This window comes from Gossypium raimondii, chromosome 1 (assembly GCF_025698545.1).
Source record: "Gossypium raimondii isolate GPD5lz chromosome 1, ASM2569854v1, whole genome shotgun sequence".
NCBI lineage: Eukaryota > Viridiplantae > Streptophyta > Magnoliopsida > Malvales > Malvaceae > Gossypium > Gossypium raimondii.
Window position 1 is genome coordinate 2,915,875 of NC_068565.1, and position 71,749 is coordinate 2,987,623.

General features: G+C 32.4%; 5 protein-coding genes and 1 pseudogene across 9 annotated transcripts; 2 read left to right on the top strand and 4 right to left on the bottom strand.

Moving 5' to 3' along the window:
• Nucleotides 1-2,538: 2,538 nt before the first annotated feature.
• Nucleotides 2,539-14,696, bottom strand: LOC105775773 (molybdenum cofactor sulfurase). Of its 4 annotated transcripts, none has more exons than XM_052629683.1 (22): nt 14,466-14,696; nt 14,197-14,295; nt 13,652-13,710; nt 13,257-13,417; nt 12,864-13,021; nt 11,362-11,455; nt 10,155-10,257; nt 9,981-10,026; nt 9,310-9,348; nt 9,084-9,240; nt 8,070-8,172; nt 7,543-7,659; nt 7,102-7,179; nt 6,894-6,995; nt 6,655-6,754; nt 5,785-5,895; nt 5,092-5,156; nt 4,626-4,777; nt 4,124-4,356; nt 3,309-3,445; nt 3,072-3,182; nt 2,539-2,981 (listed from the first exon to the last, which is right to left on the bottom strand). In XM_052629683.1, the coding sequence occupies exons 1-22, from the start codon at nt 14,572-14,574 to the stop codon at nt 2,871-2,873; spliced, it is 2,445 nt and encodes an 814-aa protein (XP_052485643.1). In that variant the 5' UTR covers nt 14,575-14,696; the 3' UTR covers nt 2,539-2,870. The 4 variants fall into 4 exon arrangements, with proteins under 4 accessions (XP_052485643.1, XP_012453727.1, XP_052485645.1 ...); XM_012598273.2 differs by having other exon boundaries at nt 11,362-11,488; XM_052629685.1 differs by having other exon boundaries at nt 11,362-11,488; nt 14,197-14,321; nt 14,466-14,628.
• A 3,768-nt stretch (nt 14,697-18,464) lies between these two features.
• On the bottom strand, nt 18,465-19,911 carry LOC105775787 (scopoletin 8-hydroxylase). The gene is made up of 3 exons (XM_012598298.2): nt 19,371-19,911; nt 18,943-19,288; nt 18,465-18,834 (listed from the first exon to the last, which is right to left on the bottom strand). The coding sequence occupies exons 1-3, from the start codon at nt 19,868-19,870 to the stop codon at nt 18,583-18,585; spliced, it is 1,098 nt and encodes a 365-aa protein (XP_012453752.1). The 5' UTR covers nt 19,871-19,911; the 3' UTR covers nt 18,465-18,582.
• A 10,136-nt stretch (nt 19,912-30,047) lies between these two features.
• LOC105787151 (scopoletin 8-hydroxylase) lies at nt 30,048-31,604 on the bottom strand. The gene is made up of 3 exons (XM_012613594.2): nt 31,056-31,604; nt 30,609-30,954; nt 30,048-30,494 (listed from the first exon to the last, which is right to left on the bottom strand). The coding sequence occupies exons 1-3, from the start codon at nt 31,553-31,555 to the stop codon at nt 30,243-30,245; spliced, it is 1,098 nt and encodes a 365-aa protein (XP_012469048.1). The 5' UTR covers nt 31,556-31,604; the 3' UTR covers nt 30,048-30,242.
• A 15,970-nt stretch (nt 31,605-47,574) lies between these two features.
• On the top strand, nt 47,575-48,945 carry LOC105787154 (scopoletin 8-hydroxylase). Its single transcript, XM_012613596.2, has 3 exons — nt 47,575-48,117; nt 48,219-48,564; nt 48,694-48,945. The coding sequence occupies exons 1-3, from the start codon at nt 47,618-47,620 to the stop codon at nt 48,943-48,945; spliced, it is 1,098 nt and encodes a 365-aa protein (XP_012469050.2). The 5' UTR covers nt 47,575-47,617.
• A 1,687-nt stretch (nt 48,946-50,632) lies between these two features.
• Nucleotides 50,633-55,650, top strand: LOC105775803 (uncharacterized). 2 transcript variants are annotated; one of them, XM_012598313.2, is made up of 13 exons: nt 50,633-50,888; nt 51,246-51,350; nt 51,451-51,600; nt 51,904-52,023; nt 52,584-52,694; nt 52,771-52,833; nt 52,926-53,052; nt 53,216-53,298; nt 53,441-53,657; nt 54,426-54,553; nt 54,824-54,898; nt 55,022-55,142; nt 55,316-55,650. In XM_012598313.2, the coding sequence occupies exons 1-13, from the start codon at nt 50,757-50,759 to the stop codon at nt 55,414-55,416; spliced, it is 1,533 nt and encodes a 510-aa protein (XP_012453767.1). In that variant the 5' UTR covers nt 50,633-50,756; the 3' UTR covers nt 55,417-55,650. The 2 variants fall into 2 exon arrangements, with proteins under 2 accessions (XP_012453767.1, XP_012453773.1); XM_012598319.2 differs by having other exon boundaries at nt 50,634-50,888; nt 51,907-52,023.
• A 42-nt stretch (nt 55,651-55,692) lies between these two features.
• On the bottom strand, nt 55,693-57,128 carry LOC105775828 (scopoletin 8-hydroxylase-like; annotated as a pseudogene).
• Between the last annotated feature and the right edge of the window lie 14,621 nt (nt 57,129-71,749).

Sequence of the window (71,749 nt, forward strand, 5' to 3'; positions counted from 1 at the left end):
CTATATCTGGTAGCTTGACTGTGTATTATCTGTAACGTGTTGCATCGACACTATATGGTGTGTAGGGATGGGTGGGTGTTTTTAATCCTACATGGTGTGATGAGATGGTCGGAGTATGATGAGATGGTCGGAGATGGTGTGTAGAGGATGGGGGTAGGACTCTGTATATCTAATCTGCTTATCTGATTCTGATAACTGTATCTGTTATGGACTTGAGTCCAACTCAGTTTCTGACTGGTTATGAAAATCTGTGTGTGTGGCATGTTTATTTCTGTTGGGTTACACACTGAGTTTACGAAAACTCATATCTGTCTGTTTGTTCTGTTCAGGTAACCCTCAAACTTAGGCAGATCGGTGCGGCGGAGTCTCATGGTGTCCACAAGTTTGTAAATTGTTTTAAACTTTGGTTTTTATTTCAATTAAGAACTATTTCTAAAAGTTTTGTAATTTGTTTTGAACTCTCTGGACCGTTGATTTTTATTCTAGTTTTGGATGTGTTTTAAACCATTATTGCAACGTTTGACTAAAATCATGATTTTACGAAAACAAATGTTTTTCCAAAAATATGAATGGAATTTCTAAAATTTAAACGGTTTCTAGAACTTCCGCTGTAAAGAATATTTTGGCAAATGGATTAATTAGATAACGCGTTAGGTAATAGTTGTAAAACTTGGATGATTTACTGAACAACTTTCCAAAGTTTTGTCGAAATATCACTGTTTTCAAAACCCTTCTTTGTAATATTTCCGGATTCGGCCATAACGTTTAGGTCGGGTCTAGGGTGTTACATAACTTGCTAATCAAATGTGAAAACTATAAATGACAAGTTATCTTACACGGGGATTTTTCATTGTAATTGTGTAAACCTTTTCATTAAAGTGTTTGTGGTTGATCATAGGTCAGGTTGAACCTCAATAGAATTTTAGGTTCGGGCCTAAAAAATGGGCCTAAAATTTTACCTAAGTCTGACTCGGATAAAAATTGCTAAAAGCCAAGCTTGGCCCGACCTATCCATATTAAATTTATTTATATTATTATTTTTATATAAAAACAAGTTTTAAAATATAATATATCAAGTACACTAAAAACATTAAAATAAATACTTTTCAACAAATTAAAAATAAATTAAAAAATTATTTATACTTAAATAACGTTAAGATAGGTGCAACTTATAGTAGTAAAATTAACAATAAAACAAGAGTTATATAATATTCAAAAAATAACAACAAAATAACAGTAATATAATAATGAAACGACACCAAAACAATGTCAAATCAACAACAAATAGTGAAAACAGTGACAAAAACCAGCAAATTTTTTTTCAAATTTGGGCCGGGTTGGGCAAAAAAAAGCTTACTTGAGGCTTGTCTTGTTTAGAAAACATGCTTTGTTTTTTTGCCCAAGCCCATTTTTCGAGCCTATATTTTTGTCTAGACCCTCCTACTTTTCCAACAGACCTTCGAGCCAGGCCAAGTAACCCGACCCATGATCAGATCTAGTACATGATATATTTTGCATTAAAGTAAATCTTTTACTATCAAACCATCTATTAAATGATATATATATATATATATATATTTTTTTTATATTTTCATGTAACTTTGAAATCTTCGTTATTTGAGTATATTTTATGCAATATTGTGTTATCATTTTGTTTAAAGGTTAATGGATGGAGAAGATTCTAAATAAAATGGATTTATGAACAACCATTCGGAAATACAAGAAGACATTGGAATAAAATTAAAGATTTTAAACTTATTTGATTCATGACAGATCTATACAACATTGGAACATACAATGTTTAATTGTAGCTTTAGGTAAGGCTATTTACCATTTTCAAAGAAGATATTAGAGGAGAAATATTACGGATATAAGTTGAAAACTAAGTCTAACATATATTCAAGGCTTACGATTTTGAAAAACGAAGGAAGAAGTTCATTTATGAACATAATAGTAATGCTTTTGGATGGGATAACAATGGGAAGCATATATGAAGGAAATTATATTATCTTGTAGTAAATGTCATATTTATCAATTTATAACAAATATAAGTGAATGTTTTATCATCTTTAGTTTGTTTTTTATAGTTAAAGATTTTTAATGTTTTTTTTGTTTTATTAGTCACAAAAATGTTAGCACTCGAAGATGAAATGTCTCCTTCATTTTGATGATATTTTGAACAAGATTAATGAAATTGAAAATAATAATGATGGCATGTTCCAGGACTTGGAATCTCCAATTTAAGCGAAATTGATATTTCATGCACTTGTGTTTTACACTTTTACTTCTTCAATATTTTAACAATAATATTTTACTTGATGCTTAAAATAAAGTAAGATATATTTATTTCATGATTTGCAATCTATTTACCAAATATTGAACTGTTTATTCCTCAAAATGTGTATATAAGTTTTCTCATTTCTCATGTTAATACATATATTTACCAACGATTGAACTGTTTATTCCTCAAAATGAGTATATAAGTCCATTTAGGAAGCAATCATGCTAAGAAATGAATCAAGTTGCAAATGCTCATCATTTTGCTACATGTAAATCAATGTAATATTATTTTTATATATAATACACTTTGAACAGCAACGTACTCCAGAGTTGGCTGGAACATTAAGTATTTCAGACGACTTGCATCAAATAAAGCAACAGCCTTTGTTTCAATATTGTAATCAAGATATCTGTATACCATTCGTCATTTGACATTTATTTCTTTGCTAGGAATGGAATAACAAAAAATTGTTTTCATCCTGTCTGGCCCGTGGTCGTGTTATGTAGGAATATGTATGCCACCGTATTCGGAGTATGCAATATTCCCTATACGTGCTTCTATTATGTTCTTGTTTTTGTTTTAACACCTGTTATTCCGAATTTGAATGAACTTCATCTCCTACCTTAAGCCATGAATTTGTATCCAACCTAGCCTTATTACCAGGATCGTACCTCAGCAATATCCCAAACAAAATCTTCCCCTGAATCAACCGAAACTCAGTATCACTCACATTGCAGTTGAAAAGCCAAAAAAAGCTAGAGACATCGATTTAGATTTATGATAAGCTAACCTTTACTCTCCTGTATGATGCTAGAGTTGCCAAAGGTTCATTTGTCTTCTTAACTTGTCCTGTTTGCTGATAAAAATTGATCATCTGGCAACGGTTGCAACCACCTAATGACTGATAAACAAGATCGATGTAAGTTTATATATATTGGATTTTTATAAAAGAAGGAAAAAAGAGAGAATATTAACATGCATTATTGTCCGGATTGAGGTAAAATACAATTAAAGATGGAGAACTTACACTAAAATATGTGTTCCCAATTCTAAGATTTCTCCATCCATCTTCAGCATATGGTTCACCTCCAGATATGACAAGATTGGGCCGAAATCTCATCGGGTTGACGTTAGGTGGGGCACCACAAGAGAGTTTTTGAGTTTCTGAAGACCACAAAATTAGTATGTAGATGTAATGTATCACTTTAAAGGACAGAAGAATTAATAAAACCGAAAGGAGAATGCAATAGCATGATGACTTGACCCAAAAGCTCTGATTTAAACTGAAAATTATCCCTTTGCTAATATAGAGATCAGTGCAAGAATCTAAAATGTGATGTATGGAAAGTTGAACAAAAGTATTATAACATGATTAGAGGAAAAATGAATACAATAAAAGTAACATAAATTACTACGAGCCACACTAGTGTGCCTACTACATATGCGTATATTCATTTATATCTTTTGTGTGGTTGGGGGTTGGAGGATTGCGATGTTTGAATCAATCTAATGAGCTGAAAAATGTTATACCATAAAATTTTTTTGAAGCAAAAGTCATTTAGAAGTGAAAATGCCATCAAATAATAGACATAGGAAATTCCAATAGTAGAAGCTGCTGTGTCGTAAGCTGCTATAGACTCACTGTTCTTTAAGTAACTGTGTCCGGTACACATTTGGACATGCCAGGGTAGGATTTCCGGAACATATGAAAAGAAACAGAAAAAATTGTGTTGGACAAAATCATACTGAATGGGTGATGTTCACTAAAACCACGAAGAATCTAAACTGAATGCCATTTTCAGCTTCTTGCATGATAGTAAACGAGTTCAGTGAGAAACATACTTGAGCATAGTCTGTTGTTGAGGTCGGACACGCTCTCCTCGGAAATCAGTAGGAACTGAGCTTCATTTGCGAAATTCAACTTACCGTTCACATCTCTGCACATACCCATACTTCTGTTCTTGTTCAAAGAGAAGCAATACTCGGACTGGCAACAGCGCACTAAAGTACAAGGTTGACCAACAGCATCACTGAACCATTGGTTGATTTCATTTTCATAACATTGGACTTCATATCTGATAAATCAAGAAATAACAATTAAGTTGCAACATTCGAAATAACAATTCAAAATATAGGAAATCGGCCTATCCATGGTCTAACCCATGTGACACCTCTACAGCCCACCATTCTCCGTAAATATTTAACCAACTAGTAATTTAATAGAAAATTTTTAACTGTAAGAACTTTTGAAGCTCGAAAAATAAATGCAAATCCCACTCCAACATATTAAATAACATTACATAATAAACTAGTAAAAATGAAGATTGGTATTATCATATCACACCTTTGGTTCTGTAAATAAAACTCTTCTCTCCCAGGAAGATATGAATCGGAGTCTAGCTTGATCTGCAATTTCCTTTTGCAATAGGGTGACTCTACAGACAATATCTGCTGATTGAGGTTAATGAAGGTTTTAATGAGGAACATTTCAGGAACCTACAAAACAAAACAGGATAAAAATAATTTATCTTAAAAAATCATTTAGGAAAAAAAATTCCGTCCAAAAATAAATATTCACATGCATTAAGATTTTTTTCAGCAAAATCAAAGAAATAAAAAAGATATAATTTTTTAAGGGAAAATAAAAAATAGAATTTCTAAGAAGAATATCATCTAAGCAGGCTGTGAACCACCATATTTTGCATTGCATAAAATGCAAAATATTAACCAATAATTAGGATAAAAAAAACATAAAATACAAAAACAACATGCAAAGGTACGGGACTCTTCTAAGCAAAGAAACTATTAACCTTCTTTTGTGTAAGAATTTCACCGGTCAAGCTTTTAAGAAGCCATTCTCGATCATACTGCAAACCTGCATTGACAGGTAATATAGTGAACAGACCTTTTAGATCTATATCATAGACAGAGAAAGAAATCAGCAAGCAAAGATCTTCCATGCATGTGTGCATAAAAAAGAACAATGAGGGATTTGACATTAGAATCTTAAAACAGAAAAGCATTGTTTATTTTTCATTCAGAGCATGCACATGCTTGGGTGAGATGCAAGACCTCAAACTATGGCTAGCATATAGAGATGGAACTAGCTTCAGTTTTAGGTTAAGGTATCATATATTTATCCCTTTGCTCAGCAACGCCTGGTTCCTACTTAAATCTATTGCTAATTGGAATCAATAGGCCTCAACTGAACTAAAACAAGACCATAGTATACCATTATCATGACAATGTAGAATTTTGTGTAAAAATTATGATGGAAGAGATCATGAAGATGCAGTGTTTTATCATAAACTTTGGCCAATATAAAGATAGTGTTCTCACCATGGGAAATAACATACAAACATCAAAAACCATCAACTTGGTTATAAAAAGTTCAGTCTGAGCTTTTGGTATATTAATGGAAGGAAAATGAACATATGGTGTTGGTTTAACCATTAACTATTAAACAAGCCTATGTCCTAACCATAAAGATAACAAGAGGTTACCAGTATTGCTCAGAGGCCAACTATTCACACTGAACCCTGCGCATGATTTTATTGGATAGATGGTTATAGACTTAAGGTGGCAAGCAGAACTTGGTAGTCGATCTTCAAAGCCTGTAATTCAGAAACAACAAAATGTTAGCCGCAAATGCAGAAAAGCCAGTAGCAGAATATCGACGTAAATTGTCATTTTGATAATCATGGGACTCCATGCCACATGATTAGAAGAAACTTCGATGCCATTTGCAACATAGAAACAAAAGCCTCCCCTTTTTTTCCCTTGAAATAAAAGGAAAAGCAAACCAAAGTGATGCACCATGCTAACTTAACTAAGGATGTACAGTGGTCCCTGTAAAACAGGACATCAGAAGTGTACAGCTATCACAGTACCAAATAAGAGAAATTTATGAAGAATCTACATAGAAAATCAGAATCCATCTAAAATAGTACTATATAATAGACGAGCACAATGTGAAGTTTTTTGGAGCATCTACCATTGGCAAAAGTTTAAATAATACAAGATTATTTCAATTTTTCAAATTTCTGTGGTCTATAACAGTCTAAAAGAACTCATATAACTACATTATTCGGAGATTACTGCCTAGTGTTTGTATAGACTTGAGATTTTCCCACACACTTCTGTACTCATGCATTCTTTTTTCCTCCACTCTTCTTTCAGTTAGCTCATTTCTGTTTATTATAATATAGATATTCATGATACTTAAATTGAACTTATAGCTGTGATTATTATTAGTCTAATAACATTAGTTTACAGTGAAAATAATTTGGGAAAGGAGCAAAAGAGAGTTTGCAAATCTAATATGTACTTTATATTTCATTGGATATATAACATGAACCAAAACATTAAATAACCTTCAGTTGGACATGGAATTGACTTTGATCTCAGCAAGTACCGTTTCTCAAACTCACTTGGCATGGATATGAAGGAACTTCTTATAAAATCAATAAATTTCTGTAAATTGGGAGGAAAAAGGAAACTGTTAGTAAATACAATCAAACAGAAAGAATGTCAGAAACATGCAACAAATATATCTGAACTAGTTATCATCTATGGCAACACTGAAAAGCAAAGGTAGCAAAAGAACAACTACCTTAGCATCTTCATAAGTTGACATGTAACCAAAAGATACTCTAACCGCTCCAGTTGGTTTTCCATTTATTACATCATTGTCATCCCAGCAAACATGCCCAGCCTGAACTCAAAGCAAGGCTTATTTTACTTCCAGTAAACAAAGTCCATATACCTCAACCACAAAAATATAGTAAAAAGATCATGAACCGACCAAAAGAAAGGTATACCTCTAAGTTAGAAAGAAGATCTGAGTGAGATAAGCCAAGATATTTTGCACAAGCACCAGGATTGCAAAAGCATCCTGTCTACAACAAAACAGCAAGGGAAAGACAAATGAATTATTATCACTAAATAAGACACATGCAGTCAATTATTTCTTTAATCTTCCCCTTGATCAATAATTCCCAGTTTCCTAGAACATTGTTCAAGCAAGCCTCAGTTAAATTGATACAGTAAAAGTCACCTTATGTTAGTACGAAGCATTTTGTGTTTATGAACAACATATAAAGATGTTTGCATACTTCTCTTGCCCAACTACTTAAGGTCTGAGTATTTAAGAGCCAGGGAGAAAAACACAAAGGCACTTAGCAAGCAATCACTAAACCAGAACATAAATCACTGTTTGTTTATATCATTATGGTTTCTCTACAAATTGTATCAGTGTTTACCCGTAACTGAATTCCATATAAGGATGCCAATTTTTCCACCTCCCGATGTCCAAACCAAGAGCCATCTGGCCTTTTCAGGTTAAACGAGACAATAGAGCCACAGTCATGCCTAGAAACCTACAGGAAGAGTTGCAAACCATTTAGAACTGGTTAGTAATTCCAGAAAATTAAATGCTAGCAAAGAATGGAAAGCACTATCAAAGCAACTAATGGCCTCAAGCTTCAAACATCTAAACAGACCAGACTCACAATTATAAACAAAAAAATTGTATCGGCATGCCACACGCAAAGTAACATGCATTGTTCAACCTGAAAGAACTGTGCGGATGACATGTATCAAGTAGGAATATTGAAATGCCTCGAATAAAATGTATCTTAAACTGAAACCAAGAATAAAGGAACATAAGAAGATTCCCATCTTTTTCCTTCTTCCATTTTGAGTAAATCTGAAGTTGTCATAACATGCTACAATTCATGCTTATTTGGGGACATATAGTCTATCTACTACTTTAAGTCATGTGACCAACCTTCAGAGGACAATTGCCATAAAGAGTGCAGACACTTTCTCCATTTTCATGTCGCAAAGCTAGGAGCTTCCTCTTCAAAAACTTGGTAAGTGACATAGTATGCCTGAAAGAGAACAGTGTAAGACCTTGGGGGAGAGGCCAATATGCTAACAGGAGGCATCCCTATAAATTACTTTAACATGCCATGTGAAAACAAAACAGTAATATAACATAATGTCAGAACAGAGGAAAACATTTGGCAAAGACAGGTTTATATAACCCTCTCTGAAGGAAACATTATTTAGAATTTCACATTGATAGCTTGATACTGATCAGAAAATGTCAGAAGTACATTGTCAATAAAACCCAAAGCAAAGCAGAATTATACTCCTGCATATTCCACAGGAACCGTAGTGCAGGACCAATGCAGAAAAGCATGATTCATAGTATTTAGCAGGCCCGTTCTTGACATTTTTGGGCCCTAGGCAAAAAAATAAAATGGGGTTTTAGATTCCTTAAAAGTTGGAGAAAACTTTTTTTTAGCTCCCTTAAAAGTTGGTTTAAAAAATTTTTGGGCCCTTAAAAGCTAAAAGAACTTTTTTTGGGGCCCTTAAAAACTGGAAAACAATATTTTGGACCCCTTTCAGCCATGGGCCCTGGGCAGCCGCACCTCCAGACAACCCCCAGGGCTTGGCCTGATATTTAGTTATAGAAGCAAACATGCCAACTTCGGCATTCTATACTTGAAAAGAATCTTGAGTTATTTGCAAGATTAAACTTGAGAGAGTAATCAAACAATGACCATCATCGGCCAAAAAGAAATCAAAGTCATGAAATACTTATAAATAACCATGCATGGGAAACAGAAACACAATATACATGAAAAATAGTCATGAAAGAATAAAGAGGAAAACGTTCTATCATGTGAACTTTCACAATGATGTAAGATATATAAAATAGACAACAAACTTAAAGCATGATAATCCTAATAGAACTTTGAACTTTTCAGAGATGAAGAAATCAATTTTCGCATACCAGCACATTGCAGATGTAGTGAGGGTATTGAATATCTTAAATCCATGACGAATAGATGCTATGCTAAGAAATGAAATGGTGCCATCCTCAAACTGCTCCTCAACACCTTCTCTTCTTCTAACAAAGTCAATGTCAGCAATTGAAGCAGCAACAGTGCCTGTAAAACTTATAGTTAATAAAACAACTACATTAAATATATCCATCAATAAGACTTCTAAGTACAAACCTCCACTGAAATAGGTCTTCTTCAATAACTTAGCAGCATCTAAAAGAAAAAGAAAAGGAAAAAAGGACATTAGAAAACCACAATGAAAAAGACTCCCTGTTCTTAAACTTTGTTTTACTTAATCAGGAATTGTCTAGAGGTTACGTGAAGAAAGAGAAACATAAATCAACCAATAAATGAATGCCAAAACCCATTGTTCAATGGGAATGAAAAAACTCATTATATCTATTTCTTTCACAACTCATCAAATGTTTCTATTTCCAGAAATTACTAGCTAGATCCAATTTGAAAATCAAACTGCTATTGTCAGGGGTGATCCATATTGTCAGAAACAGTAAAATCAGCCGTAATTGAATGGGAACCAAAGGCAATGTCAACCAATCTCGATCTTTTATGGCAGAAAGACTCATTCTTTTGAAAAAAACAGAAAACAAGAAAGAAGAGGGAAGTCCAAACTCCATTGTTACAATCAAAGAAATAAAAGGGTAAATGAATGATGCTTAACAGAAAAAGATTCCTTTCTTCATTACAGCAAACCAATTAGACACATGCACATGCAAAAATATCTGATAGCATCTATCTTACTATTGTGTAGTGTGTACAAAAAACTCCTAACACCACCATCAGGGTCTAACTTCAGAAACCAGTAATCTACAAACTCAGCTACTTACCATTTCGAATTATGAGAGCACCAAGTCCAGTTGGATAGCCAAACAACTTCAGGAAAATGCAATGGCAAAACAACATTACGTAAGATTAGGTTCTTCTGGTTTGCTCCCTTTTCAGGATAAAAAAGGAGTTAATATTTACCCACCAAAAAGTTCAGAATGGTCTTATACATTTACCTTATAAAAAGAGATTACAACAAAATCTGCAGGATAAAGTGACAAATCGGGAGGTTGTGTTGCAAAGCCCTTTGCAGCATCGATTAAGACCATCCAATGTCCCCTAATTATAAACAATGGCCAAATATATGTGACGGGAATAGACAGAATCAATTCTTAAAAAGCTAATGTCTAATAGGTTACATACAAAAAGCACATCTAAAATGAAGTCTTCATAGAAACACGAGCACATTTAAAAATAATGACTTCAAGTATCAACATAGATTATGAGTTTTTAGTTATCTTTTTAAGCATTACATTAAATAAACTTCTAGGTCTAGAACTTTTCTACCAAATTGGAGAAATTATTAGGTTTCTTATGTTAAACATAGGTTTTATGCAGCTTTCCCTTTTGCATGATTAGTAATAAATTATGCACCACATTATCAAAGTAGGACTAAATTTTAGAAACTTATAAGGCAGAAAGGGCTTCAGGGCTGTGTTAAGCTATCACTATTAAACTTCCTCATGCCTGTAATGCCTTTTATAAACAAATATAAACATGTTGGTACCATCTTCGGTCTTTGTTGCAGAAAGCTACTGTTATTTTAAGTAGTCCAACGCATTTTGGGGAGAAAATTTTCAAGACAAGATAATTAAGTTCTTTTCAGTTTTTATTTTGATATTTGCTACTTCGAAATTTCTAGACATTAAGAGCAAAGAGTAAAGTAAAATCATATCTGACTACAACATAACATATTTACACATAAAATGCAGCTTCCTTGCCATAGAAAATAAGCCTATTTCAGCTACAGCTACTACTCTTAACATAAATTTTCCTTAATTACTAATTTTTGTTGAAAATGAAAATGATTAGATTACACACAGACCTCTAAGATGGGAAAATATTGCTATCCTAGTTGATCAAGGATGATTTTTTAGTTAAATTAACAAAACCTACTTAATGAGAAAAAAAAGAACTTATGGGGAAAATATCATATTAAAACTGAATTAAATGAGCAAGAAAATCTCAGTTATCACAGACTCCTTTGTAAATCTGATTCCTTCATCTTTTCCCCATTTTGGTTAACCTGAACTGTTTATTTCATTATGGTTTATGTGTTCAGAACAGAACTGCATAGAAGTTGCCCTTTCCAGATCAGGCCACTGTTATTAGTGGTAAAAAGCAGACAAACATATTTAGAAACACAGTATGAAAGCTACATACTTTGAACATGGAGAGCCTTCCAAAATTTTTTCTGCATTTTGCTTAACATTATTCACCAAATCAAGGCTAAATCTCATTCCAGAGAAATTGCACTCTGAGGGGAAGGCAAATAAATTGTAAGCATCGCCTGCAACAATAAGAAAAAGATATGACGCTAAAAAGTGGCAATGACAAAAACAAGGACTCCATATGCTTTTCTTCTTCTTATGTAATTATTTGAAGAAAAAAGTTATAATGGTTTTTCAAAAACAACATTTCCATTTTCTTTACTCATGCATCCAATAAGATAAACCTCTTATGTTTTGTATTTACTAGTAGACCTCTTATTGTTGAGCAAAAAATACCGATAAGAAAGAAATTCTGAAATCCTTTTGGAAGTCTTCCATGTTATCATTTTTCACTCATTATTTATATTAGTTAAATTGGCATTAGTGATCTATATGCGAGAAAAAGAATTCCAGCATGCAGTCGACACTAATAACAGCCAAAATTATCTTCACAAGAAGCTCAATATATGGTACCAAACAGAAATCCAACGTTTTGAAATAAAGTTACATGTACAAAAGGACAAATTGTAAACTGAATTAAATCTCCAAAATGACAATATCCTAGAATTGACTATGGATTAAAGATGTTTTACGGAAATTTCGCTAATTAGACCAAAATAACAACCCCAGAACAATAGAAGAGTTACAATAGAAGAGCTAAGTTAAAGCCAGAAAACAGAAAAGGATAGGTTTCTACAAGAACTTACATGGTTTAGCATGGATGAGAGTAGCAGGGTTTGCAAATTAACAAATAGATGGATGCAGTAAGGAAATCCTAGAGATGACTTCTATCAGTCTGACCTAGACAAAATTCAAGTTTTATCCATAAACTCAGGCAGAAGATACAGAGCCATGCTTCCTGAACTCTTATCCATTTAATCCTTTTAATAAAGCTCACTTATAAATGCACTAACCAAGGGTTCATATCTTGGGATCAGGCTCCCCTACATTAATTTTCTATCTATTACTTTCCAGCACATCTATCACCACCATCCATATGCATAGGATCCAAACGTGATTGGTGAACACATACCTATGAACAGTGATTAATGTGTTTTGGAAAGTTACAGACAAAGAATCAATTAAGGAGCACCCGACCCCTGCTGAGAGTTACTAACAAACAAAAGGTAATAAACTTCCTAATATAAAATAGTACACAATCAACACACCAAAATGTAAAGGAGATTTAAATTAAGCTATCTAGGAAAATGAGATCCTATTGCCAAAATGACCTTGACCATGATGATATGTGCAACCACACATAATATCCATGCATCTGCATAAAGTTCCATAGTCAAGAACTTTTATCTAATGGCTTCTTTCAGCTAGATATCAGGTATAGAATCCACCAAAGGAGACCCAAATTAATATGCAAATATTAGTTATTTCACCCTGAATCATTTCTCTAAGAGGTATCAGTAGTACATTAAGTTAACATATTTATCCAAATGTTACCTGTAAGCTCCCCTTCCAAAATTTTTGCTTCATTTCTTATCTGCACTGGATGCTGTAACACCTTAAATGAAGTCAGAGAGCTTCTAGATGCTCCATCCTGATCCACAGCCTCATTTATATCAACTGCAAAGGCTGCAGCTCCTTCATTGAGAGCATATCTAATAAATTATTAAGGACACACAAAGTTACAGATTCAAGAATATTAAGAGAAGGAACAAAAATGCTGATCCTTTTCTGTCATATAATACACAAAACAAAACATACTATAAGTAATATCACTGTGGATATAAGATGAACTTAGAACAGAAAAAAGAAAACACACATACACACAAAACATGACTGCACTGGCCAGAATTTATGATAGTACTCCCAAAACTAGAAGTGGCAGGATACTCTCTAAGACCAAGTACGCTATTATGATTTTCCATTGTGTACATAAAGGTGCTCTTACAGCTCCAGGGAAAGTTCTCCCCTATGAGTTTCAATGCAGCTGTTGCCCCAGAAGTGAATATACATTTATAATCCTTTTGAGAAGCATTGCAGTAATCGAGGACCTATATAGCAAGAAAAATATACAAAAATAAAAGACAATTATTCTGATACCACAGGTTAAAAAAAATGATAATTTATTTCAAATTGAACTAGAGCACAAGTACCAATACCTATAAACTATTTATGACTTCATAGACCAAATAAAACCAGGCCATTTGAAATGTAGAAACTTTAAAACAAATTTCAGCAAAGAAATAAGAACAACAGAAAACAAAGTAAAGTAACATTCGTGGTACCTGTCTGCGTGCTTCCCTTACAATGTCACTAGTGGCTGAACTAGAATCACTTTGGCTATCTTATAGAAGTAGTCAAGAAGAACATAAGGCATAGTTCTATATAAGACCTATTATTTCTAAGCACGAATAAGACAATAAAATTATGACCCAAACTGAAACAAGAGAAGGAACCTCTAGCTTTTCAGCCAAAAAACACATCAATAATCTGAGTTACTGCAATGTCACAATCAAAACAAACCAAAACCAGTACCAGATATTCCTAAAGGGCTTGTATTCCCAAATCATGGTAAGATAATACTTCTCAAAACAGATTAACTGAACCAATTTCTAGCTTTTCCGTCCAAAAATACAATGCAGGATAAAAATCAAAACCAAACTAATGCAGTGCGGATCTTGCTAAAGGGATTTTACTCAGTGCTTTAAAGAACTCATAATCATTTATAAGATTAACATACAATAGGGAAGACATTAGTCAATAAGAATAGTTGGAATTTCATCGAATTTCAGAGAAAAAAACAATACTAGCTTTTGAGTTAAGAGGATACGAGGATTTCCATAAACAGTAGTCGTAAGATCTTTAAAGATAGCTTCCATCTGCAACTCGGAGTAAAGGGTTGCTCCAGCATGATCCAAATACACAGTATCTACAGTACCCAGAGCTCAAAAATAGCTAATCAAAGTACCCAAACCCAAAGCATCAAACAAAAACTCGAAATTCCAATTCTATCTTCTGAAATTTCAATTATTTCTTACTTGAAACAATAAAAGGAATATAAAATATCAATAAAAATTTGAATAAAGAAAAAAAGTTGACCTTCTAATCGCTTGAACTCGGTGGAACGAATTTCGTCGATGGACTTAGGGGCGTTGGGGTAGCCGTAAAAGTCACCGAATTCCTTGAGAAACTCTTCCTGGCCGTCCATTTGCAGAGAACTTTCAGGGTTGGGATATGGTGATAAAAACAATAATGTTGACCAGCAGATAGATCGGAATGAGCTGAGGGTACTTGTCCTCTAGCTTCTTCCCGAGGAACTAGTTCGGGACGAGTCAGAATTCAGAAACGTTTAAGAATTCAGACACGTTGCCTCTATGATTCTATTGGGTAAATTTTATCAAAGGTCACTCGTATATTAGTAAGTTTACATTTTAGTAACTCCGTTTGAAAATATTGCAAATTGATCATTGAACTATTCGATGGTTGCAAGTTAATCACTGGCCCATTAAGTACTAATGGACGTCAAAGGTCGGGACAGGTAGTTTACAATTTGGTCACTCAATTTCAAAAAGTTAAGGTTGGTCATTGAATTATTAATAAATTTGCAAATTTATACTTTGGTCACTAAATTTATGCATCATCACTCCCTAACCCAATAATCTAAACAACATAATAACAACTCACAAGCGCGATCAAAGCATACAAAAATATAAATAAGAAAGAGGAAGAAACTCTCATATTTCAATGAGCTCTAAATAAGACCTAAGAAAGTAAAGGGATAGGATAAAATTAGAGAAAAGATCATCAAAATATGTTTAAAAAAAAGATGCTCAAATGTACTAGATTCAATGAGAAGTTAATCAGAGAATTTCAATCAAAGAGAAAGTTCCATTGAGAAAATGAACATATCGGAGTTAGGTGACCAATCATCAACAATGGATTAAGATCGCAGACATCTCCATTAGGGCTTAAGGTTTAAATTAGTGGAGTTTTAGACCATTTCAAGAAAAATCAAACCATAATTTTGAAAAAGGAGGGGAAAAGCTCTAGCTTAGTGTTATTCTTTGTAAAGGGAGGAAGCCAAATGGTAGCAAGATTACTAGAATATAACTGAGAATAAGGTAATTAAAACCTTAAAACTTTCGTATAGCTTAGCGACCAACTTGTAACATTTTTTTTTTGAAATAGTTGAGTGAACTTGAGCGTGGTTTAACCTATGATAAATTGCGAACTAATGATCATCAAACATTTGTCAGCAACTTAATGGCCTAATGATTTAAATGATAACTTTCGAATGATTTAGTGGCCAATTTTTAACTTTTTGAAATTGAGTAATTAAAGTGTAAACTTACTAATATAGAGTAACCTTAGGTATAGTTTACCCATTTTATATTTTATATAATCTTTTAGGCGGTAACACTAATATCATATAAATTATCTTCTCTTTTTTCTTCTCTAGAATATATATTGGTTGAGAGGAGGCCGATTTCTTCAAGAGTTATCTTCAAAGTGTTGTCCTTCGAGAGCCAATTAATTTCTCAACGAGTGATATTGTCCCGAATTAGGGTTTTGTTTCCTAACTCTGGTGAAAACTCGAGGGCTTGAGGTTGTCTGGAGAGACAAAAAAATTTCAATAAAGTAGGAATGCTTCGTTGAATACGGTTTATGCATGGCACACAACCACTTATTAGGGAAATGTGAACATTTGGATTTGATAGAGTTTGAACCTATACCCTACAAACATATAAAATACTTGTAGGTGACTAATGCTACCACTAATTCTAATAAAATATGGATATGGTTGCTACTAATTTAAGTGAATCTTGTTTATTTTTTATAGGTGCAATTTATATCGTAAAAATATCAAAATTTGGGGTAAACTTGTGCAAATTGTGGCATGAATGATTGTAATTAAGGCATAGGCGACACGTGAGGACTTTTGGATAAAGGCAATTGCTATGATATTAATTTTAGATAATAGTTGTTTTGTATTTAATCAAATAGGATTTTTATTATATTAGATGATTTTGTTAATTTTGGATTTTTATTATGTTTATTTTCTATTTTATTTTAGGTACTTATTATTTTAAAATATTATTTTGGATTATATCTATCATTATAGATACCTTCTCTCTCTATATTTTTATATATTTAGTTGAATTTATTAGAATTAGATCAAATTAAGATTATTTTTTTAAATTATGATTAAATTAATATAATATGTAAAAATTGAGGGCTAAATTTGTTATTATACCAATTTTCTTAACTGACACGTCAACTTATTCTTGATTGAACTAAGTAAAATTAGTGCTTAAATTGTAAACCTTTTATTTTAGGTGCCTAAAATTAAAATTTTTGTAATCGAGTGACTATCTATGTAATTTACCTTAAAAAGAAAATGAGAATTAAATCAACAAAATTAAAAGATATATAGCAGGTGCATGCATTATTACTTTTAAACATATTAAAATATATGGCATTTTAAAATTTATGCATATTATAGTGTATAGTATATTATTTTTATAATATTAAAATAATATGTTTTAATAGAATACAATATACAATTTAGAATACATTTTTTGTATTAATTTTCAGGAATCGGCAACTTCTCTCCGAAGGCCACCGCCATGGCTTGGAGGCGATTGTAGGCTTCGAAACAGGAAAGGGAAGGGGTAGGGGAAAGGGGAGAAGAATGGGTCATTTTCTGGAAAATGTCTTACCGAATTCAAAACGGTAAGACATTTTCCTAAAACAACAACTCATTTTCCCGTGTTTTGTAAAATATTTTACAATAGGAAATCTTTTTCCCCCAATCAAACACCGGAAAATGTGGAAAACTAATTCCGGAAAATATTTTCCCCTATCAAACAGACCCTTAGAGTAGGATTCTTTTTCCCTTAAAACCATGGATATGGATATGGGAATTCATTTTTAATTATCACATATTTCAAATTGGTAAGCTATACAAAGCTGGTATTGGATTTTCAATATTTAAGTTTTTAATTATATTTTATAATTATATAAATTTTACTTAATATAAAAATTTCAACCAAATAAAACAAAATCTTATTTTTGAAATACATTATTTTCTCATGTTAAAATTAAAATATTCAACATTTTATCTTTTAACTTTTTCCAAAATTATTCAAAATAAAATAAATAATACCATATTAATAAGATCAAATATATAAAAATAAATTTTCAAAATCAAGATTTAATATTATCAAAAAATAATTATATTTAGTTCTTAATTTTGTTAATATATCAAATAAATTTATAATATAAATTTAGTACTTATAAAATTTAATTTTTAAATTTATCCTTAATTAAATTTTCCTTGAAACCATGTTTCATTTTTAAATATTTTTATAATGTTTTATTTTTTAATTATTTTTTTACTACAAAAGTTATTCGTCATCCTATTAAAATCCACGAAACAAATTCAATCATATCTTTTCAGTCCTTTTCCTCGTATTTTCGTTTTAGATGTATTCGGTGGATGTTTGGGGTTTGGCCAAGGCAATGTCTTTGGTCTATTCTTCAAAATATATTATGCCCACCGCCCATTTTTTATAAAATAATAATTTAAACAAGTTATTATTATTATTATATTTTTATGTTTATCTTACAATTTATATTTAGGGTTCGTGACTATCTCTTTTAATAGTATTGTTTCTAAAGCTCAAATCTATATTATCTTCTTAAGAATATAATATATCAATAATTTAAACAAGTTTTACTAAATTAAAATTTTAGAAACTTTAAGATTTTATTTCAATTCTCATTTTTAAATAATGCGCTCTCTTAATCAATTTTAATTTTTATTATTAATCTAATTGTATTTCATAATAATTAATTCTGATTATAATTATTTAAATGTATTATTTATAATTACAATTATAAATATTAACTTTTAAAAAGATATAACAAATTTTTTATGTTAAATCAGATTATTATTAATCAAGTCAAAGGCTGAAATAGAGCCAACCTCTTACAAAAATGCACAACATTAAAACTTTAAGCTTTTTTTTATTTAAATTAAACAAACACTAATTACATAAGAAAAAAAAAAAGCCTTTTGTCAAGCTTTAACGGGACGAAGCCGACCAAGGACTTTTAGTGTAGAAATCACTTTTAATTTATTGGTAGACGAAGAACTGTAATCCAGGAAAAATTCATGTTAAATGAATTTAATTTTTTTTCCTTTGAATTTTAATTAAGCAGAATTGATTTTTGCAAAATCAAGTGATTTCTTGCCGTCATGAGCATTACTGAAAAAATTCTTCATATAATCAGCTAGCACAAACTCTTTGTAAAGAGTATTTCCATCTTTCTCGACCACTTCAGGTAAAGGTGCAATTTTTGCTGTTGCATTTGGCATTGTAAATATAGGTATCGATACTCTCGATTTTGTACTTGTGGTACGGACTCTATGCTCTGCACTTTTGTACTTTCCGTTACTTAGTACCTGCAATTAAAATACAAATTGAAACGGCGTGTAATATTAAGTTTGAGTTTGAGTTTGTATTCAAGGGAAATAGGTCTTAAAAACCTAAATTCAATCTTTGGCATATACCTGTACCATATCACCAACATTGATGACTAAGGCACTGGGAACAGGAGGAATCTCTACCCACTCTCCCTTCTTTCCGAATTCCGAGTCATCTTCGATCTTCACATATAAACCACCAATACCATCTTGTAATAAAATCGTAAGTGTACCCATATCAGAATGACGTCCTACTCCGACGGTGAGATCCGGATTAGGACAGGTGGGGTAGTAGTTCATGTTAACCATTTTCTTATCAACGAGTACATCAATCATTGAGTCTTCCGGTTTCACCCCCAAATTTTCCAGCAAAACTTGAAGCAATTTTCTTACCATGCTCATTGATGTCCTCAAGTATTCAAGTGAAACATCCCTTAAAAAAACAAATAAAAGGTTTAGCATAAATGATGATAATGTGAAAATTGGTTACTCGATAAATAGATAGATAATATCACCTGATCTCTTCAGGCCAATGTTGAAGAGCTTCGGCATCATTAGTATATTGCATGCTGATATAATCTTTCCATTCCAATGCTTTCTCTTTCTGTGGCACGAAGCTAGTCCCATACTTCACCAATGGAGTCGGACTAACGTCATCACGATAAACAGCCTTTTTCTCAGCAGGCAAGCTAAAGAAATCATTGGCGGTGTCCTTAAGAGACTCGAGTAGATCAACAGGAACTCCATGGTTGACAACTTGGAAGAATCCAAGATTCTCAGCAGCTCTAACAATTTGTTTAGCCACTTCGTCGTGCTCAGGGCCACCGAGTTTCGACAAATCAATCGGGGGATGCCCATGTTTTCGAGCTCTATCTTTGTCTATTCGCTCCATCGGTGGTTGCATGTAAGCCTGTGGCACCGTCGACAAGCCCGAATCCACCATTCCTTTAACACCATTTCCATCTCGGACAACAAAGTTGAAAAGTGAGTTGCCATCGTCAAAACTTGGAGCCATTGGAGAAATTAGTTGAAGATTGAAGAAAAGGGTTTAATTAACGGAAGATTGTTTGATTGGTGAGAAAATAAGAGGGAAAAAGTCTCGAAATATATAGAGAAGGAATGGTTGAAACTTTCTTGATAAACGTGTAATTAAAAATTAGATGATAATTTTGACGACGTTGAGGAATTTTTAATCTTGAAATTTTGTAGTAAGACAAGATTCAGGGCGTTTGAAAATCAAATTAAGGAGAGGCAAAATTTTTGCCTTTGATTGTTACGCAAACATGATGAAAGATTGAAGAATTTAAGAAAATATTATAGAATTGTGAGATTGAAGGCTCTCAATTCTCAAAGTCTATGCTAATCCACTTGCATTTGAGCCAATATATATAAATCAACTTGCAAGAGCTTCTCTTTTACATTTTTATTTGGTTATATCGTTAAGTCTTTTTTGTTCTTGTTTTTTTCTTGGGAAATTGCTAAGTCTGTTTTATTTCTACCAATTTTTGTTTTAATTGTGTTAGATATATCAATTTCATTCTAAATCTAAAAAATTCAACAAATTTTATCAAGAAACAACTGAACTCTCCCTCACTCTCAACAGTACATAGCTCCCGACCCCTCATGTCAACCACCATACGCATGCATCTGCATCTGCATCTTCAACTCATCCTTCATCAGATACGGAGACTTTTAGTTTGCTTATAACTGTTGGAAAGAAAAGGTAGGGAACAAATGTCATATCTATATGTTTTAAGGGCTTGTACGAGATTCAAACCTTTGTGAATGAAGAAGCCTGCTTGGGTTTTCATGTTGGTTTCAAAGTATCTGACTAACTAATTAAGATTTGGCTTGCGAAGCTAGATTGCTTACTTTGATGCCATGATTTTTGAAAAAGCCTTCGGGCATACATTTCGTTTCAACTTTAATGATTGAAATACTATTAGAAGAAATAATTTCGTTCTTACTTATGTTAGAATAGAGGTTAGAACAGTACAAATTAAAGGTACAGGAAAGTAAGGGGGCAAAGTAACGAGAAAATTAACACACAATATTTGTTAACTCAGTTCGGATGTACCAATCTTACTCCATGGATGATTTTATTCTACAATTCATCTAGATCAATTATTCTTACATTAAAAGAAACTGCCCACAAGTAACGCCACATTACTGCTTATTTATAGGCCTCTTCAAGTGATTATCCAATAGTGTTTTAAGAAACTTTAAACTCTAATTTAAAAGCTAAAATCATCTAATGAATTATCTTGATATTTATCACATAAAAGCCTTGATAAACATGTCTTACAATAGCTTCAAAACTCTCTCGAGGGATAAGGATAAGCATTTTAACACTTCAAGCTTCATCCTTCTGTTCCAAGTCAATAGACTAAAAGATAATCTCATTAATCCCATCTTCAATCCATACCTCCTCATTTGCTGCTAAACAAAATTAAAGCAAAAGCCATGTAATTAAAAACTCAAACATGCTAACACTAAAAACTTTAACTATACAAAATTATTATTCTATATGTTGTTCGAACTTGAAATAGAACAAAAGAAACAATCAAAGTTCTAATAATCTCCCTCTTTGACATTTTGACAAGATGAACAGCAAATAATTAACACACAATCTGAACAAATCAATGAAAACTAGAATATTTCTCCCCCTAAAAAATAGAACCATGCTCGACCATACATTTCCCTTGTCAATATGATTGGTCATCACATTGTCCACCAAGCATACACACATTTTCCAAAGTAATTTCAAGAGATATAGAGCATGACAATCCACACAAGTCCCATCTAGTATCAACAAAAACCACAAAAAGTAGCATAAAGAGAACACCACATAAGCAACAAATCAACATCTATCGTATCTACCGTTTGCTACACCATATCGACTCTGGCAAAGCATAAAGCAACAATCATTAACAATCACCATCCTCATTTCGAACATTTGCTGCTACTTCTCCCCCTTTTAGGCAAAGATGTCAGAGGAGCTCCCCTTACAGAAATTTTCAATTTTCAAGACAAATCTTTCAATCAAAGTCTGCTACTCTGTTACATCCTGCTCTATTCCATTTTTTGTTGTAACAGGATTAGAGACATAAGTATTTTCTTCATTAGCTGACTCATATTCCTCATGTACTTCCATTCACTACCAAATTCTACTAGAAACCAAATGAAAGAACTTGCCAAAACAAATCCAACCACCATATCGAAAATCATTCCACAAGCATAATTAAAACAACTATAATTAGCATAATTTGGACAGTGCAGCTTGCATGTCCATACAAAAATGGCGATGCAATGTGTATGGTGGTTGACGGAGGGTTGGGAGTGTGTATAGCCGAGAGTAAGAGAGGTTCTAGTTGTTTCTTGATAGAATTTGTAGAATTTTTTAGATTTAGGATAACTTGATAGAGTGTATAAATATTGGAGGATTAAATTTATTAGTAGGACAGTAAAAAAAACCCAAATCATTTTTTCATTGACTAAAATATTTAATTTTAAAAAATTGAGTGACAAAATAAAAAAAATTGATAGTTGAGTGGTCAAAACTTCACCCAAAATTATATTACATAAACCATGTATTAAAAATTAATTTTGCTATAATTGATTTTTGAATTTTTCATTTTCAATAATAAACCTTTTTAGACTAGTAAATATTTTGTTATAAATTAGATTGGACCTGGGAATAGGTCTAAAGTTTAACAAGAAGAAAACTAATTCAATGATCAAAATTCCATTATACAATGTAAATTGTACTCTTTTTATATGAAATAATTAGAAACCAAGGTACGTTGTGAACCAAATGGTTTTGCTGATGGCCCTGCTAAAATGGGAGCGTCCAGCTCTCAAATGTTTTATTTGTGGAGTCGTGTCTTTGTTATTTTTGGTGTGTACGTGCCATCTCTTTGCCTGACTCTTGTCTTTCATGTTTGCGACTTTATTGAGGTGTGTCGTTGTTTTGGTGTGTGGCATCGTATGCCTGGTTCTAGAGTTTCATGTCTGCGATTTTGTTGAGGTATGCCAGTGTTGTGATTAGTTGTGCACTGCTCTGGTTGTCTTCGATGTTAATGTTGTGTCTGCTCGGTGCATGTGAGTCATGTATGGCTTATTTGGGACTTTCTCTTTACTCTTTTAATAAAATCCTTATTAATTGACTGAAAGAAAACAAAAGAAAAAAAGAAACTAAGGACATATTTGATAAAGCATTGAAAAATATAATCAATTAAAAATTAATATTTTCAACAACTTAATTTTAACGCATTTAATAATCCCGGATAGATTTTTTTTTACAAAAAGTGTAGAAAATGATAAGTAGTTTGGGACCTACTTATTACTTAATAGAGAAAAATTTAATGGTTTATTTTATTTTATTTCATTTAAGATTATATTGCTCATTATCAAACAATTAATTATATTCCGTATTTAATTTTAAATAAAATATCAAACATATTTTATAACTTGAATTTAATATTTAAATTTAATATTTATTTTTCAATTTTTAGATCATTAAAAGTTACAATTATATAGTCGACCTAACCCTAATTTATATACAAACGAAGAACATTCTATTTTATATTTAAAATTGAAGTCTTTGACCAAATGACCAACTAAAAGACAATTCAAAGATGGAAGACACTGTCATAGTCTTGTATGTTCATTCAAAGACATTGTTACCAATGATCTTTGAAATTTTATAATGACGAGAATGCCAAAATTGAATCCAAAACTTTCTTAAAGTATTGCCACTGACTAAGTTAATCAAAATTTTTTATACCATGTCTAAATTTCTCACATAATCCTTTTAATTTCTATAATGAAGGATATTAAGTGTGTTTGAATTATTTATAATAGTAATAATATGGTTGGGAAACTCGATCTTAATCAAATATTTAATAAAATATATGTCATGAAACAGGCGCGAAATTAGAATATTGTTTAAGAGAGGCCAAAAATAAATAATAAATTTTGAGATGCCAAATATAAATTTACCATTATTAAATTGTAATCACATAAATTTTAAAAGGGCTAAAAAGAGAATTATACCACCTTGAGGAGCCTACCCGCCCCGGTCTCCATCTCTGTCGTGGAGTATTTTATTTGTATAAACAAAACAAAATTGGGTCAAAGCATGCTGCTCGTGGTCGTAAAGAAAAGGAGAGTTTTAACGTATATTAATTGAGTACAAAACGTAACAGGAAGCTGCCAAGGCAGAAGTCATGCATATATATATATATATGATCAATTTATGCTTATACTTGGTTGGTATTTTTAATTTTTATTTATTCTAAATAAATTTAATTTATCTAAAGTTTCTGTTAAATTAGATTATGTAGCATTTTAATGTAAAAAGTGACACACATGATTGATAATATTATATGTGTGGAAGGCCAAATAAACGAATAAAAATATTGAATATGAAATTATAAAGCTTCTAATTCTGAATTTGAGGTTGTAAGTATTTTCAACACCAATTTAAAATTAAGACTTTTTTTTTAGAAAAATGCTATATAATCAAATTAAACAAAATTCCTTTTGCAATATTACTAAATAATTAAATAAAAATAGAGATTAAATTATTTGAATTAAAAGTAAATGGGTTAAATTTCAAATATGTGATGAGTGTAGAGATTGGGAGTAGAATTAAAATGCTTGAAGATGAACATGCTCTTGGGATTGGGGTGATTATTCGCGACATTCGCGGTCACTTGATAAAGGGTCTCACCAGGTTTGAAAGGGCGTCGTTTAGCCCCAAGATAGTAGAGGCTTTCGCCGTCAAGGAGGCTTTGTCGTGGCTGAAATTTTGGTATTTTGATCATGTTGTCGTTGAGTCGGATTATATGTCGATTGTGCATGCATTGAATCGATCCGTAGTTAATGACTCTAAATTCAGTTGTTTAATTTCTGATTGCTTGGTGCTAGGTTCGTCGTTTCAACACTTATCCTTTTGTTGGGTTTGTTGGTTGGCTAATAGGGAACTCATTCACTCTGTCATGTAGTCTTATTATATGCAAACCACATTGAATGGATTGTTTTACCACCTTCTTTTTTAGAACCTTTGACTGTTAATAATCTGGTGAGCTCGTCTGATAGGGATGGAGGATAATAGGTTATGGGTGCATGAGATGAGCTTGTTGGCTCGGGTTTAGTGATCCCCCCATTAATCATTATGCAGTTCTTCCATTTTTATTTTGGGATTTTGAATACATGTGATTTTTCCCCCCAAAAAATCAAATATAAAAATAATAAAATATAAAAAGCATCAAGAAGAAATCACTTGATTTATGAATAACTCTAAATTTTATTGTAACATATTAATTGAGTGTGTTCAAAGTATCAATATTGTATCAACGAGGTCCTTCCATCAGCTTAGCCATCTAATTAAATATTAAATGTCAGTTCTAATATGACAGGGAACATATTTAAACCACGCGAGAGTCAAACTATAAACACGTGTGTTCCTACTCCATTGATAGTTTAGATACGACGTATTAAAAAAAAAGAAGAAAAAATATTGATAAAATTTAGGAGGACAATTTCTTCTTCTTTTTTTAACATGTTGGATCTAAATTATCTATATAGTAAGTACACATCTATTTATAATTTGATCCATATATTTTAAATATGTTCTACGTCAATTTTGAGTGAATATATTAAATTGAAAAAAAAGTGTATCTGGAGTTAATAAATGCTCTAGTTTTATGATTGAAAATAATGGACAAGTTGGGAAAATAAAATGATTATTTCTTTTACAGTTAAGAGAAATAAAGGCTGCTAAAGTTAAAAAGAAAAAGAGGCTGCTAGGCTTGGCCTAGTTTTTGAAGATATTCTTCATAGTAAATAAAAGCAAGCACAAGAACATGTTTGATTCTAAATTAAGGAAAAAGAAAAAGAAAAGAAAAGCTTGTTTGGCTTTTTAAATTAATATTTTAATGATTTAATATTTTAAACTTGTTAATTTATAATAAAAACTAAATGATTGATTTTTTCTATAAAATTGTGAAAAAAGTAGATAAGAAGTTACTTATAATTTAATGTATAATTTATTTTATTTTAACATTATATTATCTTTTAAAGATTATGTTTAAATTTTGACTTTGTTTAAAATAATGTCAAATATTTTTTAAAAAATAATATTTTTCATAATTTAAAATTTGCATTTATCAAATAGTCTAATTTTTAAATAATATACTAAATAAATTATAATTTAAATTTAGTAATTCATTTTCAAATTTGTCAAACAGGCTCAATTGGCTTGAAAAATAAAAGTCAAATAAATAAGATGTGGGATAATATAAATATATTGACCTATTTATTATGATAAAGAAACCTATATAAATTACCCTATAATATTATATAATATTTAATATAAATATATAAGTACTAAATCAAATTGTCCTTTGTTTAAAGGATTGCTATTTCCTTTTTTTTTTTGTCTAAATCCATGTTCAAGGCTTAATATTTTTATCCAGCATGGGGACATATAGGTGATCCAAAATCAATCATAACTGAAAACTATATAAAAATATTGTTGATTTCAGAAACTCATATTTGTTTATAAATCCAACAACTCAAAATATTTTTTCGATATTATTGACAATGTAGGAAGATGTGAGTTTAAGTGTGTTAGTTAATGTGCGTTTATCCTCTTATTTAAGAATTGAAAAATATTATGAGTAAGTTTAGACATTATATCAAAAATAAGTTTTAAATTTAGCTTAAATGCAAAATTAGCCCTCAAACTATGTTGTTTTTCTCTTAAATAGTTAAAGTTTTTTTAATTAAAGTGGAACATAAACTATCAAATTTGTCTCATTTTATTCTAAAATATAATAACAACCAATAAGAACGTAACACATGGTATGTTCTTATTGGATGCCATACTTTTGGATAAAATAAGACAAATTTAATAGTTTAAATACCACTTTTATTGAAAAATAATTTTGATACTTAAGTAGAAAAAAAAAAAAGAGTCAGGGACATAGCGAAAGGGTAGGTAGAGGTCTTGGCCTCCCTTGATTCAATAAAAAAAAGTATGTTTTATAGCCCCTCCCTAAAATTATAAGATTCAATTTAATCCTTTTTAACTTTTGATTAAATGGAAAAAAAATTATATTTTAATCCTTTTGAAAAATTAGTAATTTAATTTATGTATTTTTAATACAAACTTTTTAACTTTATTCTTTCAGTTTTATAATCTTATCTCGAAACAAAGTATCAATTTTGTAGGGTAAGCATTTAAATTCCAATATCCAAATTTTTAATTAAAAAATTATCCCATCTCATAATTAAACTTATAATAATTAATAGGTTCCTTAAAATGTGGAGGTCTAAAATTCGAAAGGTACTCCCCATTTACCTCCCATACGTATCTAAATGGAAAACAATATATAGAGATGAAAGTCAATTCTGAAATACATGTACTCTTTGAAAAACTTTCTTTGTTGTTGTTTTTCCACCGAGTTTACTATAATTGGAATTCAATAAAGCATCCAAATTTCAAAGTCTAAGACTTATCAAAATACAATTGTATTTGATTAATTTGCAAGTTATTTAAAATGTATCATCAATCATCCCTTCTTTTAATCTTATCATGTTTATCCAATTGATACAATTATCTTCTGAATCTAATTTTTAGTTGCAGATAAATACATAATTCCCAGAAACCAGCGTTATGATTAGTGTTGGGAGGAGTCATGTTGTTGAACTAGAATGACGAGTTCATCCTTATTTTATTTGAAGGAGATTTCATTTTTTTCTAACATTATTAGAATTTTCCAGTAAGACAAGATTCAGGGCGTTTGAAAATCAAAGGAGAGGCAAAATTTTGGCCTTGGATTGTTACGCGCAAACATGACGAAAATATTATAGAATTGTGATATTGAAGGCTCTCAATTCCCAAAGTCTGCTAATCCACTTGCAAGAGCTTCTCTGTTACACTTTCATTTGGTCAGATCATTAATTCTCTTTTATTTCTATTAGTTTTTGTGTTAGTTGTTTTATGATTATATTGTATATAAATTAGAACTATTAAATTCATTTACTAGTTACTATAACAGTTAATTTCATAGTTAAATTAGATGTCATATTTTATGTGGCGTAATTTAAAATGATAATGTTAAAGAAAAAATGGATGTTGTAAAAATTTAATTTTGATGTTTTCAAAGTTTTTATAAAAAGTGATGTGGCAATGTTTTACTTTTCTTTAAAAGTTTCACTTTAAATTATGTCACAAAATTTTATGTTTTATTTAACCGTTAAATTAATAATTTTAATAGTGAAAGGACTTGAATTTGGAGATGGTAACTAGAATGTTTTGAAGCTTAAGTGACCAACATAAAATAAGAGTGATTAAGATCTGTGGTGCAATTAACTTATAAATTATTTTAATTGGGTAATTGTTCTACAAACGAATATCATTCTAACTAAAAGAAAATTGAAAGACAGAAAGACATTGTTATCAATGGTTGAAAGAAACTTTATAATCATGACACGAGAATGCCAAAATTGAATCTAAAATTTTCTTAAAAGATTATCAAATATTTTTAATACCATATTTGAACTAAAACTCGAACAGATATTTAATTAAGTATAAGTCGTGGAGTATAATATTTGTATAAAATTTAAAAAAAATTGGGTCAAAGCATGCTGCTCCTAGAGATATTTATTGCATTGATTAAGAGGTTTTATTTTAGTATTTATATATTTTAATTCATTTTGATATTTGAATTTATATTTATTTCTGAATTTAAATTAGTTTAATGATATTAATATAATAATTAATAGGTTGAAAAACTGGAGTATCTAAATGGAAATTAATATATAGAGATGAAATTCAATACTCAAATACATGTGCTCTTTGAAAAACCTTTCTTTTTTTGTTGTTGGTTTTTTTCCCTTCTTATATGGGTTTACTATAATTGGAATTCAATTAAGCATCCAAATTTCAAAGTCTAAGACTTATCAAAGTACAATCGAGTGTAATTGTATTGGATTAATTTGCAAGCTATTTAAAATGGATCATCAATAAATTTTGTATGTTAGCATGATGGTTAACCGCTTCTGGTATAGTTTGGGTTTGATTCATATTAGTTGTATTGTTGTTAGGGCTTTGCTCTCTTATTGTAATTTACCCAAAAAATGGATCATCAATTAGTCATTAGTCGTTGAGTTTAGTTCAAATGATTTGGATTTTTTTTTGGATTTCTCAAATCCTACTTGATAATTTAAATATATTTCTCAAATCTTTCTATACATTTGGACATGAGTTTTAAATATATTTTAACAAAACAAGCATTGTTTTATGATTTTTTATATTATTTAGTGAAGTTTTAAAATTTTTTCATAAATATTTCTATAAGAATTAGATTTTCAAGTAATTATTTATAAATTAAATAAAAATAGAATTCAATTCGACTCGGTAATTATAGTTTATTTTATTTTTTATTTTATAAATCATCTAAATACATCGGTTTAGATTGGTTTTTTCAATCCTAATTAACCAATGAGACCTTGATATTGTTGGCAAAGATTGACTTAGAGTTCTTGAGTACTTAAAAGTTCGAGTCTTACAATACACAATTACTTTGTGTGAGTTTCGAGTTTCACTATGTGCAATTACCATATATAAATTTTTATCTATGTTTAATTTTTTTCATTGATTTAAAATTTGTATTGATTTTATTTTATTTTCAATCAACACCTTTTGTAATCTATTCTTCTTTACTCAGATTATGATTTTTGTTGGTGAAAAGAAAATTTAAAATATATAATCTGAAACCGTTAGAAATTGAATTATAATATTATTATTTTCTACATAAATTTTGGTGACCATCATTTCATATATTTTCTAGTTAGATGATTTTATAAAGGTTATATTTATGATTTAAAATTTAATTATATTTTATAAGTATTAATTTTAATTCTAGTTATTCAAATTATATTATTTATAATTGAATTATGAATATGATTATTGTACTTGTAATTTATTAGAATAATATCAAATTAACTCTAAATCAGAAGATTTACTAACTACTTTCTTTTTTATCTTTAATTGATAGTGCATATTTAGAGTCACTATCAATCTATAATGTAACATTTGATTTTTCTTTTCTTGGAAAAATTTTGTGAATCTCAATTACAATTAAAATATATGTGAAAAAGCCACTAGCATGAAAGAAAAATAAAAAGAAAAATCGTCTACTTATATAATAAATGTAATTGTGAATCTCAATTACAATTAAAAAGCTTATTTAATACTTCTGATAAAAAATACAGAAAGAAGAGATGTGGTATAGTACCTAAATCATCCTCTTTTTATTGTAATGAAAAAAAAAATTGTGCTTCTTCTATATTTAATAGCAATTTTTTCTTTTACTTCAATTAGAGTTAATTTGAGCAAATTCAAGAGATTTTTTGCCGTCATGTGCGTTTCCGAAAAAGCTATTCATGTAATTTGAAAACACAAATTCTCTATAACGAGCCACTCCATCTTTCTTGACCACTTGAGGCAATGGTGCAACCTTTTGAGTTGGTAGTGGGCTTGTGAATATTGGTATCGACACTCTTGATTTTGTACTTGTCGTGCGGACTCTATGTTCAGCACTTTTGTACCTTCCATTACTCCATATCTGAATTGAAACAAATTTAAAACAATAATTAGGAATTAGATTAAAGCATACTACCGTGTAAGTTACAAATTCTTGAAATTGAAAGAAAGTATGAAAGTAAGTTTTAATTTGCACCTGTAACATATCGCCAACATTAATGACTAAAGCACCGGGAATAGGAGGAATCTCTACCCATTCCCCTTTCTTTTCCATGTCTACATCTTCCGGAACCTTTACATATAAGCCACCAATTCCATCTTGTAGTAAGATTGTAAGAGTACCCATATCAGAATGACGTCCTACACCAACTGTGAGTTCAGGATTAGGACATGTCGGATAAAAGTTCATGTTAACCATCTTCTTTCCGATGAATGCATCAATTTTAGAGTCATCTAGTTCCTCTCCAAGATTTCCCAACAAAGCTTCGAGCAAATTCCTCACCATCTCATGTGATGTCTTCAAAAATTGAAGAGCAACATCCCTACAAAGAGAATATTGATATTTACAACAATCTATCTTAATTAGGTTTCAAAACGGCAAGGGAAAGGGAAAAGAAAATGCAGAGTATATATAGTTCATTACCTGCACTCTATAGGCCACTGTTGAAGAGCTTCATCATCATTGGTGTAAGCCATGCTAATATAGTCTTTCCATTCCAATGCTCTCTCCTTCTCAGGCACAAAACTCGTACCATACTTCACCAATGGTGATGGGCTCACCTCTTTGCGATAAACAGCCTTTCTCTCAGCGGGCAAGCTAAAGAAGTTATGTGCAGTTTGCTTAAGGGAGTCAAGTAGTTGTACGGGAACTCCATGGTTGACAACTTGGAAGAATCCAAGTGTCTCAGAAGCTCTAACAATTTGATTGACCACTTCATCATGGTCAGGGCCATCGAGCTTCGACAAATCAATCGGTGGAATCTCACATTTGCTTGCACTTTTCTTATCAATTTGCTCAGCGTGTGGTTGAATGTAAGCCTGGGGCACCTTTGATATGCCGGAATCCACTATTCCTTTGACGCCATTTCCATCTCGAACAACAAAGTTAAAAAGGGAGCTCTCATTATCGAAAGTAGGAGCCATTTGGGTGTAAATGCAAGTATTTTTGTATGCGGTGAGGGGTTTGATTGAAATGAAATTGTGTGGTGGATGGACCAAAGGGAATGGGGTGTATTTATAAAGCATGGATGGGTGATGATTTTACAAGTAATAAAAATATAATTTTTCTGTTGACCCTTATGATGGTCAATAGTTTAGAAATTTTCAACAGAAGGAAACGGGCGTTTAGATACAACACTTTGTTTTTTGAAGAAATTGATCAATCTAATAATACAATTTAAAACATATTACAATAACTACTTTTGAAAGTGTCTAGATTAATGTTTAAAATAATTAATTTTTATTTAAAATTTTGACGCTATGCTTGTTTGAAAACAATCCAAAAAAAAGAGTCTTCATGCATTAATTATTCATAATTTTAAGTCACAATTTAATCAATTTGTGTGTTATTACTTTTTTTATCTGCATTATATATATTATTTCTGATATGCCTCTTTCATTGCTTACGAGATGCATTTATTTACGTGGGTGTGAAAAGTGTCTTTTGTAGAATTTTGTTGGATAATATTTTCTTATAGAAATTTCAACGATTTTCTAAAATTATTTTAGTATTATAAAACTTCTAAACTTTAAATAAATAAGTAATACTAATATATTATAATTTAGAACATACAAATACACGTGATAAATGCATAATATGGATAATTAATATTAGTAAATTGTGATTTCTTATTATTTTCGGATTTAGCGAATGCCATAATTTCGTTGAAAATTATACAAGCGTTGAATTTTAAAATTTGACTTTATTAATAAAATATTTAAACCAAGTTTCAAGGAAATTGGGAAATTTCAAAACAGATTCGAGAAGTTTGGAGAAAAAATTCATATAGCTGCTTTAATTTTGAGATTTGGGATAAGACATTGCCTCTCCATAGAAACAAAATATCACTTGAAACATGGGATATAGTAAATGGGTGGGTTTTCCTACTGGCACAAGTATTTGTATAAATAAGTTCATATTTTTCTCCAAAAGTAATGGTGGTAATAGTCATCTGTTCCGTTTTCTTTGAAAGGGGTGGTAGTGTTGTTAATAGTAATAGGTTTTTGTGTTTCTTAACTGATTTCGGGATTTAAAAGAGTTTAGGCCAATGTGATAAATATTTGTTTAGTTTCGAGACTGGTAATTTTGTGCATCACCATTGTTGTAGTCTTTTGGGGACCTCTTAACATTATTATTAACCGAAGTTATGGTCAGCGCAATTTGATGGTAATGAGACTAGGGTGCAACTATTAACAATTGATCACGGTTGTGCATCCTTACTAGCTTTTTGGTACTCCCATGTACATCTTTCCTCCGTTGGGCTTCTATGATAGCTGCAACATGCAACTTTAGAACAACAGGAACAGACAATTCTGAATGCCATTGGTCCGCGTCTATCTCTCCTACACTAGGCCTTTATGGAAGAGGGGTGAGTGGCACACCGGGTAATTCCAGTGTGTTGCTTACCACATAGTGTCTTAGAGGGAATTTGGATTTTCTATTAAAATATTATTTTTCTTTTTTTTTTATTCAAATAGAATTTTTGAAATTTTTCACTATATAAAATAATTATGGGAAGTCGAAAAATATATACTCATACATACGTATACATGGTTACTTTATCAAAATCTAGGGTTTATTAGCTACAAATAAATTCTAAATTTTGTAAGCACTTGAGTTTTTTGGTTTTGATAATTATAGAGAAAAGTTTTCTCACTGGCAAATTAAATTTTAACAACTATTAGATTTTAGCAACTAAGAGTACGACAATAGCGAAGAAGATCGTTTGGTAAAAAGTTCAGTGATCGAGAAATTTTACTACATCAAAACAAAAAGTAGTAAATTTGGTGAAATTATTATCATAGATAATACAAAGAAGGTTTGATTTTACAAAAAAAAAAAAAATTAACTTTCCGCTACAAAACTCCTTTTTGTTACTAATTGTTCAACATTTCCTTCACTATCAATAAGCTTACTCAGTTCATGCACTGTCTGACAAACATTCATTGGCATGCACTAAAGCGCTTGCTTTAGTACCTCAAACAAACTGCAACGTATGCATTACTTCTTGTTAAAGAAAATGGTTATCGTCTGGTTATCGTCTGCCTATCGTTTCTAACTATGACTGAGTTGGTGACCCAGTTGAAAGAAGTTCTACAATCAATTATGTTGTTTATCTGGGCTTCTCCCCAATCTCTTGGAGATCTAAAAAATAATGAGCAAATTTTCGATCATCTACCAAGGCCGTGTATAAGGTTGTTGTCGTACCATTGGTTGAGACTAACTGGATACCTAATATTGAACAACAACTTTGATTTCCCTTGCCAAAGATTCTTTATGACAATGTTAGCACTACTTTTTTTTTTCGTGAAAATCTAGTCTTTCACAACAGAATGAAACACATTGCATTTGACTTTCATTTTGTTCATGGCCAAGTTCAAGCTAATCTGCTGGAAGTTTGACATCAACATGCAGCTAACCAGGTTGACAAAGCCCTTAATTACCTCATGGTGCCTTTGATGGTCACTTTTTCAAGTTGTCTGTTGTCAATCTCAACAACAACTTGAGGGGACGTAAAACAAATCTCAGCTGATTTTTTTAGAATTGTTTCTTTTATTCTAGGTTTCAGAGGTTTTTGTTAGTTTTTTTTTTTTTAATTATGTTGTTGCTTTGGTTAAGATACTTAGTAGTTTGTTTTAATTTTTGAAGATTTTATGGCTAGTGGTTAAGTTACTTATTAATTTGTTTTAGTCATTGAAGATTTTATGTCTCAATACTCTTTATATAAATTGTTCTTTACATGAACAACAATTCAAGGTTTTCATTTCGCAATCCAGACTTTCTTTACTAATAACAATAGAGAAAGTATTGGATCAAACCACCCAACACAGCAAATATCCTGTCGAAACTACTTTTTTGAAAACAAAAATTAGTAATCAACTTAAAAACGAAAATTGAATCGCCACCGATCCTTTATTGAGGTGTGATCGGCTCACCTTGAAAACGATTTTGGTCTGCGAAATTTGAGAAAATAGATTCGGAAGTCGGTTACGCACGAGGAAGGGTTAGCACCCTCATAATGCCCAAAATTGGTACCGAATCGATTGTTTAATGTCTTAGTATCAAAAATTTGAAAACGATCCTTTTAACTTGAATAGATTGAATTAAATGATAAGACGCTCTTATTTCAAAGAAATAAAATGCCACACCTAGTGAGTTAGGGCACAACATTTTTAATCTTCAAAATTAAGTTTATCTTTTGACTTTTTAAAACCTATGCATTTTTAGAAGGATATCTGGTTATTTGGGTCAAATGAAAAATCAAAACCCAGTAAGTTAGGGTTCAATTTCCCAAAATTCCTGAATACCGAATATTGCCTTTATTATTATTTGTTATTATTATTTTTTAGAAAAAATCTTCATCTCGAGAAAACAACATGTCATATCCAATGCGTTAGGACACAACGAATCGGATTCTCGAAAATGAGCTTTTTATTTATGTTTTGATTAAAGCATATCCTCGATTATTTAGATTCAACGAGGAAAATTGGAACCCAATACGTTAGGGCTAAATCTTTTCGAAGATTCCAAATGCCGAGTATTGCATTATTTTTGAAAACTTTTGTATGAAATAAATTTGACATTTGTAATCTTTTAAATAAATAAAAAAACGATTGAATAATAATGTACAACGCGAAATGATAATTAGTAAACTAAAGCATACACTAATGAATAACAAAGATTCAATATATACGAATAAACAATATCATATACATAAGAGAAACAATTTTATATCCTACATTATGCAAATACTAACATCCATATTAGCAAGCAAAATGAATTAAAAGTTAATCTTAAAAAAGTAACAAGCTTAATTAAATAAAATGTAACAAGTCTTTAAATAACAAAAAAAGCAACATGAAAGAAGGAAATTATATATTAAAATAAGTTTAAAATAATATATATATATACATGAAAGTTTGAAATAAATAAAAATATAGTTAAAACAAATACTTCATAAAATAATAGTATCCCAATAAACATAAAAATAAATATTATATCAAAATACATAAAATTATATACATATATTAATTTAAATAAGTAATACATGAGAAAAAAATTAATAATAATAAAGATGATAATATATACATAATAATATATATATAAAGAATTTGAAATAAACGGAATATATAAAATAGGGTTTTAAAAGTATATTATAAAATAAAAGTTATTAAAAATATATTATATTGGATTAATAAAAAATAATTCATCACAAAGTTAAAATAATAATGTATGATAATAATAAAATAAAATAATTTAAAATAATAGTGCATAATAAAGTAAAAAAAATAAGTAACTGAAAATGTAACCAAATATAACAATAATGTCAATAATAATAATAATAATAATAATAATAATAATAATAATAATAAATTAATATTAAACTAATTAATAAAACAATGGGCTAATTTGGAATTAAAACAAAAATTTAGGGGTAAATCTGAAATAAATAAAAGGAAATGACCAAATTACAAAGCGCGAATAATATAGGGACTAAAATAGGAAATATTCCTTGCCCAGTAAAACGCAGTGCTGCAAACGGAGTACAATGGAGTCAGCAACAAATTATGCAGCCCAATTTAAAGAAGCAACATAAACTAGATTGAAACCAAACACAAACAAGGAGGACTTGGAGCGCAAATAACCCTCCCCGTACCAAAACACGCGGGTCAAGCTGCAATCGGATCAGGTCATCGGGTCATGGCTGAATACGGCACCGTTTTGGTGCCATTGAAGCAAGGCCCAAACGGTGTCGTTTCAATAATCTGTATTAAACTTAAAAAAAAAACTAAACCTAAGTAACCCTAAAACCATCCTTTCTGCGCCACATCAAAAATCGAAAGCCCCCCATCCATTCAACTCCAATCCGAATGGAGGAGGGATTCGGCGATACACCAACCCCAGGTATGAGTTCTAAGCCCTTTTCCTTTCGTTTTCACTTTTCTTACTGAAAGAGATGAGAACCGATACGAAAAAAACAGAAGAAAAAAAATGAAACGAAACAAGAATTCGAAAGCCAATCACCTTCAAAAACTGTTTTTCTATTGCTTTTCTTTCAAGAATTTTCTTTGATACAATATTCGTGTCCCCCTACAGATTTGAAAAAATGGCGTCTTTATAGCTGAAAATAGAGGTGCTCATGGGCCGGGCCGGGCCCAAAAAAAAATTTGGCCCGGGTCCTAGGCCCGGGCCCGGCCCGACCCAAAATATGGGCCTAGAATTTTGCCCAGGCCCGGCCCGAGAAAAAATTCATAAGCCCGGGCCTGGCCCGACCCGGCCCGTTTTTAAATAAATACCAAAAATTTATTTTAAAAATTAAAACAAAAATTTAAAAAAGTATTTTAAAAATATTTTAAAATTTAAAAAATTAAAAAAGTATTTTAAAAAAATTTTAAAATTAAAAAAATTTAAAAAAAGTATTTTAAAAGTATTTTAAAATTAAAAAAATAAAAATATTTATTATATTCGGGCCAGGCCGGGCCGGACCCGGGCCAAAAAAGTGGTGCCCGAGGCCCAGCCCATTTTTTAATCGGGCCTCGTTTTTTTGCCCAAGCCCATATTTCGAGCCTATATTTTTACCCAAACCCTCCCATATTTCGGGCCGGCCGTCAGGCCTGGCCGGGCCGCCCGGCTCATGAGCACCTCTAGCTGAAAATATCAAAACCTATTTCACTTTTTTTTCACTGTTATTTGCTGTTGATTTCTGCTCGTTTTTGTTTGTTTGTCCTTCTTGCAGGTACGATGTACGGAGGCGGTGAAGCGTCTGTGAGGAGGCGCAAGACGCTGTGGAAAGGGGCTCAATTTGCCGCCCACAGAGGTCTTTGTTGTTGCTAGGGTTTTGGTTCTGTTTTTAGTTTAGGTTGGGCTTATTAGGCTTAATTGGGTCGGGGTTGGCTGATGGGTATTAGGCTTAGTGGGTTTGGGTTTTAGTTAATTGTTTAATGGACTGTTAATGGACTTTGTATTTTTATTATTTGATTTTTATATTATCTGTATCGGGACATCCAAAATTGGCTATTACATATCCAGTTACAACACCTTCAAACTAAAAATCCAGTAGCCTAAATCCTTACACCCTGAAACCGGGCATAGAACATCACAACAAAAAGCATAAAGAAAATCCAAAACCGATGGACCATCATCCCATGTGTCGAAACCTTTTTTGGCGATTCGACTTTTTTTTTTTTTTAAAACGAAGATGGGAGTTGCCACCAATTCTTTTTATTTAGGTGTAATTGGATCACCTCAAAACTCATTTTAATAAAATATTAGACTTATTAAAACAATACTTTTTTGTCTACAAAATCTAAGAAATAGGTTCGGGAGCCGGTTACGCACAAGGAAGGGTTAGCACCCTCGAACACCCAAAATTGGTACCTAGTAGATTACTTGATGTCTTAGTATCGAGAATTGAAAATTTGAAGAGAATTTAAAACACAATCCCTTTTTGTATTAAGACATTACTTAATTAAATTACTTTTCACAAAAAGGGCTTATTTCAGGTTAATCGAGAAAAAACGATCATGTCCTGTAAGTTAGGACACAATGCCTTAAATCCTCCAATACAATAATAAATGCCATTTGTTTGTTACTTAAATCCCGTTTTTTATTTTTAAAATAGATATTCGACTATTTCAGTTTTAGAAAAAAAGCCACATTCCGTAAGTTAGGAGCACGACTCTTCTAATTCCAAAAATAATGAACATTGCCTCGATTTAAAAGTTTTCCTTTTTTATGCACCGTGCAAAACGAACGTAACATTTAAAGTGATGTGCATTTAACTTATTCGTACATAATATAAAAATGAATAAATATAATTAAACACAGTTCGTTGCACGGTTGTAGCAATAATAAAATAGCAAAAATGAAGTTGCTACACGAGTTCAATTATAAATAAAAGATAAGAAATGAAATAATAGTAGCGATGGAAATAATAATGCATCATGAATAATATAACTATAACAATAATAATGATGACTTTGATCGGTAGCAATAAGGATAACAATAATGATCATGATACCATACTAGATATTAAAATAAATAAGATATCTCAAAAATAAAAAATAAAATGAAAGATGCATAGTTACAAAAGTAAATATAAATGGTGTGAGAGTAAAAATAAAATGATATTTGAACGATAAATAAATCGATAAATGAAATAAAAGCGAATGAAAGGTAAAATAAAATGTCATGCTAGTGAATAATAAATATGTAACAACAATTGTAATAATAATGACGATAATCATGTCATAACCATTATTGTAATATGAATATGCATAATAATTATAATAATAATAATGATAATAAGGGCAAAAAATGCTCAATAAAATGGAAACATAAATAGCACAAATTTTGAGCATTAAAGAAAAGTAAAAAAGTAATAAATAAATGAAAAATAGTTCGTAGAAGGTTGAAATTAAATAAAACATGGACTGAATCAGAATTAAAATGAAATTAAAAGCTTAAATTGTAATAAAATAAATGAATAAAGGATTAAAATGTGACAAGCGAAAAAGAGAAAGGTCCAAATGGGAAATTATCGCAAGCCCTAGGACACATGTCACACCTTAGAAGGTCAGCAAACAAGGGACCAAATTGAAAGAAATATAAAATTATCAGTGCAATTTTAAAAAAAAGACTAAGGACCAAATTAAAAAAAAGGTCCAAAAGCGGAAGGACTGGGGTCGCAAATAGACCCTTGCCGCGAAAACACGCGGGTCCTAGGGCGGGTCAGGTCGGTTTTAGCAGATCATGCCTGAAACGACGTCATTTTGGGGTTTACGTAACTAGGCCAAAACGACGCATTCCCACTCCCTATTTAAGTTTTAAAAAAAATAATTGAAACCCTTTTTTTTCTCTGAAATCGTCCTTTCTCCGACCATGGGTGTCGTTGCATGTCTGCCATGGCCATTGGTCGGCGGCCACGTCGACCACTGTCTCTGGTGCCCGAAAAACACAAAAAGGAACTTTTAGACCCCCTCTTCGAATAAAACCTAGATTTGGGGTTTAAATTCCCAAAAACCTAACCAACGCTCGACCGAAGGAAGAGAAATCAAAAGGTTTCACCCTTTTCTGACGAGGCCTTCGACGGAACCCTAAGGGGTTCCTAGGGTTCTCGAGTCGGAGGAAAGGGACCTACAATGGCGGCTACTTTCAAGTAAGACTTTCTTTTCTTTTCTTTTTTGCTTCGAAAATAAAAATCAAAAATAAAAATGCTACCTTCTTTTTGAAACTTGATGCTTTTTTTTTGTGCATTTCTCTGTAAAAAAAAACATAACATTGTGATAATGGCTTTTATAGCCGAATTGCACTGTTATTTTTCTATTTTTTTATTGTTCTTGCTACTGTTTCTTGCATGTTGTGGGCTTCTGTCCTTTCGTTCTTTCTATTTTTACAGGTGGCGATGGAGTCAACGGTGGAGAGAGGCGCTCTCTTGCTGCTTTGGTGAAATGGTGGCAGACCTCAGGCGACATTCGTGCTAACATGGAAAAAGTTGAGGCGGCAGCACGCAGAAACCCTAGGGTTTCTGGCTTTTCCGAAAATAGTTTAGGTTTTGTTTTTTGGGACACTGGGCCTTTTTTGCATTTGGGCTTCGTTTTTTGGGGCCATTTTTTTTGTAATTGGACTTTGGATTGTTATTAATGGATTCTGTTATCTTTTTTTTCATATTTGGTTTCTGTTTGGGCCCGGGCTAAATTGGGCCTCTACACCATGTATGCCATGAATTGCTTCCTTTTATTGCATACTCTCCGTGATGAAATTATTGGTGTCATTTGTCAATATTGGAGAGTCTCTAAAGTTAGTTGAAGAAGAATTTTCTAGATCAATTGGGATACTACTACTAGACAAAAATCGAAGGGCAATTTAGGTTAATTTTGGAGGGCATACATATGTTCAACATGGATTTACAAGCAAAACAAGTATGGTTTTTTCCTGTGGTTTTACGGAAGCTCGTATGGCATCTAACTCTTCTTACATTTGGAGACGTATTTTGCACTCTAAAGAAGTGTTGAGATAGGGCCTAAGATGGATAATTGGAAATGGTTGTAAAATAAGGAAGTGGTGATCAAGGGAGGCGCTCCCTTATCATTGGAGTAGTTAAAATAGTTTCTTTATTTGAGATGTTAACCATTTATGGAATGAAATTTATGGTTGTGTTGAGTATAGTCCATTAATGAAGATCATATCACTCGTGGAAACATATTTTGGAGATTAGATTGAATTGGATCATCTCATCTAATCTCTTGAATCGTGAATATCAAAGTAGATTGAAACTTGGATTACTTAACACCCAAGAATCCATGTTTACATTACTTGTTAGTATTATATTGTATTTAGCTTATCTTATTATTGTTTTAGTGGGATTGTAATAGATTTTCTTATGTTAACAAATCTCGAAATAATCTATCCATCACAACTTACTCTTCTCATATCTCAGATATACGATAACGAACAATACAGTAACAAGAATGATCACTTACCAAAAACCAAAGGAGATTCAGCTAAAAATAAACAGTAGGTTCGGCCACAGTAGGGAAGAAAAACAAATAGATGATGAGAGGAGAAAGCACAGGGGGACGACAACAGTGGTGGAAAACGACAACAAAGGTGCGGCAATAGAGAAAATGAGAATGGGGAGAGCAGAGATTCAGCCTCAATGGAGAAAGAAGAGGAGAACAGAAGGGACAGAAGGGAAAGGATCAAGGTTTGAGAGGGAATGAGCGACAACAATGGAGAAAAAAGAGAGCAAAAGAGGCTGAATAACAAATAAAAATATGCTATATACTAGAGTTTAGAAGCATATGGACGACACACTAGTATTTTTGGCCAAAAATATTGAAAATAAAAATTATACATGAGAGGAGAATGAAACTCAAATCGCAAAAGTAATTCAATTTTTTTACAACCATGCAAAGTTTACAATAAAAATTTAGGACGTGACACCCTCATTAAATTTTTTTACACTTTCAAGAATCAAGAGCTAAGCACATATTTCCAATCAATCCCGTCTCTTCACTTGATACTCCCCATGCAAATGTCATAGCCTATCTCCATTCTCAAATGGAGCATCTTCCAATCTTGGCTGTTCAACTCCCCTCTTCTCCAAACAATCCTCATCCGAGCTACCTGACTTGGACGATAAGAAATCATCTGAGTTTGAGTCGTCACCCATGCAGATCGTTTGACCTTTATCATGAAAAGCATTTCCACTCTTAAGGCGAATAATCTCATCAATTTTTGATGATCCATCCGTAATAATTTGAACATTTCCCCTTACAAAAGAGTTGAAATGCCTAGTAGCAGAATCAACTCCTATGAAGTCACCATACCTCTCGGCAATGTTGATAAAGGTTTGAACATTCCATGATTGTAGCGGTACTCCATAACAAGATATCCAGGCAACCCTATTATGAACTGAAATTTCCTATTGGTGTTTAGAACTCGAACTTTGATGGTTGATCGAGAGATTTGAAGCAGAAAGAAGAGACGAGAAGTTTTTAAGTAGAAAAATAATTGAAGACTGGAATATATTAATTGATTTGCACCTCAACTATTTAAATACAAAAGTTAAAGCTAAAAATAGAAAAAAGAGGTTCTAAAAATCTGCTAAAAAAATGGTAACAATATACCAAACAAATAAAAAAAACTAATCTCCTAAAGTCAAGGAGAATTATTCAAAAATTAGTAACTGAAAAAATTTAAATGGCAGCAATCTTAAACACATTATCTTAACACTCCTCCTTGTTTAGATCTTGCAAACTCCAAGTTTCTTCTGAAGCTTTCAAACTTGCTAAGTGGCAATGGTTTGGTGAAGATATCGCAATTTGATCTTGATTTGCGTAACAAAGAGACACATCACCACTCTTTTGAACTTCTCGAACAAAAATAACTTGATGTTGAAATGCTTAGTCTTCCCATGAAAGATTTGGATTGTTAGAGATTGCAATGGCACTGGTTATCAACTAGAATCTTTGTGCTTTGCTTCTGCTCCATGTTTAGATCAACAAGAATCTTCCTTAACCAGAGAGCTTGGTTAACTATTGCTATTGCAGCCACAAATTCTGCCTCAGCAGTGGATTGAGCTACAGTTTCTTGCTTCTTCGAGCTCCAAGAGAACATGCCTGATCCAAGACAAAAACAATAACCAGAGGTACTCTTCATATCATCAGTTGAGCCACCCCAATCACTGTCAGAGAAACCAATCAACTTCAATTCCCTATGCTTTGAAAACTTTACTCAATAATTTCAGGTCCCCTTGATGTATCTGATAACTCTTTTTGCAGCTCTCATGTGAGTCTCATTGGGACAATGTATGAATCTAGAGAGAATACTTACAGCATTCAAGATGTCGGGTCTGGTTGCTGTTAAGTACATTAGACAACCTACCAAACTCCTGAACTCAGCTTCAATGACTTTAGCAGAACCATCATCTTTGATTAGCTTTTCTTTTTTATTCATAGGAGTACTCATTGCTTTGCAATCTTCCATATGAAATTTTCTAAGTATCTCCTTTGCATACTTTCTTTGACAGATAAACACTTCATCTTGGCTTTGTTTGATCTCAATGCCAAGGAAATAAGACATCAAACCAAGGTCTGTCATTTTGAAGACCTTTTTGCATTTCCAATTTGAACTGATTAACTTGATCGATATTGCTCCCTGTAATCAATAAGTCATCTACATAAAGAGAAATGACTAAAGTGTTTGTACCTTCATGCTTGACATACAGTGTGAGCTCAGATTGAATTTTCTGAAAGCCAAGTCCAATCAAATGATCATCAATTCTACTATACCATGCTCGTGGAGCCTGTTTTAGGCCATACAAAGCCTTCTTCAGCAAGTAAACTTTGTCTTCATTGCCTCTGCTTACAAAACCTTTAGGTTGCTCAACAAATATTTCTTCTTGCAAGACTCCATTTAGGAATGCAGATTTAACATCTAATTGAAAAACTTTCCAGTTCTTTTGTGCAGCAAGAGCAAACAGCAACCTTACAGTGTCAAGCCTGGCAACAGGTGCAAATGTTTTTGAATAATCGACTCCAAAGACTTGTGCATATCCCTTCACAACAAGTCTTGCTTTGAATTTGTTAACTGAACCATCGGGATTTAGTTTCGTTCTGAACACCCATCTTACTCTAATTATCTTTTTGTCCAGAGGTCGATCAACCAACTCCCAAGTTTTATTTTTCTCGATCGTCGAAAGCTCCTCCTTCATTGCAGCCATCCAATGTTGACTGTTTTTTGCATCATGATACCCTGCAGGCTCACAAATAGCCATGTTACATCTTTGGTAAATGTCAGAGAGCAGCCTTGTACCTCTGACAGGTGCATCATTAGTCAAAACATCTTGCCCTTCATCTTCAAACTGTTCTAACGTGCTGCCAATGGTAAAACGATTTGGTGCACTAGAAGTTTGGTTTGTCTTGATCGAGTCTTCCTAATCCCATTGCTCATTTTCAACAAAATAAACATCTCTGCTCACAATAATACGTCCAGTGTGTGGTTGAAAGACTCTGTAAGCTTTAGATACAGTGCTATACCCAACAAAAATGCCAGCTTCTACCTTTTTGTCAAGCTTATCATGCTTGACCTGTGGAATGTAAGTGAAACACAGGCAGCCAAACACTCTAAGGAACTTTAAAGAAGGTTTGTAACCATACCAAGCTTCAAATGGCGTCTGATCCTTCACAGCTTTTGTTGAAATCCGATTTTGCAAGAACACAGCTGTGTTTGCAGCTTCTCCTCAAAAGCTTTTTGGAAGACTTTTCTCATGAAGCATATATCGAGTCATCTCCATTATGAATCCGTTCCTCCTTTCACTGACTCCATTTTATTGTGGAGTGTATGGCGCCGTCAACTGATGCTCAATTCCAGCCTCTTCACAAAACCTATTAAAAGTTTCTGAAGTGTACTCCTTGCCATTATCAGATCTTAAAATCTGAATCATGCATCCACTTTCATTCTCAACTCTAGCTTTGAATTTCCATAACACACCAGCAACTTCTGATTTTTGCTTCAACAAAAAAATCCAACACATTCTTGTTAGATCATCAATAAAGGCTATGTAATAAAGGTTACCATTTAACGAAGGCGTTCTCTAAGGACCACAAAGATCAGTATGAACAAGCTGTAACTTCTTCGAGGCTTTCCAAGCTTGTTTAGGAAAGGGTTGTCTATGTTGTTTCCCAAATTTACAAGCTTGACAATGAGGTAGATCATCATCAATGTCTGTAAGTCCTTCCACTAGCTTCTTCGACTGCATTTGAAGTAATCCTTGATGGTGAAAGTGCCCAAGTCTCTTGTGCCAAGTCTCAGTAGCACTAACTCTGGATTTAAAAGCCATTTGCTCCTTTTTCATTGGATTAAGAGCAAAACTTTTTCCCTTCATTTTGACATTGAACAAGTCTCTGCCATTAGCATCTCTGATCAAGCACTGCTTATTCTCAAATAGCACTTTATAGCCTTTATCCAGTAACTGGCCAACAATTAAGAGATTTTGATCAATTTTAGGTACAAATAAAACATCTGAAATGAATTTTGTACCTTCATAGCTTGTAATAGCTATTGTGCCTTTTCCCTTGACTTCCAAGTACTCACCATTTCCAATCATCATTCTTTTGACTTCAGTGTTTCTCAATTCCTCGAAGAGCTCCTTGTCATACGTCATGTGATTTGTACACCCACTATCAATCAACCAGCTCTCACTTGATTCTCTGCCCGAGAAAAAAGTAACCACAAACAATTGATCTTCTTCTTCTTGATCAGCTACCTGGGCATCTACTTCTTGCACCTGGCCTTTGACCTTGCAAATCACTGCTTCATGTCCAAGTTGATTGCATTTGGAGCATTTGGCGTTAGGTCTTTTCCAACATTTGAATGGTGGATGACCTTTCTTCTCACAATGGTGACAAGGTGGGTAGGATTTCTTGACACCTCCTCTTTTGCTCTTCTGATAATTGCCTGATAAATTTTCTCCACTCGTCGATGGGTTCTTAAAATTTTTCTTCTTTTTATACCTGTTGTTGTCTTGATGCTTGACAGGTAATGCACCTTCTATCACTCCCTCTTGCCTCATGGATCTTCTTTGCTCTTGCAAGAGAGATCTTTGACAGGTCCTTGGTGTTCTCCAGAGTAGTAATGGTGGCTTCAAACTTCTCTGGAACAGTGACCAGCAGCTTTTCTACGATTCTAGAGTCATTCAACTCAGAACCAAGCAATCTCACCTTGTTGGCAATGCTGAGAAGTCTGTCAGAATATTCTTTCACTGACTCAGACTCCTTCATCTTCTGCAACTCGAAATCCCTGATTAGATTTAGGACTTTCATTCCACGAATCCTCTCATCTCCTTCGTACTCAGCCTTGAGGTAATCCCAGATTTCCTTTGCTGATTTCAGAGACATTATTCGTGTGAAAATCATTTGAGACACAGCTGCAAATAAGCAAGCTTTTGCCTTTGATTTCCTTGTCTTCTTTTCCTTTTGTGCTTTAATCTGTGCCACAGTAGGATTTGCTGGAAGAGGTGGGACCTCGTAATCCTCTTCTACAGGTTCCCAAAGATCCAAAGCCTCCAGGTAAGTCTCCATGCGAACTGCCCACATCTGGTAATTGTCTCCATCGAAGACTGGTGGTGCAACAACTGAAAAATTGGATCCTCCTTCCATCTTAACACGCAAATAACCTTACAGATCCCTCAAGAAAACAGCTCCGATACTAATTTGTTGGTGTTTAGAACTCGAACTTTGATGGTTGATCGAGAGATTTGAAGCAGAAAGAAGAGACGGGAAGTTTTTAAGTAGAAAAATAATTGAAGACTAGAATATATTAATTGATTTGCACCTCAACTATTTAAATATAAAAGTTCAAGCTAAAAATAGAAAAAAGAGGTTCTAAAAATCTGCTAAAAAAATGGTAACAATATACCAAACAAATCAAAAAACTAATCTCCTAAAGTCAAGGAGAATTATTCAAAAATTAGTAACAGAAAAAATTTAAATGGCAGCAATCTTAAACACATTATCTTAACATTTCCTCTGGCCATTTGACAATACTCTCAAAAATATTACTTAAACAATTATTTTACCATTGAAGAAATTTAGCAGTCTATAAATTCATGGAAGTTGCTACAATTTCCAATTCCGATGATAAAAGTTAAGCAAAATTGTCACAATGGAAATTAACGAAAAAAACCGATTATTATTTGAAGAATAATGATATACTCCATTCTTTATTGGAATTACAGGTAGAGGCTTCTTTGACGGTGATAGCCGCCGCTATTGTTGAAGACGACCGCTCCAAAGGTTATAAAATTATATTTTTTAAACTTAAAAAAAAAAAACCCATCAAACAATTGCTATATATCTCTTCAATAATTGGTTCATGTGAAAACTTTTATAAATATAAATATGTAGTTTGAATTAATCCACAAAATCTTAGAGGTTTGAAGTACTCTAGAAATATACAGAATGTCAGTCTACATAAATAGAGTTTTGAATTAACGTTTGTTCCTGTATAGAGGTTATGAAAATGCTCTTTATTGTAGATTAGTCTTTGATATCTTGTTATATCATTCTTGACTTGAAATTTTAGAAATATTTTTATAGTTTCAATTCAACCAATATGCATTTATGAAACTCTTTTTATGAAGAAAGTGTTAAAAGGATGTAATTTTATAGCCTTTGGAGGGGTCTTGCGTTATAGAGGCTGCTGTTCTCTTCAAATAGGCCAACTTCTCTTGAATTCATAAATTCCTAAATTTATTCAAAGCTAAAAATGGTCGTACTTTGTCTTCCGGAAATGTTCAAACCATTTGTATCACAAATGTCAACAGAAAAAAATAGGATTTTATAACTTATAATCTTCCATCCATGCACTATAAACAGACCCCCTTGCCTTTGGTTGATGCCATCACACAATTTCATTTCAATCAAACCCTCTGCACATACAAAAGAAATACCACAAAAGCATTACTCACATTTCACACCCTAATGGCTCCAAGTTTGGATGATGAGAGCTCTCTTTTTAACTTTGTCGTCCGAGATGGAAATGGCGTCAAAGGAATAGTGGACTCTGGCATATCAAAGGTGCCTCGGCCTTACATTCAACCACCTGCCGAGCAAATTAATAAGAAAAATGCAAGTAAATGTGAGATACCACCGATCGATTTGTCGAAGCTCGATGGCCCCGAGCATGACGAAGTGGCCAACCAAATTGTTAGAGCTGCTGAGACTCTTGGATTCTTCCAAGTTGTAAACCATGGAGTTCCCATACAACTACTCGACGCCCTTAAGCAGACCGCACATAACTTCTTTGGATTGCCTGCAGAAAGAAAGGCTGTTTATCGCAAAGAGGTGAGTCCATCCCCATTAGTGAAATATGGGACTAGTTTTGTGCCCGAGAAAGAGAAAGCATTGGAATGGAAAGACTATATTAGCATGGCTTACACTAATGAGAATGAAGCTCTTCAACAGTGGCCTATGGAGTGCAGGTAATGAAATATATATGCTCTACATTTCTTTTCCTTTTCCCTTGAAATTTTGAAACCTAATTAACGAGAGATTGATGTAAATATCAATATTCCCTTTGTAGGGATGTTGCTCTTCAATATTTGAAGACGTCGCATGAGATGGTGAAGAAATTGCTTGATGCTTTGATGGCAAATCTAGGAGTGGAACTAGATGACTCAAATATCGATGCATTCATCGGAAAGAAGATGGTTAACATGAATTTTTATCCAACATGTCCTAATCCTGAATTTACAGTCGGAGTAGGACGTCATTCCGATATGGGTACTCTTACAATCTTATTACAAGATGGAATTGGCGGTTTGTATGTAAAAGTTCCTGAAGATATAGATATGGAAAAGAAAGGAGAGTGGGTAGAGATTCCTCCTATTCCTGGTGCCTTAGTCATCAACATCGGCGATATGTTACAGGTCCGAGTCAATATTTTATTTAACTCTTTTTTCACATTTATAGAGAAATTTAATAAATGGAAGTTTTAAAAAATGGTACTCTTTAGTCTAATACTTAACTAATGTTTTTTTTAAATATTTTTTATTCAGATATGGAGTAATGGAAGATATAAAAGTGCAGAGCATAGAGTACGAACCACAAGTACAAAATCTCGAGTGTCTATACCAATATTTACAAGTCCTCAAGCAACACAAAAGGTTGCACCATTACCTCAAGTGGTAGAGAAAGATGGGATGGCTCATTATAGAGAATTTTTATTTTCAGATTACATGAATAGCTTTTTTGGGAACGCACATGATGGCAAAAAATCTCTTGACTTTGCAAAAGTTAACTTTTCTTGAAGAAAAAGATAATATGTTATTTTATTCATTCGATTTTAAGATGTATGTTATATCCTCTTTAGTACAAAAATTCATATATGATAACAAATTAAATAATGATTTATTGTAATCTTCATCCTATTTTATTTATTTATTTTAAATAAGAAGTTGTGATTGAGATTGAGAGTATAAACAAGATTTACACTGACCGATACATTTAATCTGTTAGTATATGAAGTTTTATATTGACGGTAACAAATTTTTTCCGTATAATTAAAAATAATCCACAGATATAAATGTACTTATATAACAGATTTTTTGTAGTGTATCGTTGAACATTTTATTTGTGGACAAGTTTACTTACTTGATATTACTAATGACATGTGACGTGTAAAAGCAACTCAAATGTGATAATTATCAAAACACATTAGAACTCTAAGAAAATATCTTTATTTGATTCAATGTCTTCATCAATCATATATAGATTATAATATCGTGTAATATACTGAAGATCTTGAAAAAGTTACGAGAAATCTAATATAAATTTTTTGGTTGAAGTATGGAGTACAATACCTGATTCCACAGTTTTTTGCAACAAACATTGGAACCGGCAGTATTAACATCTAGGCCTTCAAGCCTCGACAAAACAATGGGTAGTATGTCACATCTTGCATTTTAGTCCACTATCCTTTGACGCCATTTCCATCTCCATGGACAAAGTTAAAAAGGAAGGTCTCGTTATCGAAACATGCAGCCATATGGTTGTTAAATGCAAGTATTTCTTTTGTATGTGCAGAGGGTTTGATTGCAATGAAATTGTATGATGGATCTACTAAAAGGGAATGAGGACTGTTTAGGGCACATGGATGGATGATTATCAACTTAAAAAAGATTTAATTTTGTATTGACTTATGATGTGAAGGGTTTTGAACTTTCAGCAAGACAATGTATTGGGCGTTTACATATGACAAAATATTTTACCATTGAAGAAATTTAGCAGTCTGTAAATTGAAGGAAGCTGCTTCAATCTCCAATTCTGACAAAAAAAGAAAAAGCAAATTTGAACGAAAACCGATTGTTATTTGAAGAGTACATATAAAAGCTGATATTTGTTGAAAAAATAAATATAATTATTTATTACAATAATAAAATAATGTAACAATTGTTGCTGTTGTTGAAGAAGACCTCAAAAGTTATAAAATTATTGAATAAATATAGTTGTTTGTTGAAAAAATTTATCAATTGATAATGTGAATAGATTTGTTACTATAATTTTAAATCTTAATATTTAAAATTTTATATTTTAAAATCAAATTTAGAATTTTTGGATAAACGAGTAGATAATTTTGTATATTATTTTAGTTTTTACCATTTTAATTTTAATTATTATTTTTTACCCAACCAATATTAAAAAAAAGATGTTTTTTGAGTGACCAAAATGAAAGCAACCTAAAAGTTGAGTGATCAAAATGAATATGTAAACATGATGTAAGCATCTTAAAAATTGGATGACCAAATTACAAGGTTTTCATTTTGGTTACTCAAAATGAAATCCTTGGGTGACCAACTAGCTAATTTACCCTTTTTTCCATACCCCTTCTCTGCGCCCCTGGTAGTCACTGGACTTTGGTCTCCTTGTCCTAAAATTTGTGTCTCTGTCAATCACAGTAAATTGGTTTTTAGGTAGCTCATTTAATCTCTGTTGTCTCTTTTTTTTTTTTCAATGACCCATTATGGAAAATCAAATGCAGTACAACAAATTAAAAACAAGAAGCATAAAATAATTGAAAACCCAAAGGCCTAAACCGATAAATTTTGTCTGCAGAAAAACCATGGAGCTCCTACCTCTCAACTATGGAAACAAAACCCTGCCTCTCAAATCCACTCCCTCTCCCAAAATCACTTGTTTCAGAACCATTCGAGCTTGCTCTCCCAGACAGGACCTCAAAGGCCGAACTGTTGCAGTAAGCACTCCCCCCTCTTTGTATTACATTGTTCATTTTATCTCCAAATACTCTCTTCTTTCACTAAGCTCTTAATCACACTATAAGATTTCAGTGGTTGAAGGCAAAAACCCAAAGTTCATGATGAGCTAAAATGAGTAATCCTGATGGTGCACTTTACTTTAAATATGAATTAATGAAGGAAGAAAAAGGGAAATGGAATAATAACTTTAGTCCCTCTCAACTAACAATAGTTTAATTTATTGTTGGTCAAGTTGTTTCAGTCATTTTATTGTGTCTTTGTCATATTGGTAGACAATGAGTTCTTGAAGGAATTTGTTAAATCCAACAATGGTTCATATAACAGTTGAATTACAGGTAATTGGCTTGGGAATATCTGGAAAAGCTGCTGCAAGGCTTGCTCTTGCGCGAGGTGCTTCGGTTGTAGGTATTGATCAGGATGAGAGTTTGAGTTCGCTAGAGGTATATTATTGTTTATCCCTTCATGTTCTTAAATTTGTTGTGGTCACTTAAACTGGTTCCTTGTACCCCATTTTAATGCTTAACTTGCTCTTGGTTACAGCATGATCCTTCTTTTATGGCATTGAACTCTACTGGGTTCAAAACGGTCCTTGGAAACTTTGATTGGAATCTGCTTAAGGATGCAGATGTGGTAGTTGTTTCTCCTGGAGTTCCCCTAGAAAAATACGGCCTTTCATATTTGTTACAGTCGGTAAGTTCATGTCTTAATTTCAGCATCTATTTTCTTGAGAAATAAGAGTTGGCAGGCCTGAAATTTTATGAATTATAAGATGGGGTTAAATAATCATGTCATATGTATTCTACTTTTCTGACGCTGTCATACGTTCGTTTATGATTCATTTCCATAAATAACCTTATGCAAATGAAGATACAATATACTTCTGCATTTTGGCACCTTTGTTCCTACAAATATTCGATGATGAGTTTGTTAGTTCCCATCTTTTCCTGCTATTTTTATGTTTGATAATTTGTGATAACCTTTTCTGTCTATTAGCAGGGAAAACAGGTCATGTCCGAGTTGGATTTTGCAGCAGAAGCCCTCCCAAAAAGTGTCAAAATTTTGGCAGTGACAGGGACCAATGGGAAATCCACTACTGTTACTTTTGCTGGACAGGTTTCTCTACTACTCTGGTTGATTTTATGTATATTTGTATTGTAGTAACGCATTACACTTGTTCTGTATTCTTGATATAATAGGTCTCATCATGTTCCTCAATGTCTAAGACATGTTGCTATAGAAGACCAGTGAGACAAATTAGAAGCTGAAATGAACATGCATGCTGAAAACAGGCTCTGTTTAGCATTAGTAGAACACTGCCTCTAACATTTATTTTCTTTAATCAACACCTACTTAGCTCTTTTATGTATGGAAGCCGTGTTATCCATGTCATAGTTAGTTGTTGTGGAACAAGGTTATCTCATTACCATTTCCTTTCGTATTGTATAAAAGAATTAATTCATGGAGCAAAGAGCAATTGAACCTGTGACTTACTCCTCCATCGTGTTCATATGGACATCATTTAAACTGACAGCCATGTCACTTTCAACAACATAAAAAGTTATAGTCAATGGGGCAGCTTTATATACCTGTCCTTTCTAGCCATCACATCTTGTGATATGAGCTTACCTACAGTCTCCCTGTGTTTTATTTTTACCCTGATCATTTGATGGCAGATGCTTAATCATTTTGGTATTGATACATTTGTGGGGGGGAACCTTGGAACTTCACTCTCTGAGGCTGCAATTCAGCATGTGACATTGCCCGCACAAGAATGTAAGCTTAAGGTGAGTCTAATTGATCTTTTCTCCCTTTCCTTTTTCTGTTTTGTTTGCTCGTAATATACATGCCAACATTTTCCAGGTTGCAGTAGTGGAAGTCAGCAGCTACCAAATGGCAATTCCCTGTGTGTACTTCCGTCCTTCGGTGAGTAGACTTGGGAGATTTCTTGATAACTGCTGAAGTGCTTTGATTTAATTTTTTTGACTTTAATCTGGTGATATAAAAATTCTTTGTAGGTTTCTGTGGTACTAAATCTTACCCCTGATCATTTCGAAAGGCACAAGACAATGCTTGATTATGCAGAGCACAAGTGTCGTCTATTTTCTCACATGACCAACGCCAAGCTGGGACTTCTTTCATTTGGTATGTTCCTTTTTGCTTCCATATAAAATAAGTAAATAACACTTATTCTCCACAGGCTTAAGTGTTGGACTTGTAAGTCCTTGATGTGTCTAAAGCTTACTCTATCATATGGAGATCGTAGTTACCCTTTCTTTTTAACAGCCAATCAAATAATTCCTTCTAGGGAACCAGCACTTGGATGAAGCAGTTAAGAAATATTGGAATAAATTTAATCCTGCTTGGATAGGAGCTTTCCCTGGTTTGGAAGTAAGAAATACTACTCTACTTGCAGTTGTTGGACAAACTTTATTCACTCATGGTTTAAAAATTGGTATGAAAAGTATCGTTTTTATTATTCGTTGTGATTCATTTGAATGTAATGTTGCTGGCAATTGCTTGCTTGGAAAAGATTGATACGGAGGCAAAAATTGCCACCTTCAAAGTTCCTGACATAGGAATTGAGTCACAATTGCAACTTGGTAGCATGAGAGCCATGGGGAAGCACAACTATTTTAATGCTGCAGTGGCTGCATTGTCTGTGGCTGGACTGGATGTTGGCGTACATATTGAAGACATCAATTCAACAATTGAGAAACTGAGGCCACCGCCTCATCGAATGCAAGTTGGTAAGTGTCAATACATTGTAATACTTGGACATATTTGGATTACTAATTGATGTGTGGAATTTTCATCTATAATAAGCTAGAGATTATAGTGATTTATTTTCCTTAGTCAAGGATTTTCCTAGGTTGAGCCCCAACTCGTGGTTTGCTGTAACAGCAGCCACTCCCGTCTTGGAACAATCATGATGTTGCTAGACCTAGTCTTGATAGAAACCTTTTTAACCTTGGACCTCTACCGTTCTTACAGTTGACCTTGACTGACTTTTTAGAAATTTTGGTGGTTCGACTACTCTTCAAGTCTTATTATACTTGTAAAATCCCTCATCGCTGTCATGATGGAAGAATATGGTGGTTGTAACTTTTTTGCCATGCAAAGTTTAATATCTTAATACTCTTGGATTGAGAATAATAAACAGAAAAAGCTTCTATTATCACAAGCAACTGCTAAAATGGCATTAAGCTGACCAGTAATTTGGTGTTCATATTAGAGTATAACATGTGTCTAGTGTAAGAAAACAATTGCCATCTAAGAAGTTGAATGGCATATGATTTACTTGTAGATGCAGTATTTTATGAAGGTTTTTTTTTTTTTTTTTTGGTTTGCTTACCGGCTCTCTGACCTCTTAATATATGAAGTTAATTCCACTTTTTATATCGAGTTTTTGAGTGTTTAAACTGCGAATTCTTTATGAGTTAATCTTGGATTGTTTCCTTGGTACCTGAGCTTTAAGCAAGACTATTTTTTTCTGATTCTTGGCATTCATCATGCAGTACACAAGGATATTCATGGGGTTACATGGGTGGATGACAGCAAGGCAACAAATGTTGAAGCTACGTATGCAGGGCTTATGGGTCTGAAGGGACAAAAATCAGTGATTCTACTTGGAGGCCTTGCTAAGGTTCGGTATTCATCATTTCCTCTTAATATAATTTTATTCATAACTGCTTTGATGCCTTCACTGTGGTGTTTGCTTCCTTTTTCTGTATCATTAAAGTTGAATCTGAGCTTTGTACATGGCTGAACTTTGACTTTGCTTACCGTCCTAAACATGGTTTCCCCTTTACTTTTATTGTTCCTTAATTCTCTCTGGACCCATTATAGGCATTTGCTCATGTACTATAACCATGTTAAACATAGGTAGATTGTTTTTTATTGTTTTTTTTTTCAGGTCTTAGTCGGACAAGCGTCAAATGGTTTTGAAGAATTGATCGAGCCACTAACGGGCCATAGATGTGTAATAACTGTACGTGAGATGCTTCTTCTTGACATATGCAAGTTTCCTATTCAAAATTCTTACTTCCTGTGTTTTCACCTCTTATATTTTTATGGCTTGTTTCTAAACTGGCTTTTGCATGAATGCCCAAAGTTCGGGGCTTCAGGAACCATGATTCATCAGGAATTGTCCGATAACGGTCTTGACATTCCTTGTATTCAAGCCACAAACCTGAAGGATGCAGTCGAGCAAGCTAGGAAGATGGCAAAACATGGTTTGTTCTCTTCAAAGATTTTCGGTTTGATATGTTTGTTTAGTCATGTAGTCATATTTTGCTTCTAGTTCTAGCAGCCAACATTGACTTTCAGGTGCAGTCCTAGTCTTTTAGATGGGGATGTTGCTAATGATAACAACATTCATTTTATTCACACATGGACATTGAAACAGGTGATGCCATTGTGCTAAGTCCAGCTTGTGCTAGCTTTGATGAATTCAGGAACTTCGAGCATCGAGGGATGGTTTTCCGGGAATTGGCCTTATCTTCATAACACGTTTTCAACCACTCTGTTATAAACCATATGCATTGAATAAATCTGTTAGAAAACTATGGATTTTTGGCTAAGCTTGAGAACCATAGAGCATAATTAGTTTTCAGAAATAAAATATATCCAATGTACTTTTTATGAATCAAATAATAGCTTAAGCCATCTTGAGTTTTGGAACTATTGATGTATATTTAAAATGGATAATCAAATGACCAATTTTAGGAATTGTAAACTTAAGTTATTTTTGATTCAAAAAGAATGTAGAAAGAATAAATGGAAACTTCATAATCTTTTACTTTATTGTCACATGACAGCATTTGTCCTAAAGTCAATAATTTATAATAGATGTCCTAAAAACCCCAGTAGTTGAAAGAGTAAGTTGGCACAAGTCTTCCACTTCAAGCAGAGTTGGTTTTTGCAAATTCAATAGATTTTTTTGCTGTGATGTGCATTCCCAAAGAAGTTATTCATGTAATCTGAAAACAAAAATTATTTATAACGAGCTGCTCCATCTTTCTCCACCACTTGGGGTAGTGGTGCAATCTTTTGTGTTGTTTGTGGGTTGTAAATATTGGTATTGACACTCTTGATTTTGTACTTGTGGTGTGAACTATATGCTCTGCACTTTTATACCTTCCATTACTCCAAATCTGCACAAAAACAAATTAGGTATTAAGCTAGATTTTTCTATTCACTAAAATTCTTTTATCTTAATATAATTCCTTGAAATTAAAAGAAGCCTCAAAATAAATATCGATATAAACTTGTAACATATCGCTAATATTGATGATTAAAGCACCAGAAATAGGAGGGATTTCTACCCACTCTCCCTTCTTTTCCATGTTTACATCTTGCGGGACTTTTATATACAAGCCGCCAATTCCATCTTGTAATAAGATTGTAAGAGTATCCATATCGGAATGGTGTCTTACACCGATTGTGAGCTCAGGATTAGGACATGTTAGATAAAAGTTCATATTAACCATCTTTTTTCCAATGAATCCATCAATCTTGGAGTCATCTAGCTCCGCTCCTAGATTTCCCAGCAAAGCTTCAAGCAATTTCCTCACCATCTCATGTGATGTCTTCAAATATTGAAGAGCAACGTCCCTACAAAGAGAATATTGATATTTACATCAAGCTCTGTTAATTAGGCTTCAAAATGCCAAGGAAAAAAAGAAAGAAGAGAGACTGCAGGACATATATAGTTCATTACCTGCACTCTACAGGCCACTGTTGAAGAGCTTCATCATCATTGGTGTAAGCCATGCTAATATAGTCTTTCCTTTCCAAGCTTTCTCCTTCTCAGGTACAAAACTCGTCCCATACTTCACTAATGGGGATGGACTCACCTCTTTTCGATAAACAGACTTTCTCTCTGGAGGCAATCCAAAGAAGTTATGTGCGGTCTGCTTAAGGGAGTCGAGTAGTTCTGTTGGTACTCCATGGTTGACAACTTGGAAGAATCCAAGAGTCTCAGCAGCTCTAACAATTTGGTTGACCACTTCATCATGGTCAGGGCCATCGAGCTTCGACAAATCGATAGGTGGTATCTCACATTTGCTCGCATGTTTTTTATTAATTTGCTCGGCGGGTGGTTGAATGTATGCCTGGGGCACCTTTGATATACCCAAGTCCACAATTCCTTTGACGCCATTTCCATCACGGACGACAAAGTTAAAAAGGGAGGTTTCATTATCGAAACTAGGAGCCATTTGGGTGTAAAATGTAAGTATTTCTTTTGTATGTGCAGAGGGTTTGATTGAATGAAATTGTGTGGTTGATGGACCAAAGGGAAACGGGTGCTATTTATATAGTGCATGGTTTTGACGCCAACGGCAGCCGCTGTTGCTGAATAAGACCACTCCGAAGGTTATAAAAACATTAAATAATTGCTATATTTATCTGTTCAATATTTAGTTCATTTGTAAGTCTCCACACATATAAATATTTAGTTTGAATTAATCCACAAAATCTTAAGAGGTTTGAATTGACGTTTTAAATGTAGTACAAAAATTTCAAGATGAGAACGATGTGAGAAGATATCATTCAACAAAATTCCAAAAGACATTGTTTGTTGAGACTTTGCATGGAGGAGTTATTGTCAATGTGCTCTTCATTGTATATTATAATATTACTCAGATTTTCCCCCATGGAAACTTGGTTCTATTTTCGTTTTCCATGAAAAGACAGGTTGGCATTATTTACGTATTCAACGCATGACTTCTCCAAATTTATAATTTACATCATTCTTGTCTTCAAAGTTATATTGCTACATATTTTAAATTTTAATTCAATCATCTAAGATTCTGTGGAATAATTCAACCAATATATATATATATATATATATATATATATATATATATCATATGATCAAATCTAATAAGGTAGTGTTTAGAAAATCATTTAATAATTAGATTAATTGTTTATAATTACATAGGAGTGACGTATTTGAGTAATCATTTTAATTGGTGGGTCTCATTGAATGGGGTGTAATTGAGGTACCCCAATTTTTAATTCTTAAGGGTGGGAGGGTGAGAATACGTTGAGTGTTTAGGATAGGTTTGGCCAAAATTTTCTTATATTATAAATCCTAAAAATCATATTATAAAAATAATTTATGTGTATTTTATAAAGTTATAATGTTTATTAGAAAAGTATTATAATATATTTATTTATAAAATTTATGATCAAGAAGTATAATTATGTTATTGTTCTTTAATGAGGCATAAGGTAAGATATTTATAAATTTAATATATATTATAATAAAATATGTTTTACTTAATTATTAAGTATATATATTATATTATATTATATTACAATAAAACAAAAAAATAAAGAATAAATAAAAAGAAAGAAAGGTACTTAACTTTTGATCGCTGATTCAACATCCAACAATGATCCCAAACTCAAATGTGGTGATATTTATCCTTTGTGTCGGCATGTACCTAAGGTGTCTAAATAATAGTTATTTTGTGGTTTGATTGTAAATGAGGTTATAAATTTAATTTTGGTTAGTTTTATACATATAAATATGTGTTTGTTTTTTAAGCTATATTATGCCATGATAAATTGAACTAAATCTAAATAGGTGCATGTGAATTTAATTCTATGTTTAAGTGCTCATGAACTGGGCCAAATTGATTTAGATTTGATATGTTTATAATTTGGATTAAAATGATGTTTTGATGACTTGTTTTGATGATATGAAATTTTTAAAATTTTTATCTATTTGATCTGTAAACTCTGGTAATGCTCCGTAACCTGGCTCCGGTGAGGGATACGGGTTGGGTGTTACATTTAGTGGTATCAGAGCTTTGCAGGTTTAGCCAATTCTCGGACTAAATTGAGCTTGAAATTGAGTCTAGAGGTACATGTCATAATTGAGTCGAATTGAATTGGGATTTGGATGCTGATATATTTGTTTTTGATTTATAGTTGAAAATATCGAATAATTATAATGATAAAGTAAAAGAAAAAGAAATAGAAATAGAAGGAGAGAAAGAAACGAAACAGAGAAGGAAAGAAAGGAAAGAAAGAAAGAAAGAAAGAAAGAAAGAAAGAAAGAAGGAGAAAAGTTAGGGTTTCAAGGGTTCAAAGCTCTATTGGTTAGTCAATTTAGTCCATTTTCTTGTAATTTTTATGTTTTTGGAATCCCAGTATTAAATACTACCCAACCCATGTCAAAATTTTAGAAATTATTAAGTTTTTAAGTGATGTTTATGTTGAATAATTTTAGTATTAGGGATTAAATTGATAGATTTTTAAGTTAAAAGTGAAAAAGAATTGAATTGTAGAATAAATTGTAAATTTTGAGTAATAAATTGTAAATTTTAAGTCTGTTTATGTTGAATAATTTTAGTATTAGGGATTAAATTGATAGATAAGTTAAAAGTGAAAAAGAATTGAATTGTAGAATAAATTGTAAATTTTGAGTAATAAGGACTAAATTGTGAAAATTTTGATGTTTAGGGATTTAAGTGAAATTAGAGAGTTAAATCTAGTTTAAAGTGGAAATTGAATGAAAATATAGAATTGATTGTGAAGAAATAAAATTAGTCTCGATATAGGGACTAAATTAGAATTTAGACAAATGTTGAGTAAAAATTAAAATATGCAATTTGAAATTAAATTGTATTGTATTGATGAATTTTAATTGTTTTAATTCCGTAGCTAACGTCGTACCGGAATCCTCGACTAAAAAGGGGAAAGATAAAGTCGACGAGGAATAGCTTGGAATTTCTGGTTTGTATTTCTATAATCCGAATTTAGTTGTTAATTGTTATAATTCAATTTAATGTACATGGTAAGTGCTGAGGTGAGAATTATTGTGTTTTACAATTGAAATGGATTGATTTAGTATGTGATGAATTTATTGAATTTATATTGATTGAATTGGTTTATATATATATATTGAATATATTGATTATTTGAATTGAAATGAATATTGGTTGTATTTGAAAAGTGAATTGAAACCCTATTAACTGTATTGGGCTAAGTCGAATATAGATGGCATGCCATAGGATTGGAAAAGTTCAGAGATTTCTTCGACTTCGAGTCGATGAGACAATGGGTGTCAATTTACTACTTTGGATTAATTTGATGAGGCACTGGGTGCCAATTTACTTCAGTTTAACCGATGAGACACTGGGTGCCAAATTATTATTTCAAATTATCTGATGAGGCACTGGGTGCCAAACTGGTGTGTTTGGTTGGATCCGTGTATCCGTTCAAGTCCGAGTCGTGTTAATAGGGGTAAATGAATAATAAAGTTTTATAATTGATATTGAAATGGCATGGTATGAGAAATGGAAGTGAAATAGTGAATTGAAAATAGAATGTGAAATATGTTGCAAATATATGGAATATATGAGTTATATACTCATGAAATGACTATGGAATGGATATCGCAATTGTATAATGAAATGTGAAATAAATTGTGAAAAGCTATTTATATAGCAAGTATGAGAATTGAGATATTTGTGAAACAAATGAAATATGATATGGTTGTTGTAATAATTAAATATTAATATGTGTTTATATTTCAATTGTATATTTGTAATTTCTTATCTTTAAATATTGAATTATAGAAATACCATGAGTTTATACTCAACAGACGGTTTTGTTTCCGTCACTTGAGTTAGGTACTTAACTTTTAAGTTTTAATATTATAATATTATAATATATATATATTAACTTTAAATATTTGTAATATATATACACTTATGCTGCCTCAATTATGACCATTGGCATAATTATCCCTTTGGTCCCTTTAATTTTTCTTTAATCTATAATTCAACTTTCACCATTTATACAATTTAGTCCTTTTACCTAATTACTCTTAATTCATGCAATTTCACCTAACCAAAACCTAATTAACTACACAACTAACTTCATAAATATTTTTAATAAATATTTACTAGTTCGATTTACGGTAACGGAGTCTCGAAAATGCACTTTATGACACCCATGACTATCGGGTCGTTATAATTTTACTCATCATTCTACCCGCATAACCCTTTTAAGTTATTTCATCATCATTATCCCATACATTGAAGTTTAAACATTTATCTATTTGTATATCACGCCCGAATAAATTAAAAATGCATCACCTTAAGTGTTACGTTTATTTTTTTTCCACGCGATGCATAAAAAAGGAATTTTTTTTTTAAACCGAGGCAAATGTTCATTATTTCGAATTTAGAAAAGTTGTGTTCCTAACTTACGGAATATGACTTCCTTCTAAAACAGTGATAGTCGAATATTTATTTTAAAATAAATAAAACGTGATTTAAGTAACGATCATTTGGTGTTTATCTTCGTTTTCGAAGATTTAAGGCATTGTGTCCTCACTTATGAGACGTGATCCTTTTTCTCGATTAACTTGAAATGAACCTTTTTCGGGAAAATTATTTTAGTTAGATAGTGCCTTAATACAAAAAGGATCGTATTTTAAATTCTCTTCAAATTTTCAAGTCACGACACTAAGACACTAAGTAATCAATTATGTATCAATTTTGGGCGTTACGAGAGTGCTAACCCTTCCTCGTGCGTAACCAACTCCCAAACCCATTTCTTGAATTTTGTAGACCAAAAGTCGTTGTTTTAGTAAATCAAATTGTTTATTAAAACGATCAAATTACGAGGTGACCCAATCACACCTCACAAAAAAGGATAGGTTGCGACTATCCTTATGCAATTTGTATCGAATTGATATAAGTAATATTGATAGTTGCGGGTTTATGCTTTACCAAAGGAGTCGACAAGGTGTAGCAAATGGTAGATGTTGTTTTGTTGTTTATCTAGTCATCTCTTTATGCAACTTGATGTTGTTTTTGTTAGATATTATGATTTATGTTCAGCTTATTTCTAATCCTCTGTATCCCTTAAAATTATTCTAGAGAGTGTGTATGTTTCGTTAGGTGGCAAGTCTATTATATGCCAATTGTCGTCAAATATAATTGTCGAAACCGTTTTTTTTGAAAACAAAAATTTAAGTTGTCGACTTTAAAAAATAAAACTGGAGTCGCCACCGATCCTTTATTAAGGTGTGACCGGCCCACCTCAAAAATCATTTTGGTCTGCGAATTTTGAAAACAGGTTCGGGAGTCAGTTACGCACGAGGAAGGGTTAGCACCCTCGTAACGCCCAAAAATCGGTACCAAATTGACTATTTAATGTCTTTGTGTCGAAAGTTAAAAAAGATTTTAAAATAAGCTTGAATGGTGAAATTGGCAAAAGGATAATCAATTGTTCAAGTCATGTAAAGAAATCGAGTCCCAATACGTTAGGGTACAATTCCTCATAATTCCCAAACTTGAATATCACTTTTATTTTATACGAAAATCTTCACTTTGAGAAAGTAACATGCCACACCCAATACGTTAGGGCACAACAGGTTAAGTTCCCAAAAATAATTTTTATGCAACTTGAATAAAAAATATTCTCGGTCATTTAAAATTGACAAAGAAAATCGGAACCCAATACGTTAGGGCTCAATTTCCATCGAAAATCCCAAACTTCCAGTAATGCTTTTATCAAAAAAAAAACTTTTAAGTCAAGAAGATAACTTTGATGAATGGTAAAAACCAAAATATATTTTCAAAAAGGGGTATGTTAAAAAGGTAATGTCTAATATGATTCAAATACTCGATTTAAATTACATCTACATGTATTTACAAAGTGTTAATGCATATACATTTACATGTATAAAAAAAGGAACATAACCATAAAATATATGTAAAATTTACATAAAAATAAAAGTGTAAGCATAATATATTAGAAATTATAAAAATATGGATATGTATATATATGTACAATGATAATATGGATAATAGAGTATATAAAATGTTTTAAAAGAACTCAAAAGGTACCACATAAAAATGTATATATATATCTATTATAAAATGTATATTTTGAATTGTAAAGTATGGGAAACATGTGAATTTTAAAGTGAATGCATATCTATACGTATATATATTATAAAATATGGAAGATATAACAATACTATAAAATATAAATGTATATACATATATATAAACTATAAAATGAATTAATAATATAATAATAACAGAATATGTGTATGTATATGAATTCAAAAAATATTTAAGATATATATATATATATATATATATGAAAGTACATGATATTATGCATATATATATAAGTATAACAAGAATAATAAATAATATAATAATAATGATTACTAATGGTAATAATAATAATAATAATAATAATAATAATAATAATAATAATAATAATAATAATAATAATAAAATGTCAAATAATATAAAAGAAAGTGAAAAACAATTAAGGATCAATAGAAAAATCAATAAAATATAAGGGTCGAACTAAGAAATCGAGAAAGGATCAATCTGAAATGCGCGTCACAACAGGAGGACCCAAAAGGAAATATTCCCATTGATCCCACGGCGCCGTTTCAACGCAATCTGAAATCCTGGTCGATGGACCAAATTGAAACAGGCGCGAAATTTTGTGGTGAAATTGCAAAGGTGCGAAATACTGCATTTAAAATCGAAATAAAAGAGGAAGGACAGGACGCGCAATTCTACCATTTAGGCCCAGGACGCGCGGATCCTCCCTGGGTCAGGTCACCGCGAGGGTATAGCCTTATACGGCGCCGTTTTGGGGCCACAGAAACAGGCCCTAAACGACGCCGTTTTGCAATCGTTACAAAACCCAGAATTTCCCAAAAAAAAACAACTCATTTTCCTTTTTCCTTTGCACCAAACAGCAGAGAAATCCTCTGCTAGGGTTTTCATACCCAAACACTTTGCGCCGCCATTCGTCCACGCCGGCGCTCCGATCGCGACGGGTACGGCGACGATCCGGCGGCTTCGGCGACAGAGGTAAGGTCCCTCCTTTTTCTTTTGTTATTTCTTTAAAGCATAAAACGAGAAGGGGAAAAAATAAAATAAAATAAAATAAATAAAACGAAACTAAAAAGCCGATTCACCTTTAAAAATTTTGTATTCTCTGCTTTTCTTTCAATTTTTGCTTATTTCTCCCTCCCCCTTTTACATATTAAGAATGGCCTTTTATAGGCCGAAAAAAACAAAAAATGAAATTGTTTTGCTTGTTTTTCTCCTCTGGACTCTTTGAGTCCGTATTTGCAGGTAAGAGTGGAGCAAGCGGTAGCGTGGGGGGTAAAGCGTCGGCGATCGGAGAGCACAATGGAGGTCATGTATACTGGAGCAAAAGGAGCTAGGGTTTTTTACTTAGGTTTTTTTTTGCTGAGTTGGGCTAGGTTAATTTGGGTTTGGGGTGTTTTGGTGTATTGGGCTTGTGTGCTGCTAGGTTTAGGGGTTATTGGGCCACTTTCTTTTTGTGTTTAAACCCAGGCCGATTGGGCCTTATTACAATAATATTGTGTGGTCTTAATCTGATATTCCCTTTACTGAAATCTATTATATTCTCATGCCGATTTCAATATATTTTAAACATTTATGCTTAAAGAAGGTTGGGTAAACAATCTCAACTCTTTGTTGTTTAAGGAAATTAATAGTGAAATTTCGTATGTGGTAATTATGGAATTGTTTGAGGATCGCCTCTATAGGCGACACCGGTAGAACAGGTCGAGTTCTTGGCCTTCAAAATGAATTTTGTTGATTTAATCATTTTAGAAATAATAAAATTATAAGTTAATTTATTGTAAAATCCTTTTGAAAACAATGAAATTATAAATTAATACATTATAAAATCACACTTTAATCTCTTAAAAATTAATAATTTAATTCTGATGAATCTATAAAATTTCTAACTTCACTTCGAAACTTTAATATTAGAATTTCATTAGAAATTGTAAATTTAGAAAAGTGATGCGTTGAATACATAAATTCCACAGATATATATTGGTTGAATTAATCCAAAAATTCTTAGATGATTGAATTGAAGTTTAAAATATGTAGCACTGAACTTTCAAGACAAGCATGATGTAAGAAGATATAATTCAACCAAATTCAACAAGACTTTTTGCTGACCCACGTTGTTCCCTTTCTTCCATCATGAGGAACCTGTCGTATAGACGAAAAATAATTTCAACATGAAATGTTCATCGTGATAACTATGGTGTTGCTGAAGAATGCCAATATTGTAATTGCAATTTATAAATTTGAAAAAGCTTTCCAAGGCCAAAATAGAACCAAGTTTCTAAAGGGAAAATTCTCAGTAATTATAGAGCAAACAATAACTCATCCACTAAAAGAATCAGGGAAGCCATTGTATTTTATGGTAGATTGCATTTCGGTTCTTCTACTGAAAAAATGAGTAATTAATATTTACATATTTTGAAATATGCGAATTAGTCCATTTGTTAAATTTTTCTATTAAATTATAAAATGCTGAAAATTATTTTTCATGGTAAAACTATAAAATGGTCATCCAATTATGCCTTTCATTCTATTTTGGTCATCTAATTATTATTTTTTCAATTTAGTCACTAATTTTTCAAAATTAAATATTTTAGTTATAGTGATGTGGGCCTTTTTTTGGTCTAGTAACAAAATTAACCCTCTAATGTGTATACATTCTATCAATTTGATCCTAAATATAAAAAAAATAAACATATTTAGCACTCAATATTTACAAAAATTTTCATTTTAGTTTTAATTCTAAAAGTTCAATAAATTTGACCATCAATATTTACAAAATCTATCATTTTAGTCCTAACACTAAAAAAAAGAAGCATTTTCAGCACTTTATAACCCATCGGCTAACCCATGTGAGATATTAAAATAAGAAGAAAAAAGTACCCTCTTTCAAGTCATTTACAACAATTTCTTTTACTATAATTTAAGCTTCATATTGGACCAAACCAATTGATTTGGAACCTATTTGGAATAATTGGTTGCATTACTATCCAAACAGATAACATTTTTAATGCTTTTTTTATCTATTTTTTTTGTGTTTTATCCCCATTTTTTAGAGTTCTATTAATTCATTGATGCGTTAAATACATAAATAATTAATTAATAGCTAATATGACATACATGTTGTAGAAGCCCAAATTTGCCCGACCCACCAGAGAAAATAAAACCAATTAAACCCAAACAACCTAAATACAAGCCCAAATCAGAAAAAAACTAGCCCAATACCTAAAAACAAAAAAACATGAAAAACCCTATCTCCTAACCCTAGCCGCCGCACCCTATGTCTGTCGCCTCACCTGCCACCGCCACCAACTCTGCCCACTTGCCGCTTCTGCCACCGTCCCATCACCCCACTTGCCTGCAAAAAAGAAAATCACGCAAAGAAGGACAAAACAGTAGTAGAAACAATAGAAAAATTGTAAAATGGCTATTTAAAAGCCATTCAAACAGATCTGTTGGGGGGGATTATTTTCGGTACAAAACCGATTGAAAAACCATTGTAGAGGGGTTTTTTATTCTATTTTCCTTTTCCTTTTGTAACGTTTTTCACAGAAATAAGAAACAAAAAAATCAAAGGTGATTTCCGACCCTTTTCGTTTTTACATATTTTACCATTTTTTATTTTACTTTTTCTTTTTTTGTTCATCTATTTATATACATATAATATAAATAATAATAAAAAAGAGAGGGAAACTCACCAAGGAGAGGCGATTCGGTGAAAAAGGGGAAACTTTTGGTCTCCCCTTGTGCAGCGGCGGCTTGGCGGGCGACCGTGGCCGGTGTGATGACGATCGATGGCCGGACCTCGACCGGCTTCAAAAAGGAGAGAGACTTGAGAGAAATTTTTAGTTTTTTCGGAGAAGAAGAGAAGAATGAAAATTTTGAAAAAATTAGTTTAAATAGGCTTCCAAACGACGTCGTTTTGGGCGATCTCTTCGAGCACCAAAACGACGCTGTTTTGACTTGACCTGTTATCGACCCGACCCGATCCAGGGGATCCAGCGTGTTTTGACGGAAGGGCTAATTGCACGTTTAGCCCTTCCGATTTTTAATGCTTTTAAAATTAGGTTCTTTTGATCTTTTGAATTTTACCCGGAAATATTTTGCTTTTTCAATTTAATCCTTACCCGAACTACGTCATTTTAATGGAAGGGCAATTTGCTTTACTAGTCCCTCCATGTTTTATGAATGTTCCGAGTAGTCCCCCCGCTTTTGTTTATTTGCGTTTTGAGCCCGAATCTTGTTTTAATGTTTAATTTAGTCCTTTTGTTATTTTGTTTGTTTTCTTAATGAATTTCATATTATTACTATTATTATTACTATTATTATTATTAGTTTTATTTTTCTTTTATTTATTCGTTATTATTGTGATAATATTAATTAGTTTTATACTATTTTTAGTTTTAATTTTATTTCATATATATATATATATACATATAGGTATTATGCCTGTATATATATATTTTATTATATAGTATTTTCACATACCGCATATATGTTTATATATATATATTTCATTTTCATAAATATACATATATATACTTACGTAAACTTTTATATCTAATAATTTTACAACATATATATATTTTTCATATTTTTATAATCTTATGTATATACATACATATATATTTCCCTTATATGTACAAACATATTTTCATATTTTATGATTTTATCTATTTTCCTTTATTGTTATTATTATTTTATTTCTTTTATTTTATTTTATTTTACTTTATGTTCATTTATTTATTTATTTATATGTCCATTTTTTATGTTTTAGTTTATTTATTTATTTATTTGTTGTTGTATATACATGATGGATTTGTTCTTTTTTATTTATTGTTCGTTTTTTGCTCATATTATTTTTAGTCACATTACTTTATTTATTATTCCATTATGCACATAAATACCATATTTCAAAAAAAAAAGAAAATTTTTCTAAATGAGGCAATATTTAGCTTTTGGAAATTCGAGAAAACATGCCCTAAAGTGCTGGGTGTCGATTTTTCTCGTTCAACCAAATAGTTAAATATCTTTTCAAAAATTTCAAAATAAGGCAATGTTTTGCGTTTGGAAATTTGAGGAACGTGCCCTAAGGTGCTGGGTTTCGATTTCTCGTTTAACCAAATTGCCAAATATCCTTTTTAATTTTAATATATGCTATTTGAGTTTTTTTAAGGATCGTATTTTAAATCTCTTTAAAGTTTTTAATTTTTCGACACTAAGACATTAAGTAATCGACTAGGTACCAATTTTGGGCGTATCGAGGGTGCTAATCCTTCCTCGTGCGTAACCGACTCCCAAACCCGTTTTTCTGAATTTCGTGGACCAAACTTGTTGTTTTAATAAAATCAAACCTTTTATTAAAAACAACCACTTTTCGAGGTGATCCAATCACACCTTATAAAAAAGGATTGGTGGCGACTCCCGTTTTCGTTTCATTTTTTAAAACCCAAGTCGACCCCGTTTTCCATCCAAAAAATGGTGTCAACAGCTTGGCGACTCCACTGGGGACTTTAAATAAGAGAGTCAAGCCACGAGTTGATTATTTCTTGTCTTTTTGTCGAAAGTTGAAAATTTGATTTAAATATACGATCCTCTCATTGCATTCCATTTGTTTTGAGTTATAGTTTTCATTATGTTTTGTATTTTAAATTTTTATATCTTTCTGCACATTGCATTGCATGACCGTTGGTCACACCTTTTAAGTGGAGTGAGAAGAGTCTTCGTGAGGTTTTCACCTCCGTGCAGGATAGTGGATCACTTCTGGGATACATCCGTACCTATGTCTTCGTGAGATTTTCATCTCCGTGCAGCCATAGGGAAATGTATTCCCCTGAATCGAACTCGGTCTGTATGAGCCTATAATGGGTGAAGATCGAGGAATCTGCTGATTCGGGTACCTTATCTTTAGAACCAACCCTCATATAGTGGACTTAAGAATTTAACTTAGGTAGAGCCACTCCAAATCCCTAGTATTTACCTGATTAGGTTTTTTTTTTTGTTTTCCGTGCTTGCTTATGTTTTGTTCTAACCCTTCTTGTTGTGTTTTGATTATGATTGCATTACATTGCATTTGCATCTTAGGAAAAAGATATTGATTCAAGTTCGATCACTAAATTAGAAAGCTTGTCATGGAATACGAATTCCTTGATAAAGTGGAAAACAATACGACTTCCCGAATATATTCTGAGAAACACAAGAATGGCGATGGAAGAGTTCGTGATCCTGCTTCGTGGCCTGAGGATTCAAGGCAATTGTCTAAGAGCCTTCAACATTCCAACCCCTTAAAGAGGCAGACGAGCCTTATGAGGATGGGTAGGTGATGAATTGCAACCAAGATCAAGAGAAGTAGCCAGCAATGGCATCTATTGGTGAGATTACCTCAAGCATGCAGATGAAGAAAATGATAGATGTTGTTTCTTGGAATATAAGGGTGAGGCCGTACATGTATCCATTTTATGTAAAGGAATTTACCTTCTAGAAAAGTTTCCTAAATGTAATTGAATCAGAATCAACGTCTCTTTAGGCATTCATTTCATGCATCTGTTACATTGCATTACATGCATTAAAATCCATTGAAAGAGTCTAAACGAGTAAATTTATTTCAGCTAACCTGGAAAGCCAAACAACCAAACACCCTTACGATATCCAAGCAAAGACTAAAGGAATGGACCAAAGGTTGGAGAGATTAGAGCGAATGCGAATCTGGATGCTAGAGCAATTGGCCAAATTTCAACAAGATGTGAAGGATCAGATGCTAGGAGTCCAGAGAAATCTGATGAGCCAGTTAACACAGTTGTTGGATATGAGGTTGGAGAAAGGAAAAAACCCCGTGGTCCACTTTGGAAATGATAATGAAGGTCCTGCATATCTTCCAAACTTTACTCCAACCGACATCCAAGCACAACCAAACACATATCCACAAAGGGTAACTGTCAACATCCAAACCAATACCTCGACATCGGTGAATTTCGCGACAGGTTCAGGTTCCAATCTGAGGGGCAATCTAACTAATTCTGCTGTCCTTAATGATCTAGCGGGAACAAAACAGGCAAGGGTAGAGTTCTCAAAACAATTCGAAGATCATTACAAACAGAAAGGGCAAGAATAGAACTCCCAAATCAATACTTCAAAGGTCTCGAGGAAGAGGAAAAATGAGGTGAGCAATACGGGTAGGCATAATGAGGGTTATTCAAAGCCGATTACCGCAGGTCAGCAAAGGTCGGTTGTTACTGGCCATCAGATATCCTCAAGAAATGAATCTTGCACTAAGTAAAGCATTAAGAAGTCTCAATTTACACCAATCCCAATGTCGTACCAGGAGCTGTATCAGAGTTTATTTGACGCACATGTTGTCTCCCCTTTCTACTTGAAGCCTTTACAACCTCCTTATCCCAAATGGTATGATATGAACGTGCAATGTGATTATCATTCGAGAATTTTAGGGTACTCAGTAGAGAATTGCATTGCCTTTTAAAAAAACTGATTGAAAGGCTTATTAGTATGGGCGTTGTTAAATTTGATGATTCCTCTAGTGCAGAAAATACACTGCCCAATCATATTAATGACGAGGCGAATGAGGTGTACGAAGAAGTGCTAGGAAATGTTCACATCAACGACGTGTCTGAAGACACAATTGGGAAGGGACCTTGTTAGATGTCAGCCCTTATGAATTCTGGAGTGTTCTAAACAATTAGACTGCGGAAGAAATTTCAGATGTTGTCGTGGCTTATTTAGAATAATGTTCAGAACATTTCTGTTGTTTTTAGCCTAAAGCGATAGAAATTCCTTTGTGAAATATGCTAATGTCTGAACGTTATTATTCTAATAAAATACATCTTTGCATTCCTTTTTGAGCCAATATTCTTTCATTCTTTTTGAATAATTATTTCTGATTATTTCATTCTTTTAGATTTGCTTTCACATCATTCACTCATAATCATATAGTATAAATAATTATTCATAAATTTATTATACTTTCTTTTGTATATTCTTTGGTACTTATTATGAGTCCCCGGATATCAATTACGTGAATGACTCTGCTACAGACCCAGATTTTCCTTTTGAGCGAGGCATGTGTTCAAAGGGATCTCAAGGCTTTGAAAATGACAAAGATTGTAGTTTATCTCCTGACTTGTTAAGGATGGTTGAACAAGAGGATAGACAGATCCTACCTCACAAGGAATCATCAGAAATCCTGAGCTTGGCAAAGATTAGAATTGACCAAACCGTAAAAATGAAGTGAGACCTCATCAAGTTACCTCTAGAGTTCGATGATATCTTTGTAGAATCATACCAGGATATGCCCGGGTTAAATGTCGATAATGAAATCTACACAACAGCACGATGTCAGAAATTTGCAGTATGAACGATGTAATTCTTTGCCGGGGCAATGCCTTTCTCGTGAAGTCAGCATAGCTTTGCCCATTTGAAGTCGAATTTTCATCTCTTCAAGTTATTGTTGGGTCCATCCTGATTAAAAAGGAAGATCCAAAGTTTTTTGTCGAAGTTGCGCCCCAAAAGGCTCAGATAAAAAAAGGGAAGAAAAAAATCAATATCAAGATCAAAATGAAAATGAGAAAAAGAAAGAAGAATAAAAAAGAGAAATCTAGATGAGAAAATCAGAATGAAAAAGAAAAGAAAAAGAAAAGGAGAGGCCAAAGAGAAAGCCCGCAAAAGGCGCTTTGTGACCAAACGAGGCTTTGAGTTGAAAACCCGAAAAGGGTGACTCAAATTTCGAGCACAATGAGGCATGGACATCACCATTATCGAAGACTTCTAATGGGCATTGCTTCATTTTGAGAGGGTACTTCATGAGCCAAAGTCATCGTATACCGATACAGAATTTCAGAGAATAGGGTATTGGAGAATGCATTGAGCTTAAACAATAGCACGATAGCTGAGGTCTCAAATTAACTCAGAAGTGGACACCACGATTCGTCACTGAA

What these genes read in the sequence shown, in the direction of transcription:
- LOC105775787 (XM_012598298.2), bottom strand. Translation starts at nt 19,870, where the DNA reads ATGGCTCCAAGTTTTGACGATGGCAACTCACTTTTCAACTTTGTTGTC. An exon ending in CATTGGCCTGAAGAGATCAG is followed by an intron (nt 19,289 to 19,370) that starts GTGATATTATCT and finishes TGTTTTTTTAAG; the next exon opens with GGATGTTTCACTTGAATACT. An exon ending in ATGTTGGTGATATGGTACAG is followed by an intron (nt 18,835 to 18,942) that starts GTATATGCCAAA and finishes TTTTAATTGCAG; the next exon opens with GTACTAAGTAACGGAAAGTA.
- LOC105787154 (XM_012613596.2), top strand. Translation starts at nt 47,618, where the DNA reads ATGGCTCCAAGTTTGGATGATGAGAGCTCTCTTTTTAACTTTGTCGTC. An exon ending in CAGTGGCCTATGGAGTGCAG is followed by an intron (nt 48,118 to 48,218) that starts GTAATGAAATAT and finishes TTCCCTTTGTAG; the next exon opens with GGATGTTGCTCTTCAATATT. An exon ending in ACATCGGCGATATGTTACAG is followed by an intron (nt 48,565 to 48,693) that starts GTCCGAGTCAAT and finishes TTTTTTATTCAG; the next exon opens with ATATGGAGTAATGGAAGATA.
- LOC105787151 (XM_012613594.2), bottom strand. Translation starts at nt 31,555, where the DNA reads ATGGCTCCTACTTTCGATAATGAGAGCTCCCTTTTTAACTTTGTTGTT. An exon ending in CAGTGGCCTATAGAGTGCAG is followed by an intron (nt 30,955 to 31,055) that starts GTAATGAACTAT and finishes TTCTCTTTGTAG; the next exon opens with GGATGTTGCTCTTCAATTTT. An exon ending in ATGTTGGCGATATGTTACAG is followed by an intron (nt 30,495 to 30,608) that starts GTGCAAATTAAA and finishes GTTTCAATTCAG; the next exon opens with ATATGGAGTAATGGAAGGTA.
- LOC105775803 (XM_012598313.2), top strand. Translation starts at nt 50,757, where the DNA reads ATGGAGCTCCTACCTCTCAACTATGGAAACAAAACCCTGCCTCTCAAA. An exon ending in AGAGTTTGAGTTCGCTAGAG is followed by an intron (nt 51,351 to 51,450) that starts GTATATTATTGT and finishes TCTTGGTTACAG; the next exon opens with CATGATCCTTCTTTTATGGC. An exon ending in TACTTGGAGGCCTTGCTAAG is followed by an intron (nt 54,554 to 54,823) that starts GTTCGGTATTCA and finishes TTTTTTTTTCAG; the next exon opens with GTCTTAGTCGGACAAGCGTC.
- LOC105775773 (XM_052629681.1), bottom strand. Translation starts at nt 14,574, where the DNA reads ATGGACGGCCAGGAAGAGTTTCTCAAGGAATTCGGTGACTTTTACGGC. An exon ending in CGAGTTCAAGCGATTAGAAG is followed by an intron (nt 14,296 to 14,465) that starts GTCAACTTTTTT and finishes TGGGTACTGTAG; the next exon opens with ATACTGTGTATTTGGATCAT. An exon ending in CAACTTATGAAGATGCTAAG is followed by an intron (nt 6,755 to 6,893) that starts GTAGTTGTTCTT and finishes CCCAATTTACAG; the next exon opens with AAATTTATTGATTTTATAAG.